The following is a 72,089-nucleotide window of genomic DNA, read 5'->3' as shown; positions in this document are numbered from 1 at the left end:
TGCTTACATAAATTGTCTAAATATAATTGACATCAACTTTTAATATGTTATAGGATAGAGTAACCCAGGATTTTTTCAATGAAACACATTTTTCCATTTTTATTGCAATAATTAGCAAAGGGAATGATTGTTCCATCCATTGCAAAGAGATATATATAGAACAAAATAAAGGAGGAGAAACCAATGATTCAATCTAGAAGAAAAATCATACTAGAAAATGGTAAGGGACATATCTAGCTGCTAGTTACACCTTAATTATGTTATTAAAAGGGGGTAATTTTCAACCTTTCTTCAAAGTTGCATATCGTCCTTCAGCTCGCCTACTAAACTGAAAGCTACATTTGATCATTTTAAGCAAGGATAAAAACTAAGATATTTTTTATTATTAAAAAATATTTTAAAAATCAGAACTATTGCAACTTGTGCACAAATACGTGCAACTTAACCTGCCTTTCATTTAGACCCTGCACTAGTTTCTAAGATGGCATTTTGACTCTACTTTCTCTATTTACATTTGAATTAGGTTGTGTAATAGCCTGTCATCTCTATGGTCTAAGCACTATGAGTGGGGTAGGACTTGGAAGAATCTTACTCTACATTAAAATTTGCACGTGGCCACACTTCCAAATCATGGCTAGATTAGTTGCTGCAGAAAGTTTGCACATAATTAAATGGATGGGAAATAAAGGGGATTCCTCTCAGCAAGATTCCCTAAGGGAGGTGTGTCTTAAACATTAAAACAGGGAAAAGTGATAAAGAAAGTCGGTTGCATCTTGTCCTTAATCAAGGGGTTCTCCATTAAAAACAACAGCTTCTGAGTCTTGTTTCAGAAAGTATATATACGTGTGTGTGTGTGTATTTATACAGAAAGAGAGAAGGAGAGGGAGGTTTTATAAGCTACCGTGTTGGTTTCAACCCATATGATAGAGTAACACTGAGATTCTGCAGTACATAAAATTGTTTTCATTTTTGTCTGTCCAGGCTGCTATAAAAAAGTGCCATAGACTGGGTGGCTTATAAACAACAGAAATCTATTTCTCACAGTTTAGTTCTGGAGGCTGGGAAGTCCAAGACCAAGGGGTTGGCAGATTCAGTGTCTGTTGAGATCCTTCTTCCTGGTTCTGAGATGTCCGTCTTCTCCACGTGTCCTCACACAGTAGACATGGATGAGAGAGCTCTCTGGGGTCTCTTTTATGAGGGCACTAATCCCATCCGTGGAGGTTCTGCCCTCATGACCTAATCGCTTCCCAAAGCCCTCTCCTTCCAATACATCACATTGGGGGCAAGGATTTCAATATATGAATTGTGGTGAGGGGCACAAATATTCACCTCATAACAGTTTTATCCCCAACAAACACCACGACAGCCACTGTGTGTCAGAATGTTGGGATTCCCTGTGTTCTAACTGCAGATCACGTGTTTATCTTCCCTAAGGAAGTAAGCAGTGGTCTTCCCCTCTCCATCACCCTCACATCACCTCTTCTCCACTTGCTATCCATTTTCCTAAATAGCAGATTTGAAGGGAATCCCTGGAGTAGGTTAAAATACGTTGCCAGAGGAAATAATGTTTCTGTTTTAAAAGAAAAAGCAAGAAAAGGAAGATTCTGCGGCTCCATGATACGCCTTCCGCCAAGCTGCTGTTTAGAAGACAAATCTATTGCCACCTCCAAGCTTTTCTGGGAGACTGCTGTGGAAGAAAACGCTCTGTACTGAAGCTTTTTCTCTTCTAGAGATACATCATGTGAAGAGTGGTCACTCTCCCCTAAGACAAAAAGATGAGGGCCCATGCCAGAACACTCATGAAGAGAGACATTCAGAGGCCAGTAAGATAGAAGGCCTGTGCCATTTGTCACAAATGATGGTGAGATTTAAATTGCCTTCCTTCTTACCTGCCTCTCTGCTGTCAGAAGCCAGGGAGCCTGAAATACTTGGGGTTTTCTTTATTTGAATTGTAACATTTGTTCAAACTGTATCCCTAAACCCCTGACTGAGCTACTAAAAATAACGACTCCTAAGACAAATAATGAGTAATACTCTGAACAGAGCTATGGGAGAGGGAGGAGAACGTTTGCAGCTGAGATCTGAAGAAGAATCAGTGAGGGTTAGAGAGCACAAACGACTTCAGAGCCGATGTAAGAAACACTCTGCTGTCCAACTGTCTCCCATTTTGTCTGTTCCCACCGACAAAATGAACAAGCTTCAGAAACATTTGAAGATATTGAAGAGATTCTCTGAGAGTTGCCCTTGGATGGCTTAAAATTAAGAAAGAGTCATGTGAAATGATTCTTAAAATAGAAGAATAATATCCAGGGGAATTGTACGAGACCACATAGATTAAACCACAGTTGATCTTGTAAACAGGAAAAACATGTTAATTGCAAAAGGTTTAGTTCCCATTTGAACAGTTTGATGAGGTCAGTACCTTAACAAACAAAGAAAAAAGTTTGCCCTGGGACTTCGTTTCACACCTTCTGAGAAGCAGGAGCCGTCTAAATATTCCCCAGCCTAGGTTCTCCCGAGCACAAAGCCGTGAAACAAAGCCCTCAGCCTTTCATCACATTGGGACAGTTGGAAAACTATCGTATCTCCCTTATGTTCATTGTGGGTAATTCTAAATTAAACTCTAAACAAAGAACGCTAACCATCACTAATCAGGCATAACCCAAATCAATGAAAATAGACAGGATTATTTTGGCAGTTGGCATGATTTATTAAGAGCCTGAAGCTGGAGGTGCTTTGGTGTCAACTGGTAAAATCTAGGGGAACTAATTCAGATGATATTGTATTAAATGATGTTTGGAGTTAATGTACTTCAGATGATTTTGCAAATTAAACTCATAAAGTTAATTCTCATAAAGCTAATTTAATTTTGATAGTTCAGGAAAAAAACAGCCATTTTCATCAAAGTGAATAACATTTACTTTGAGGGCAGTTGTCTTTGGATTTTAAAACAGAAAAATACCTCCAGCCCTCACTCCATAAATCCATTGAGATCTATCCTTAACAGCTTCCAACAAAAAATCTACTCCAATGATTGTGGCAGCCATCCCAGAACATTCCACAAGGATTTATTATTTATCTTTAAATTGTATTAAGATTTAAATTTGATAAAATTGTAGGAACTTTTCTCTGCCCTCCACTTCAAATGATACTACATGAAAAACCTGTCCAACATTGTTGTTATTACTATTTTTAGACAGGGAGAGACCCAGATTTCCCCAAACACTAAAGATTGATTTTTAAATCAACGATCTACTGGTAAGGGATGGATGGGATGCTCTTTTCTCAAAACATCAAGTGAGGATTTCAAAGAACATCACAGAATAATAAATCACTGACAGAATTTGATAACCTCATCCAAGTCTAATCACCTTTACAGCCTCATTTCAACAGTAGAATTAGGGTCACAAATAGGTTCAGGAAGCATTATGTAAAAAGTTAAGTTTGGGGAAATGACTATTTTCTACCCAGCCCACATTGACCTTCTCAGGAATTCTGGTAAATAGAGAGGGGAGGGGTTAACTCTGACCCCATCTAGTACACTTGTCCAAAGCAATGATATTAAATCCTGTTTAATGGTGAATCAGTGAGAATTTTCCGCCCTAAAATAAACCAGCTCTCCCTAGATTATAGCCCATGAGGTAAAAGTTGTCTTGTTTCACCCGATCTCCAGACCACATTGAGATTTAGAGTCTGCTCCAAACAGAGTTAGATCTGTGGTGGGAGACAAGGACAAAGTTAAAAGGTCAAGAGTTTATCAAAATATATCCAGATATTCTGGCAAGAAAATGCGGATCTCCAGGGCAGATCTCAGGGAGTAGGAACCCTGAGACATGCCATTGGCTTCTTAGAGAACTGGATCTTCAGGGGAAAGAATAGGTTAGTTTTTTACAAATCATAATAAAGTCAGCATCTATGATCCATTGTGCCAAAATGGATCAGGTCAAAAAAAAAAAAAAATCAGGTGGAGAGAAATGGAAATTCCAGTCTCTAATTTCAGCAGCTCTTTAGAAGTGGCTAACAACTTTATTTTACTTAACAAACATCTTTAAGCACCTGAGTTGTGTACTGTGGTAAAATCGGTTCTACAGTTAGGCAGAGAAGCAGAGGGAGAGAGGGCATGAAATAATAATTTAATTCTATCAATATATATCAAGTGCCTTCTTAGGGAGATGCTGGGATAAATACTCTACTTGTGACCTGAGCCCCCTGGGTATGAAATGATTTCCCTACTCATAGAAACACAGGAAGTTAACAGGTCCTGTCCTCGTGTCCTTCCTATCTGCAGTGAGGGAAGAAAAAGGAGTGTCTGCAAAGCTGTAGAAAGATTTTTTGTTGAGAAATCATGCTTGCTGGTGTTTTATACTTCTACAGATATGAGGGAAAAGCTTGTGCCTTTGTAACTCAAATAAGGCAATCGGAAATTATAATTGGATGCTACCATGGAAGCCCAGATCCTACTGCGGGGGCTATAAATACAAGTGACGAGAACACCCTCTCCCTGCTGGAACTACTAGTGGGCTTCCCTGTGAGGTTTGGCTACAGACTGGGAACATAGCAACAGCTTTATCCAAGGCAGCTCCACCCACCCTGAGGTGTCGAAGCACATGTGAGCTTTGAAGAATCTCCCCCGTGGCAGGGGGCTGACAGCATTGCCAGGGCCTGCTGTGGAGTATTTAGCATCGTAGTTAGTGGGAAATAAAGAGAATGTATAGGTCTTTGGTTTTTCTTTTAATGTCCTGCCATTCCTGTCTCATCGAGATCCTAAAGAACCTAAGAACGTCTCACACAGGCAGCTTACAAGATTGAAGCACCTTCTAGGATTAGAGGTTTACAAAAAATGAACGACAGTCCTTGTCCTTAAAGCACTCTCTGCTGGGACAAGAGTCATAAACGTCTAAAAATGAGGCCAGGTACACATGAGTTGAAAGCTAGTAATAATAATAATAATACAAAGGCAAATCTGGTCATTGTTGCAAAAACAAAAAAGGAAAAAAGAAACACACTATTTGGAAAAAGAGAGAAGGGAGAGATTACTTCTAAGACATTCGAGGAACAATTAATGATCACTGTTTTGAAATTAAAAGTTTCTTCAATATCCAGATATTACCAAGAGATGCACAAAAACTAGGGATGAAGTTCTAAGAGGGAAATAAAAGCAAGTAAAATAGATAGGTAATTATAGCATACCGAATAACTGAGTAAGGCAGTCTACCAGTCAATGCTTCAGTTCTATCATCTATAAACCCAACATAAGATGAAAATCAATCTGGGAATAATCGCTTCCTTCCTATTTAATGGAGAATCTTGTGAGGATGACTGAAGTGATCCCAATATGATGTTTTATGCTCTTCAACAGAAAAAGCAATGAAAAGGCATTATATTATTGTAAACAGGTGCTTACCAACATAAAAAATTATGGTCTACTACCTAGTCTGTGTTTCTGAGATAGGAAAAGAGATTATTCTGATGTATCATGTTTCATATGAACAGGTTTGCATTATGTGATATTCTAGGATCTTTAGAAGTTTAAAACACACTTTATAGAAGACATCATATTTAAGGCTATTTTCTTAATTTCAACAAAGTTATGAGACGATATTTCACTATCAGAGGACATTAGGTTGGGTGCTGGAGGCACAACAATAATGAAAATATTTCTTATCCTCAAGAAGCCAACAGAGATGAGGTAAAGTCACAAGCCAGTTAATGCCCTGAGTTTCTGTAATAGACACACGTACAAACGAATATGATGACAGAGGAGAAAAAGCAACTACATGGATCATAGGATTCAGAAAAGAGTTTACCAAGAAGACTGTCTTGGAACTGGATCTTACAGACAGAGTTTGGGATAGGCAGGTTATGGGGCAAGGGCAGACCAAGTGTATAAAAGTACATGTAAAAGTTCAGAGCTATCAAAGAAGACACAGAAAGGTAAAACAGTCCATGTGGCTGGTGCTTAGGTGGAGGTTAGTCGGGTAGTAGTGGCTAAATAAGAGACCAGCGGTCTAAAGGTGGAACATTTGACAGGACAAATGGCCCTGGCTCTTCAATACATCAGGGTCAAGAAAAGAAAGGACTGGCCTGCATCTAAAAAAAAAATCAAGGGACAAAACACCAGATCTTGGAATGGATTTGGCTTTGAAAAAACAATTGTATAAACTCTTGAAGGACAATTGAGCAAATTTGATTATGAACTGGGTATTAGATGCAAAGAATCTACTTTTGGTTATGTTTAAAGATATTCTTTTTTTTTTTAAAGGTTTATACTGAAATATTTGGGGGTGGAACATCATGCTGCCTGTAATTCACTTGAAAATACTTAAGCGTGTAAAAATAAAGTAACATGTCAAAAAAAAAAAAAGATACCAGTGGTCTGATTGCATGAATACTCTTTTTATTTAAATTAGTCCTTTCAGGGCACCCAAGTCATTTATTTATTTTCTGAGAGTATCTGCATATGGAGCTTTTTTATCCAGGATTTCTCAACTGCTCTTGCCTTTATGATAGACTGAAACGGTCCTACATATTTCACTCTCTAAGAATCAAAATGCACGCATTTATCCCCCTTGTACGTAGTTCACCTGCCTGCATAGTGTATCCACATGCCTAATTTCGAGGTGATTAATTTAAGTCAAGGGTTAGAAATCACTGACTGCTAATTACCTGTACCACTTCCCAGGGACTTTGTAACTCGTATTCACAACAGGCTCTTTGTTTAACAGTTTAGCTAATATGAGAAACTAGTCACAACAAAGAGATGGGATACTTCATCTTTAGATTGGAAAGTTTACACTTAATTTTGATAGAACAGAATGTTACTGAGGTCACAGGGCATCTGAGTCTCTCTGCTCCTGAGCTGTCAATGGCACACTTATCTGGTATTCGCTGGCTCGCAAATGCAGTCCCCAAAGGGACTTTATGTCAACATACTTGTAAATTAACAAATTACAGAATTCCAGGACTGAAGATAATTCGGTAAATATTTATTGAGGGCACACTATTTTCCAGGCACTGCTCTGGGAGATGCAGATACAGCAGTGAGCCAAACGAAGTCCTAGCTTTCAAAGGTTCACATTCTAGATAGAAGAGGCTGCCAAGATGTACAGACAGACAGACAGACATAAAACAGGGAGGGGGAATACCGAGTGATGAAGGTATGAACGCTCTTTTGTATTAAAGATAAGGGAAGGCCTGCTCAGTAAGATGATGCTTTAGGGACCATCTGAAGTGTGGGAATATGCCGAGCAGCAAGAACTAAGGTCATGTGCTATGGGTTGTTTAAAGGCTTGAGAGGAAGAGTAAGGAGGCTGACTTGACTGGAGCAACGTCAGAGAGGGGGCGGGTGCTGGAGGGGATATCGGAGCTACAGCAGGACCCAGGTCATAGAGAGCCTTGTGGGTTTCGTTAAGGACTTTGGATTTTGCACTAAGTGAGACGAGGGCCCACTGGAGAGTCCTGAGCAGAGAAAAGGCATGATCTGATTTATGTTTCCAAATGATCGCCCTGGCTAGTATGGTAAGTAAAGACTATGGGGCTGCCGCACTCTTTCAGGGACATTTGGGTGGCTTTGTCTAGGGTGGTTGTGGTTGTGACGTGAAGGAGAGGAAAGACGGCTGGATCGTGGATCTTTATTAAAGTCACCAGAACTTGAAGGCAGGGCTCTCGTCTGCTTTATTCTCTTCTGTATCTGCAGCTTCCAGAACGGTAACGGATACATGGAAGGTAAATGTTAGTAAATATTTTTAAAACACTGAGTGAAGGTAATGACTGGAGGATCATATGCGGGGAGTGAGAGAGGAACGGAGCCGAGGATGGCTCCAGGATTTGGGGCCTGAACAACAGAAAAATGGGGATGACACTTGCTGAGACGGTCAAACATTTTGGAAGAACAAATTGTGGTGGGAATTGAGAGTTTGGTTTAGGCCATGGCAGTAGATGGGTGGATATAAAAGAGTGGAGTTCAGAGCACATGTCAGGCGTGAACATTTGAGAGTCAACAAAATACAGACAATATATAAAACCATAAGACTGGATGATGTTACCTAGGGGGTTGTGTAGGTAAAGAAGAAAACCAGGATCCCTGCGGAACACCACCATATCATGGTTATTGAGGGTGATGGAGAATCATAAAAGTCTGAGAGAATGACTGAAGAGAGAGGAGGGGAACCAGAGAGAGATGGCCCAGTAGGAAGAGATGAGAGTGTGTCAGTGAGGAAAGCTCCTTTGCTGTGCAAACGCAGAGAGAGGGCCAATGAGATGAGAACGCAGAGCTTCCCAGTAGACTAATTACGGGAAGATCACTGTTATCCTTACAACAGAGAATAAGAGAAGTACAAGTGGAAGAACTAAGGATAGACTGCTTTTGTAATTTTTTTTCTAAAATTGGGGGAACAAAAGGAAAGAAAGAAGGTGGTAGCTGGAGGAGGGTGTGGGGTGGAAGGAATGGTCCAGTAGTAAGGAAAAACCTAATGATCGAAGGACGCGCTAGATAAAATTCAAGGTCAGCTAAGGTAATATATCATGAGTAATACAAATTAAACATTGAAGTAATAATCTTTTGAATCTCATAATCTTTTTCTACTTACTTATGTTCTTACTCAACAAAACTGACTTCAAATACATTTGAAGATTTGTTGCCTCCAGCAATACCCCTAATTCGAAAGTGTGTTCTTTATTCCTGTCCTGCCCCTAGAGAATGGACTTGAGGACACAGGGAGGGGAAAGCTGGGACAAAGTGAGAGAGTGGCATGGACATATATACACTACCAAATGTAAAATAGATAGCTAGTGGGAAGCAGCCACATAGCACAGGGAAATCAGCTCGGTGCTTTGTGACCGCCTAGAGGGGTGGGATAGGGAGGATGGGAGGGAGACGTAAGAGGGAGGAGATATGGGGATATATGTATATGTATGGCTGATTCACTTTGTTATACAGCAGCAACTAACACACCATTGTAAAGCAATTATGCTCCAATAGAGATGTGAAAAAAACAGTGTGTTCTTGCCTGTGTGACATAAAACAAACAGCATTATCATGTCCTTCTTCTTCTTCTCTCTCTTTCCTCCCTCTTCCTCTTCATTCATAGGTAGGGCAGGTCAAAAGTGAGTAATCCAGCTGAGTTCATTTGATGAGGATATTGCTCACCAATCTTTTGCTCATTCCTGTTTCAGCACTTGTGCATTTCTGGATAAGCTGCCCCCTTGGCTGGGGAAATGACCTCTTCTCTTGACCTCTGCCTCCAGGTCCTTTCACTCCAAGAGGCAGAGGAGGCTCTCCTTTGTTACTACTCCTTGACAGGAAGAAACCTCATAATTATCAGCCAGATTCGAAAGCTGGGGTGGTGTCTAAACTGTTCAGAGTTTTACAGAAGTTAGTATGAAGGATGAATTATTTAAAGCCAAGTAAATTGCTAGAAAAATTTAAAAATTCATGCTATTATTATTTATGAAACATGGTCAGCAGAGATACCTAAGCATATTAATTGGGATGGCGCTATAAAATAAACTTATCATGCAAAAAAGGCAATAAACCTTAGCATATTTGGGAAATTAAAATCTAATGAGAAAGCATCTTCAATTTAATTCATTTCATTGAACTTTACTTTGCACAAGACACCATGAGGGGTTGTGTGAAATATATAATTGAATAAGAAATAGTTCCCACCATTGAAAAAGAATAAAAAAAAAAAACAAGTATATAATTATTTACAGCAACCTGCAACACACACACACACAGACACAAACGGACCACAGATTAGTTATTCTCTTAAACATATCAAGCGTTTTCATATCTAGTATTTCTGCACAGTCATCACAGCTCCCTAGTCACCCTTTCTCCAACTCTCTGTCTTTGGAACGCTACTCATCCTTCCAAACTCAGCTTCCTGGAGACCTTTGGATCTCTACATTAAGAATTAACATTTTCTCCCCCCTTTTTGCAACTGTTTATCATTTTCCTGCTAATAAGTACATGTCTGTTCACCCCATCAGACTGTGAATACCTTGAAGACAGTCATGATGTTTTATTCTTCTGTGATTCCCCTCAGTGTCTAGCCCAGTGCCTTGCTCATAAGTAGAATGCAATATATTTTGGTGAACTAAATTATTTCATTGATCATCAGCCTGAGAAAGCTTAATCAAGACAGGAAGCCTAAATAATTGCTGGAGTCCTGATAACATTGGCTAGAATTTATTAGACTTAGTCTATACCAGCAACTATGTTAAGAGCTACATATACAGTATGTCTAATCCTTACTTTAATCCTTTTAAGACCCCTTGGAGATGTATTTTATTAAGCTTCTTCTAAAGATGGGAAAAATGAGGGTAGTAAAAGTTACCTGACATGATCAAGATCCCACATATGCAAGGGGAAGATCTGAATATGACCTAGGTCTAAATCCATCTGGACTTGAATCTAGTTTTATCTGGCTCGAAGTCTGTGCTTTACCCACGATTCAAGTTGCCTGTCATTGTGAGAGACAGCAGGAGCTCTTCATCTATTGAGCACCTACACTGTGTCAGGCATTGAGCAGTGGCTCAATCTCTTTTACTTCATTAGATGTTCACAAAACTTCTGGAGGATAAACTCAAAGAAGTTTAAAGAGTGTAAGTAAAGTGTTCAAGATTGCTAGAAGTGGCAGAGCTGAGGTTTCTATCCTAGGCTAACTAGGGCACTTTAATGATAAACCTTTAGACATTAAGGCTGAGGCCTTTCCCACCTCCCTTCCCATAATAGCTCAAGGCTTCCCTTCTCTGGATGTGAAACAGGAGGAATGGGGGCAGGGCACAACCTTTAAAAGAATGACAGAGCGATAGAACCTGACAAAAACTTGTTAGAACCAACTAGGTCCAAGATAGCAGAAGATTCGACTTCCCGTGGACCTTGAGCCTCATCATATGCTCATTGTAATACATTAGCATATGCTAAACGACACACCCACCAGCGCCATGACAGCTCTGAGGCCAACCACAAAAGGTCAAAAAGTGGGCAGTGGCCCAGTTCCTGGAAATCCCCCCACTTCCCAAAATAGTTGGAATAATCCTCTCACTCACTGGCCTGTGAAGTTACCCAGCCCACAAAAACTAACCACCCCATATTTCAGGGCCTCTCGCCTCCTGAAATGGCCCACACTCTGTCTGTGGAATGTGTTTCTCTCTAAATAAATCCACTTCTTGCCTATCACTTTGTCTCTCACTGAGCTCTGTGAGGAGATATCAAGAACCTGAGCTTCATCAAGTCCTGAGACCAGGTGTGTGATCTCAGTTAAAAGACCATGGGTTCAAGTCCCAATCTGCGTTGCACGGTTTCAGATGCAGGGGAAGAAAGGGTTTTGGTCAGTAACAATGTGTTTTGGAGGGTTTTCCCCTCATGATGAATCAATTTTCTGACACCAGCTGGGTGCCTTATAATTTAACTCAATCCTGACGCTATCCACCAGGAGATAGCATCAAATCCCACAGGTTAAGGGCTCAGTCCCACAAGACTGCCCCAAAACCCAACTTCAGATGCCAATCAAAAGCCCAGATTGTCACCTGGGCTTCTGACTGATTGTCTAGTTCCAACAACTCCCTCCTCGGCTTCAATTAATTTGTGAGAGCAACTCACAGAACCCAGCGAAACATTTTACCTACTAGATTACTGGTTTATTATAAAAAGATACAACTCGGGAACAGCCAGATGGAAGAGATGCATAGGGCAAGGCATGGGGGAAAAGGCAGGGCTTCTGTGCTCTCTCTGGGCTCAACACTCTCCCCAAGTGTCCACATGTTCACCAACCCCGAAGGTCTCCCAACCCTGTGCTTTTGGGTATTTATGGAGGCTTCATTACATAGACATAATTGATTAAATCATTGGCCATTGGTGATTGAGCTCAGTCTCCAGCATCTGTCCCTCCCAAGAGGCCAGGGCTGGAACGGAAAGTTCCAACCCTCTAATCCCCTGGTTGGCTCCCCTGGCAACCAGCCTTCAACCTGAGGCATTTTTTTTTTTTCTTGCTGTACGCGGGCCTCTCACTGTTGTGGCCTCTCCCGTTGAGGAGCACAGGCTCCGGACGCGCAGGCTCCGCGGCCATGGCTCACGGGCCCAGCCGCTCCATGGCATGTGGGATCCTCCCGGACTGGGGCACGAACCCGCGTCCCCTGCATTGGCGGGCGGACTCTCAACCACTGCGCCACCAGGGAAGCCCAACCTTAGGCATTTTTAAAAGCCACCTCATTAATATAACAATAGACACTTTTACTGCTCTTATCACTTAAGAAATTCCAAACATTTTGGGATCTCTGTGCCGGAAACTGGGGAGAAGACCAAATGTACATTTCTTATTATAAATCTCAATATCACAGGAAGCCTGTCTCCCGGGGACTTCCAGGCACTCAGTGGGGGAGCTTTTGGTGAATTCAACCTAGAGGATGTTTTCCCTCTTGAGTTACACAACTCTACTTCCTCCCTACCCCAAGTCATAAAGAAACTGAAACTTTCTCCCCTCTGTTCTTTCCCCAAAATTTCCACCTCTCTCTAAACTGCTCTCCTGCTCATAGATATTTTTTCCTTTTTGCTGGTTTTTCAAATTGTACTCTTGTAATATTTTTCCAGTCAAGTTTCCAGATTCTGCCCTACCCATTGTATGTTTTTCTTTACAGGGGACAAGTGGGGAAACTGGCGTGGGGAGGGGGCGTGAGTCAGAGTGAGGAATCATTGCCTTCAGTCGACACAGGGAATGCTGTAATTTCCAATAGTGACCCTAAGAGTAGAATGTGGGGACTGATTTTGACCCCTCAGATCAGGAAAAGTTGCATGGAGGAGTAAAAATTTGACCAGGACAATAAAAAAGAAGTGTGATTTCAAACTGGGTGACAGGCAGAACATGCCTAAAGGGTAGAGTGAGCCTGAAGTGGTGAGATTATACAGGGAGAGGAATAGGGATGAGTCACTATTTGCTAGTTGTGAAGGCTGATGGCAGAAGGAACAGCATGATATGAGTAAAGGCTAAGAGAGAAGTGAGCTATTGATATTGAAGAGGAAAGAGCACTGAGAGCCTAAATGCTCCTGTTTGAGAAGATAATGTTTGCACCCTCTCTGCTTTCCAAACAAGGAATTAAACACGTGTTTCACTCAATAACAATCCCTAGCATCACAAGTGGGTGTTAAAAGAACATGAATACTTTATGTAGCTTATAGTCATTTACTGGGCCAAATTATGAAGTCATACATTGACAGAGAATCACACTCAGGCTAAGGAAGCTCCACATTTTAAAAATAATTCTTAAGCTGAAAAATAATTGAGATATTTAAATATTACGACACAGTCAAATCAGAAGTTTAGAACAAGTTCATTCCAGGAGTCCACAGCTCAAACCTTGAATAAATGAGCTGCCCAGTGACCTTCCAGCCGACTACATTTTCAGAAATCCTATTGCTTGTCATTTATATGAAAGATGCCCTTCTTTAAACCTATTCTTTATCATTCACTTTGTTTCTGCTTCAGAAACAGTTTGCGCTCATTTCTTTTTTAATTTTTAATGATTTTCTGTAGTAGGATTTCTTCTTTGAGTTCGATAGGATTCACTTGAATCAACATTGCAGAAAACCCATAAAGTGAGTGTGTTTCTGTATCTTGCAACCATTCAGACAACACTTGTCTGCATGTTGAAGGCTTAGCAGCATTTTTCACAAGTTTTGCCTCACACAAAGAATATTATCTTTTCTTTCCTCTTGATCTGCTCTGTAGTTCTCTATATTTTAGTTCATTTTTTTTTCCCGTGGTGACTCAGAAATAATATTCGACACTCTCTGTTCCATGGCTTCCTATCATTCCTTCCTTTCTATTGCAGGATTTCTATCACTTTTCTGATAGTTCTGTGGGTGAAGTACCTCCCTCTGAAGAACTACAAGCCCTTCTATCAGAGTACTTGGTTTAATTACCTCCTATGTAATTTTATAGTGAAATGTCTCTTTGATTCACTAGGCTGTGAGTCTCCTGAGAGCAGGAACTGATCTTTTATTTTTATGTCCTCTAGAACAATGGCTGTCACATAAGAGGTGTTCAATAAACACTAATTAATATTCATGAATCTGGAGTGAAAGGACTTCGATTGAGTTGTCTCCCTGACATTTACTCCCCTTGTGATATGGACGAAGCATTTCCCTTTTTCGACTTGTTTCCTCACAGTCTCTTGTAGTTATTTTAATTGAGATGAAACCATGTAAAGTGCTGTACATAACTGTAAAGTATGTATGCATGCATGTCACTGTGTTAACTCTAGGTTTAGTATTGAAATAGTACAGGGAATAGTGCAAACCAGTGGTTCTCAACCCAGGGTGAATTTGCCTTCATGGGGACACTTGGCAACATCTGGAGGGATATTTGGTTCTCACATCTGGGTAAGGGAGGGGTATTGCCTACTGGCATCTAGTGATTAGGGACCAGGGTTGCTGCTAAATATCATATAATGCACTGAAAATCCCCACAATAAAGAATTATCAGGTATAAATTGTCAATAGGGCCAAATTTGAGAAACCCTGGTTCAAACTTGAAAACATATCATAGGTAAAACACTTTTCTTAATATATCTGTCGCTAGACAATTGTCTGAGTTTTAGCTTTTGTATACATAAATAGGGCTCATCAAATTAATGTATTTATAACTATTGGTATAACTCCCTACCTTTTATAATACAAATGTGTTTGCTTACTCTCTGTTTAGTCTTCTAGAAACAGTAATCTACACATGCGAGAAACTTCTGATTTCCTCTTTTTTTAGGCACACAGTGGGCTTATACTTTCCTAACCCCCTTATGTGTAGACAGGCCTTCCTGACTAGTTTCAAACAAAGCCTTGTGAATAGAAGTTACATGTGTCCCTTCAGAGCCGAAGCATTTAATAGCTGATGCAAGACTACCCTGTTCTCTTCTGCTCTGATTTGATGAAGACGGAAGCAGCCTGGATTCCAGAGCCTCACATGGTAGACAGCTGCCTAGAAGCTCACCCAGATCCATAGCAGGTTTTATATGAGCAAAAATAAACCTTTTCTATGTTAAGCCACCACCATTTGAGGCTTGTCTGTTAAAGAAATGTAACTTAGAGTCACTTGACCACTACACTAATGAAAATGAGAACAATGTTGGTTGCTTCGAGCACTTTATACTCAACTGGAACAATTACTGGAATAGAAGTTGACCTCAATAAATATTTTAATGCATAATTGTTGGAAGAAAGGAAAAGAAAATCATTGACCCAGTATCTTGCTTTTCAGAGTACCTTTGTCCAATTATGACAACTGTGCTGGTTCTGGACTCATGGTTTTGTTTTCAAAGGTCAGAGCCTAGAAATTTTGACTAAGGTATTTTGTGATATGTAATCCTTCAACCACTAACACATATTTGAATAATGTGTAGCAAATCTTGAAAGCCCCTTGATATCCTCACTGACTCAAAATGCCATAAATGCAGACACTGGACAACACACTGCTGAGACTTCATGGTCTTTTGCTGCAAGGAAACTCCTAGGTTAATTAGTTATGAGTGCCAGGACGGTTTTCTGTCACTGTTCAGCCGGACTGAATTTGCAAAGCTTGCCCTCTTGCGGCCAAGCAGTTCCAATTGTTATGGATGACAGAGGATTGTTTACTTGCCCCTTTAAGCTGCTAACTGATGAGGGCAGGAGTCTGCAGTACTGCATAGTGAGGAGTAGGGACTCTGGAATCAGATGTCTGGGACCTACCACCTCTTACCTGTGTCGTTTAGGGCCCATACTCTCATCTGTAAAATGTGGACAGTAAAAGTACCAATATTACAGAGCTATCCAGCTCAACAGGTGTTACAGGTTTTAAAATAATATTTGCCAGAGAACAAATGTTCAAGTAAAGTGAACTTACCTTATCTACAGTGACTTTGAACTAGTATTTGCAGTTTCCTCAAAGTGCTATGTACATTAACTAGACAAGCAATTGCTACCTAGTGCAATTGCAAAGGGGCACCATGCTTTACCAACTGAATATTTCAAAAGGTATTCGAAACAGATAAAATAGTTTACAAACATGACATAACCTGTGTTGAAATGTGCCTTTCAAGCCATATCTTTGTTACAAAATTCTCTGTCAAACCATGAAGACATTCCCATGAAGACATGAGAATGCAAGATTTGTATATTCACATCTTCTCAAATGAATTGTTCAGAGAAAAGAGGCATTTGTTAAATTTTTTTTCTCCTATCTTTTCCATTTCCTTTTAAAATTTCCAGGCAATTGAATAAACATTGGAATGACTAATTTGGACATGAAAATCATAGTGCAGATAAAAAAAGCAGATAAATTGGTTCAAAAATGGCCTTTGGTGGATTCCAAGAGGATATTCAATTCAATATAAGAATCAGTCATAAAGTTGATGACTGTGCATTTCCTGGCGATCATGTCAACTAACTTTCTTAAGAAATAGTTAAAAGTGCATCCTGGCCCCAAAGAACTGTAGGGCTCTCAAAGAGTCTGGAATGTAAAATACCATCTCCTACAAACTGAGAAGAGATTATAATTGCATTTGGCTCTATGATCTCATGAATATTAGATTATCCTGCACGATGTAGAAACAGAAGGCAATAAAGAGAATTGTCCAAACTGGCTAGAATTTCATTTATATTTTGCCAAGCTGTTCTACGTTAGCCATTGAAAATGATATGAAATGAACATGGAATTAAAATTATAATTGTTACATAGTAATACATAACCTATGGAAAAATATTGCAAAATTTGATTGCCTGATACACCTAAAATATTTAACACATTTATAATTACTTAAAATTATATTAATAATAAGGGCACTTTGTGCTTTTGTTCTTAATCATATTATATTACTATAGACATTTAAGAAAAATGAGAGGTTGCTAATCTAAACAGAAGTGTACACAAAAAACACACTTACACATGCAAAGCAAAGAACTTGGCAAGCAGGGAACACAGTACTAGGTATTCAATAGCTTCTTAAAGTAAGATTTATTTTTAGCATACTTTGTACATTTATAAAATGTACTGCATATTTATGAATATTATCTATATATCACTTTGTGCAGAAAGCAGGACATATATTTTTAACTCCATTTAAAGCTGAGAAAATGGAGACTTAGAGGTTGTGCTCTTTTGAGATCACATAAGAAATGGTGGAGCCAGAAATTCCTCTAAATCCTATGCTCTTTAATTATTAAAAGATCACAAATTTTGTCAATGGATAAAGCTAGAATGTGAGCCCAGGTCTTGGAATAGGGTCTGGTGGTCATTCAATATTCACTCATCAAATTTTTTTTATTAAAGTATAGTTGATTTACAATGTTCTGTTTCTTGTGTACAGCAAATATATTCAGTTATATAAATATATTCCTTTTCATATCCTTTTCCATTATGGTTTGTCACAGGATATTGAATACAGTTCCCTGTGCTGTACAGTGGGACCTTGTTGTTTATCTATTTTTTATATAGTAGTTTGATTCTGTTAATTCCAAACTCTTAATTTATCCCTCCTCTACCCCCTTTTCCCTTTAGAAAGCATAACTTTGTTCTCTATGTTTGTGAGTCTGTTTCTGCTTTGTAAATAAGTTCATTTGTACCATATTTTAGATTCCACATATAACTGATATCATATGGTACTTGTCTTTCTCTTTCTGACGTAATTCACTTAGTATGATAATCTCAGGGTCCATCCATGTTGCTGCAAATGGCATTATTTCATTCTTTTTTATGGCTGAGTAGTATTCCATTGTATATATATATATATATATATATATATATATATATATATATATATATATCACATCTTGTTTATCCATTCATCTGTCAATGGACATTTAGGTTGCTTCCATGTCTTGGCTATTGTAAATTGTGCTGCTATGAACATTGGGGTGTATGTATCTTTTCAAATTAGAGTTTTCTCCAGATTTATGCCCAGGAGAGGGATTGATGAATCATATGGCAACTCTATGTTTAGTTTTTTAAGGAACTGTTTTCCATAGTGGCTGGACCAATTTACATTCCCACCAACAGTGCAGGAGGGTTCCCTTTCCTCCACACCCTCTCCAGTGTTTATTATTTGTAGACTTTTTGATGATGGCCATTCTGACTGGTGTGAAGTGATACCTCATTGTAGTTTTGATCTGCATTTCTCTCATGATTATCAATATTGAACATATTTTCACGTGCCTATTGGCCATCTGTATGTCTTCTTTGGAGAAATGTCCATTTAGGTATTCTGCCCATTTCTTGATTGTATTGTTTTTGTTGTTGTTATTTTATTTATTTATTTTTTTTGCGGTATGCGGGCCTCTCACTGTTGTGGCCTCTCCTGTTGCGGAGCACAGGCTCCGGAAGCGCAGGCTCAGCGGCCATGGCTCACGGGCCTAGCTGCTCCGCGGCATGTGGGATCTTCCCGGACCAGGGCATGAACCCGTGTCCCCTGCATCAGCAGGCGGACTCTGAACCACTGCGCCACCAGGGAAGCCCCTGTTGTTGTTATTATTGAGTTGTATGAACTGTTTGTATATGTTGGAAATTAAGCCCTTGTGGGTCACATCATTTGCAAATATTTTCTCTCATTCCGTAGGTCGTCTTTTCGTTTTGCTTGTGGTTTCCTTTACTGTGCAAAATCTTGCAAGTTGGATTAGGTCCTATTTATTTATTTTTGCCTTTATTTCTATTGCCTTGGGAGATGGACCCAAAGAAAACATTTCTATGATTTATGTCAGAGAATGTTTGCTTACATTTTCTTCTAGGAGTTTTATCTTATGTCTTATATTTAACTCTTTAAGCCTGTTTTGAGTTTATTTTTGTGTATGATGTGAGGGAGTGTTCTGACTTCATTGATTTACATGTGGCTGTTCAGCTTTCCCAACAACACTTGCAGAAGAGACTTTTTCTCTATTGTATATTCCTGCCTCCTTTATTGAAGATAAATTGACCATAGGTGTGTGGGTTTATTTCTGGGCACTCTATTCTGTCCCATTGACCCATATCACTCATCAATTTTTTAATGAGTACCTGCTACATAGATACTGAGTGTTGATGCTCTTATAGTGAAGAAGACCAAGACCTGGCTTAGCCTTCATAATGCAGAGTGAGACACAGAGTTCTTAATGTACATGTAATGCAGACTAGCATAGTACAGGGTGCTATAGCAAGGAAAAAATGGGCACCCATCCTAAGAAGCAGAAAGAGCAGATGATAAGCTGAGAACTGAAGACTTTTAGGTGCTAGAAAAGGAATAGAGGGGAAAGGGGAAATTCAGAGCAAATGCCCCGAGATAAAAGAAAGCATGGCATCGTAGGAAACAGAATGAATTTCAGTAATGAGCGATAGTGATAGTATGAGTGGGAGTAGGGTTGCTGACAAGCAAGAAGTGCCATCTTACAAAGTTTATGCTTCAAATTGAGTTTTATGTGGAGCCATTGATGGTTTTTAAACAGGGTTGAGACATGACTGACTTGATTTGAATTTTAGAAATATCATTCTGTTCTGATTAAACATGGCAAATTAAAACACATGTGTTTCTCTCTATTTCCTCCTAAAATCCCAGTAACATGACAACAGATGAATTTTAAAAGCTTAAAAACCCAAAAGATCAAATAGATGGAGAAAGGAGACAACAGGAAATGAGAAATGACTACAAAGATTTCAGAGGTGGAAAGCATACAAAGAGTGGTAACTGACATAACACAGATGAGAATGCAGAAATTAGGCACTTGCAAGGGAAGGGCCTATAAGGAACAACATAATTCATAGTGCAAACCTGGAAAAACTCAGGAACTGGAGATAAAGATTCCCTTGAGGACAATGGTAGAACTCTAAGGTAGACTCTGAACAGTTAAATTTAGCTTAATGTCACTTAAGTTCAATTCTTTAGTACAGGATGCTATTTCTCTAATAGCTCCTTTAATGGGATGATCTCTGCAATCCTGTACAGCAGGTTATTACCCATCCCCATGCCTATAGAATGCATAAGGCTTATAATCAGGAGAAATTATACTGGAAAGGATACTATGCATGATGTAATAAATGAGGGGTGTCATCCTGAAAAGAGGGAGAGTGGGTGCATATCTCCAGGCTGAACATGGAGACTTCCATTCTCTCTAACTAGCAACCAGGCTTATATTTCCCAGAAAGGAAACTGGAAAATTAACCTCTGGAAAGCTTGAGCAGACAAAGAGAGAGGCTCTACAGATACTGACATGGAAAGAGGCAATAAAATAGCTGGGCCTCCCATCAAATAATCCTACAGTGAACCCCACCAGTCAATAATCCCTACCCATGTTCACAGAATTCCATTTAATGACAGTGTCTCACTCTTACATCAATGAAGTATTATTAGACATTTAAATATTGCCTCCAATATGTAAGACAGAGACATAATAAAGAGGAAAAAGAACTCCAAGAGAAATTTAGAAAGCAGAACAAAAATTTTGAAAAGAGAGGGAGAGAAAGAGAAAGAAAAAAAGCCAATCAAAAAGAGGGGATATATGCATACGTGTTGCTGATTCACTTTGCTATACAGTAGAAACTAACACAATACTGTAAAGCGACTATACTCCAATAAAAATTGTTTTAAAAAGCCAATCAATTTTTCAGGTAGTTATGAGAATTTTTTTCTGTTTGTTTAAAAAGAAAATAGTACTTTTATAAAATGGAACAAAAAGCAAAGAAGAGTTCTTGGAAATAAAATATATGATTGCAAAAATAAGAGAAATCAAGAGAAAGTCATTCAGAAAAAAGAGCCTTCCCCAAAAATGAAATATAGTGTAAGTGTGATAAATTAGATTATATTTTCAGAAAATATTTCTTCCTTTTCCCCCATAGAGTAGAGCATATTTTCCCACTCCACTGATGTTGGGCTAGGACTACAAGACCAAAAGAGTGTGTATAGAAGTGAGTGTGTTGTTTCCAAACCACAGTCTTAAGAGGCATATGAGTTTCTATTTGCTTTATTGAACATCTGTCATTTGAGAAGTCACTGGTCTAAGGAAGATATGAAGTACATGGAGCAGATGACCCTGATCTGCCAAGTCCAGCTGACTCCGGTCAAGCCTTATGGAGCCCCAGCCAACTATGGACTAATGAACAAGAAAATGAATGCTTGTTTTTGCATAACACTGAGCTCTAGAGAAGTTTGTTATGCAACATTATTGTAGTAATAACTAACGTAAAATAAAAATCAAAAGAAACAAAAAACATTCCATCCCAGATTTTAGATGACCAGATAATAGAAGTTTCACAATGAGAGAAAAAGAAGTTAAAGAGGGAGAATTTAGAAAAGAAATAATACAAGAAAATTTCCCAGAACTGAGTGACAAAAATTTGCATATTGAAAGGGTCCAATGATTACAAAAGGATCTACCCCAAGGCAAATCTTATGAAATTTCAGAATATCGAGAATAAAGAGGAGAATAAAACCTTCCATACAAAATAAATAGGTTACATATGAAAACATGTTGATCAGAATGGCATTGGACTTGATAAAGCAATGCCGAAATTAAGAATTCAATAAGCAAATGCCTTTGAAATTAAAATTGAGAGAGTGAAAATTCTAATATAGAATCATATAACTATTCAAACATTAAATCAAATGTAAGGGTAGAGTAGTAACATTTTTAGGCATGTAAGGACTTAAATATTTATTTTCAAAGCAACTTTTCTCAGAAAGTTATTAAAGAATATGTTCCAGTTAAGATGAGGTAGACTTGGGATCCAAGATGTCAGAGCTCCAACATATAGGAGAAATGAAGAAAAAAATCCAGAATAACAGCAAAGGAAAGTTCCAGAACAGCTGTGCAGCCAGTCTAAAAACTCTCAGTCCAAATTAGAGTAAAGCTCCAGGATGAATATCTTCATGGAAAATCATGGAGCTAATAGTTTACCTGATACTATTGTATGAGAGATTTTACAGGTCTTTTTGAGAGTTTGGAGGAGATATCAAAATAAGGACATAGAACATAAAGAAAAAAAATTAAATGAGACATTATAAGTCACAGGAAGAAACCAAGATCCTTTTGAAAGGACTGGGGTTTCCTTGAGTATATTTGCACATATAATATATTTTACTTCATATTTGAATTATGCATAACACATGACTTAGTTTGAATTTCTTCAAAGCTAACCTAAAGATAATGTTTCAAGTGTGAGTAGTTTATTCGGAAAGTAAAGGAGACACTGGCAAGGGAAAGGGGAGGTGAGAGGAAAGGAAAGAAAGTAAAGGAGACACTGGCAAGGGAAAGGGGCGGTGAGAGGAAAGGAAAGAAAGTAAAGGAGACACTGGCAAGGGAAAGGGGAGGTGAGAGGAAAGGAAAGAAAGTAAAGGAGACACTGGCAAGGGAAAAGGGAGGTGAGAGGAAAGGAAAGAAGCTCACAAAACAAGGGAAACCAAAAAGTAACTGCAAACTGTCTTCTGCTCCCCATAAGGCTTCATACCATCAAAATAACTTTAAAACCTACTTTTTTCACTCAACATTATACTTTTGAAGATTCCGCCATGTATTCATGTTTCATTTATTTTATCTCTTGTGAGTTATCCCACTATGTAAATACATGAATCATAGCTTATTTATGTATTCTTTTTGTTGCTTCTATTTTTTCCATATTACAATGATGCATTGTACATGACTTCTTGTGAACATTTATAAAAGGTCGAGTTTTGTTTTGTTTTCCGTTTTTGTTTTTAGCATAGATATTGGATTATTAGGTGTGATGGTTAATTTTATGAGTCAACTTGCCTAGGCTACAGTACCCAGATATTCGTCAAACATGTCTGGATGCTGCTTTGAAGGTATTTTTTAGATGAGATAAGCATTTAAATCAGTAGCCTTTGAGTAAATCAGGTTACCCTCCATAATGTAGTTGGGCCTCATTTAAACAGTTAAAAGCCTTAAGAAAAAGACTGACCTCCCCTGAGGAAGAGGGAATTCCATCAGCAGACTGCCTTCAGACTTAAGCTGCAGCGTCACCTCTTCCCTAGGTCTCCATCCTGCCAGCCTTCCTTACACATTTTGGACTTGCCAACCTCTATAAACGCGAAGTAAGGCAATTTCTTAAAATTAAAGAATCCTTCTCTCTCTCTCTTTATATTTATAGTGTATATGAGACATATTTGCTCCACATCTTTGCCGACAATTGGTATTGTAAGCACTTTTTAATTTTAGTCAATCTAGAAAGTGTGAAAAGATTTCACATTGATTTATGGTTTAAATTATCATTTCCCTGCTGACTAATGAGGCTGGTCGTATTTGCATGTTTGTTGGCTATTTGAATCCTCTTTTGTGAAATATCTTTTCAAGTCTTTTTCTCTCTTTCCTCTGTTTTGTCATATGTGTTTTCATAATAAGTTTTATAAATTATATGTTTCAAAATTGAGCTTTTTAAAATTTTATAGCACATATATTTCCCTATTCTGTTAACTTACCTTGTACTCTCCTATTGGCTTTTTTTAAAAATAAATTTATTTATTTATTTTTATTTTTGGCTGCGTTGGGTCTTTTTTGCTGCACACGGGCTTTTCTCTTGTTGCAGTGAGCAGGGGCTGCTCTTTGTTGCAGTGCGTGGGCTTCTCATTGGGTGGCTTCTCTTGTTGCAGAGCAGGGCTCTAGGCATGCAGGCTTCAGTAGTTGTGGCACGCGGGCTCAGTAGTTGTGGGTTGCGGGCTCTAGAGCGCAGGCTTAGCAGTTGTGGCCCACGGGCTTAGTTGCTCTGCGACATGTGGGATCTTCCCAGACCAGGGCTCAAACCCTTGTCCCCTGCATTGGCAGGCGGATTCTTAACCACTGTGCCACCAGGGAAGCCCTCCTATTGGCTTTTTAAAGGACAATTTTCTAAGTTTTATGTAGTTTTAGCATATTTTCCTTTGTCATGACAGTTTTTGTGACTGCTTTAAAAATCCTAACTTATTCTAAAATCATAAAGATATTTTCCTATGTCATGTTCTATAACAGTGCTGTCTGAAATAGAACTTCCATATGATCCAGAAATCCCACTTCTGGGTATATTTCCAAAGGAAATGAAAACAGGATATCACAGAGATACCTGCATTCCCATATTTAGCGCAGTGTTATTCAAATAGCCACAATGTGAAAACAACCTAAGTGTCCATCAGGGGATGAATGGATAAAGAAGATGTGGCATATATATACAACAGAATATTATTCAGCCATGAGAAAGAAGGAAATCCTATCATTTGTGACAACATGGATGGACCTTGAGGGCATTATGCTAAGTGAAATGAGTCAGAGACCAAGAAAGACTGCGTGGTGTTACCTATATGTGGAATCTAAAAAGGCCAAACTCATAAAAACAGAATATAATGATGCTTGCCAGGGGCTGAGGGTGGAGGAAATGGGGAGATGTCAAGATGGACAAGTTCTGGGGATCTAATTGTAAGGTCGGATCTTAACAAACGGCACCGCGAAACAGAGGAAAGCTTCAAGTGAGCTTTATTAGGGAGCGCTCCCGGGTGAGGTTCACTGGTCCGAGAGAAAGGGGCCAGAGAAGTCGCGCCCGGGCGAGGGTTGGGCAAGATTTTATACGGGAAGAAGGGAAAGGGGTGTGGTGAATCTGGGAGGGCGCAGGGTATTCCTTATTTGGTGGTCTTTTCGGGTATCCTGGGGGACCGTTAGTCCCGCCCCTCGAAAGGCGGGCAGGCTGGGCCGGGTTCAAAGTCCCCAGGTCAGTTCCTGGAATTGGGTGGTCCGGATTGTCTCCAGGGCAGTTTCTGGAACTGGGTGGTCCGGAGAACTTCGGTCTGATGCAACCTGTGAATCTGATTGTGTTCCCCTGCCTCGGGCCAGTTGGCTTTACACTAATGTACAGCATGGTGACTATAATTAACAATACTGTATTATATATTTGAAAGTTGCTGAGAGTAAATCAGATGTTCTCACCACAAAAAAGAAATGGTAATTAAGGGATGTGATGGAGGTGTTAGTTAAGGCAATGGTGGTAATCATTATGCAGTATATATAAGGGTATCAAATCAGCTCAGTATACACCTTAAACTTACACAATGTTATATGTCAATTTTATCTCAATAAAGCTGGAAGAAAATAAAGAAATTTCTGCAATGATAGAATGTGCGTTAACCAATACAGTAGCCACTAGGCCACATGTGGCTATTAAGCACTTAAAATATAGCTGGTGAGACTTAGGAAATACTTGTAATGTTTTATTTAATTTTATTTAATTTAAATTGAAATTTACATGTGGCCAGTGGCTGCCATACTGGACAGAAATCATTCAGTTATGTTCTCAGACTATAATAGGATTAAACTAGAAATCAGTAACAGAAAAATAGTTGGGAAATCCCAAAATATTTGGAAATTAATATACTTCTAAATAGTACATGGGTCAATGAAGAAATATCAAGATACATTTTTAAATATTTTGAACTAAATAAAAGAAAACACAATTTATCAAACTGTAGGATGCAGTGAAAGCAGTGCTTAGAGGTAAATGTACAGGATTAAATTCATATGTTTGACTAGAAGGAAGATCTAAAACCTAATCTACCTTAGCAAACTAGATACAGTAAATTAAGCCGAAAGCTAGAAGAAAAATAATAAAAACTAGAGCAGAAATCAATGAAATTAAAAATAGGAAGTCAATAGAGAAAAATGAATAAAACCAAAAGCTAGTTCCTTGGGGAAAAAAATCAGCAAAATCCATACATCTATCCTCACTAACCAAGGAAAAAATAAACAAATGACTGATACAATAAGTGAAAGAGGAATCATTGCTACAGAACCCATAAAAAGAATAATAGAGGAATACTATGAACAATTCTATGGCCACGGATTTGATAATTTAGGTGAAATGTTCCTTAACAGACCCAAACTAGCAAAACTCACATAAGGTGAATTAGATAACCTGACTATCCACGTATCTATTAGGGAAATGAATCGATAGTTAATAAACTTCCAAAAGGTAAAGCACTAGATCCATAGTTTCACTGGTAAATTCTACTAAATATTTAAGGAAGAAATAATACCAAGCCTCCACAATCTCTTACAGAAAATAGAAGCAGAGGGGTAGTTTCTATCCCATTCTATAAGTCCAGAATTATCCTAATATCCATTCCTGATAAACTGATATAAATAATTGAACAGATAAATAAATGGGAGAAAAGACAAATCTACCATGCAGAAGAATTCCAAATAATTTATGTCGTGATTCTGCCCTCAGGGAGGTGGAGCACATCTCCCCACTCCTTAAGTGCTGGTTATTCACAGCAATTTCATTCCAAAGAGAACAATATGGAAAGGGAGGTGAGTGGCTGGGGGCAAGCCTTTGCAGAGAAGAAATCTGAAAAACATTACCTCAGCCAAGTGATCAAGATTAACATCAACAGTGGTAAGTCGTGATACAATGTACCCTTGACCTATGAGATTGGCACTGGACCTTTGTGGTCTTCCTAGCCCCAAAACACATAACTCAAAATTTAGTCATGAAGAACACATCAGACAGTGCCAATTAAGGCACATTCTACAAAATATAGCTGACACTTAACATCGGTAGGGGTGGGCCGCCAACCCTCCTCACAGTGGAAAGTCCAAGTATAACTTATGGTCGGCCTTCTGCATCCACCGTTCCAATTAACTGCAAATCGTGTAGTGCTGCAGTATTTACCACTGAAAACAAATCTGCGTGTAAGTGGACCTGCACAGTTCAAACCCCTGTTGTTCGAAGGTCAACCGTACCTAGCCAGTTCTCCTCAAAATCGTTAAGGCCATCAGAAACACAGAAAGTCTAAGAAGTTGTCACAGCCAAAAGGAGCCTAAGGAGACATGTTCACTAAACGTAATGTGGTATCCTGAATGAGATCCTGGAACAGAAAAAGGGCATTAAGTCAAAACGAAGGGTATCTGAATAAAATATAGACTTTAGTTAATTGTATCAATATCAGTTCATTAATTGTGACAAATGTACCATAATAATGTAAGATATTAGCATCAGGGGAAAGCAGGTGAGGTACATAGGAACTCTCTGTACTATCTTTGAACTTTTCTATAAATCTAATACTATCCTGAAATGAAAAGTTTATTAAAAAAAACTTAATGGGGGGACTTCCCTGGTGGCGCAGTGGTTAAGAATCCTCCTGCCAATGCAGGGGATAAGCGTTCCATCCCTGGTCTGGGAAGATCCCACATGCTGCGGAGCAACTAAGCGTGTGCGCCACAACTACTGAGCCCATGTGCTGCAACTACTGAAGCCCACGCGCCTAGAGCCCATGCTCCACAAGAGAAGCCACTGCAATGAGAAGCCTGCGCACTGCAACGAAGACCCAATGCAGCAAACACACACACACACACAAAACTTAATGCGGATATGTTGAAAACTTCCTCTCAAAAGCTGGGTTGCCTACTCTCCAATTTTATTCAAAAGTTTTTTGGCAGTCCTAGCCAGTGAAATAAAACACGAAAAACAAGATGTATAAGGATTGAAAAGTAAGAAAAAAAAAATATGTTTCTACACATAGAAAATGCAATTCTATAAAATTTTAGAATGATCAGGGTCATTGAATCTAAACTCATTCTACACAAATCAACTTTTTTTATTTTTATAAACCAACTACACACAATTCAAGACCTCTTCATATGATGGAAAGGTGTTAAGACTTGCATAAATGATAGTTATACCATGTCAATATTTTTGAAGCCTCGATGTTTTCTATTTTCCTCAAATTGATCTACAGACTCAATGCAACTCCAACACAAGTACCAGCAGGTGTGTTTGTGAACATTGAGATGCTGATTCTAAGATGTATATGGAAATGCAAAGAAACAAGAATGGCTATAACAAACTTGAAAAAGAATTACAGAATGAGAGGTTTGATTTGCCAGAAAAGAAGGCTTATAATAAAGCTACAGTAATTAAGGCAGTTAAGAATTGGTGAAAGCACAGACACATAGACTGATGGAAGAGAAGAGAGCGTAGAAACAAACCCAATCTTATATAAGCGCTCAACCTAAGACTAAGGTGGCACTGCAGAGGAATGAGCAAGGGTGGTCTTTTCAATAAACAGTCCTGGGACCATTGGTTATCCACATGGTAAACAAATGCAACTTGGCACCTACTTCCAATATTTCCTTTAGGGTAGGCCTGCTGATTGGTGTAGCTTTTATTCTTCATTCAATGATTACTCATTAAATGGCATTTTCCTATTTTACTCATAAAATTTATAGCTATCTGGAATTATTTTATTTATTTAATTACCTATCTTGTTTCCAGTATAGTATAAGGCCCTTGAGAGGAAGAATCTTCTCTATTCTGCTCATATCGTTGTACTTGGAGTATCTAGAACATTTCCTGGCACCATCAGAAGCTTTTTAATAAATAAATGAATGTGTAAGTCTGCCAGGGAAATTCAGAGTGAAAAGAGCAGGTAATCCCTTGATCCGGCACTTGAATGAAGAGGAGTTTAGTTGGGAGAGCCTGGGGCAGGGTCAAGGGTTGGAATATATTCCAGATGGAGAGTATAGCATGCACAGAATGTGAATAAATGTGAGAGGGTATCACAGGGTGACTTTCTAAATGGGCCATCCCTATAGGCAGTAAATGGACATGTTTGTTTAGAACAGTTTTATTTATTCAGTCACAAGTCTCAGATTACTTGTATTATTTTCCCTTCATTTTATGTATGAAAAACAACTTGTTTCCCCACGAAAATAGCTCAGGATCCTAAGACTTATTCATTCTACCCACCCAACCCTCAACTTTTTCCAATCTAGGGCTGCACAAGCAGACGCTGCTCTGCTTACTTACATTACTTGGCATTATTTAAATCAGTAGTTCTTTAAGTCAGGTGTGTGTGCCATGCTCACCTAGGTTTTTTGTTTTTTTGTTTTTGTTTTTTGTCGTTGTTGTCTAATACAGCTTTCCGGGCTCTCCTTTTGATAAAAGATTAAAAGAGAATGTCTGGGTAGGTTAAATAGCTAGCTCCCCAGGTGTCTTAGCTCTGGCTGATATAACAAAGTACCATCAACTGAGCGGCTTAAACAACAATTTATTTCTCACAGTTCTGAAATTGGAGAAGTCCAAGATCAAGCAGCCAGCTTCAGTGTCTGGTGAGACCCACTTCCTGGTTCATAGGCCACTGTCTTCTTGCTGTGTCCTCTTTTCCAAGGGCACTAATCTCATTCATGAGAGCTCTACCTTCATGACCTCTAAAAGGCCCACTTCTTAATCCTGTCATATTAGGGGCTGGGATTTAAACATTCAAATTTGGGGGACAGAAACATTCAGTCCATAACATCAAGTGAGTCAGATACAAAGCAAATGTGGGAACTACTGAATTCTAATCTAAACCCTTACTGATCAAAGTGTGGTCCACTCACAGCATTCACATCACCTGGGAATTTATCTGAAATTCTAAATCTCAGCCTCCAGGCCCCATACACTTAATCTGCACTTTTACAAGATCCTAGATGATTCATATGAACTTTTAAGTTTGAGAAGTAAGTACTGATCCAAACCACTGTGCACCTAAACCTGCAGCATTAGCGTCACCTAGGAACTTGTTTGAAATGCAAATTATCTGGCTCCACCCCAGATCTACTGAATCAGAACCTCTCTGGACATGGGCCTACTGTGCAATCTGTTGTAACAAACCCTTAACACTCAAGTTTGAGAACCACCAGATCCAAGCCGTTATCCTTCCTTTAGCTGGGACCATTTCTACTTTTAAATCATTTACCACATGTGATTTTTAGCACCACAATTCTATTTTTAATGCCAGTGGAAACCTAGGAGGGTTAAAGAAAAAAAATAAAAGCCATAAAAATTTATGGTGATACGTATATATGGGACAATATGCTGCACTTCTGGCAATAATTGGAAGATTTCCTCTTTCCCCAAGCTGGAGATGTACTGGATGGGCTCTAGCTGAGTGAGCATAAAAGCCATAAGCTATTTGGCCTTAAAATGTCCTAAGAGACATATCCAGGATTTTTCAGTAGCTATTCTATTGAAGGTTTTCCTCCCACCTTGACTTCTAAATTTTAAAACTTCTTCACTTCTGAAAAAACATTTTTCAATGATTGTCAGAGTGAGGACAGGGTGAGCATCCACCTGAGTTTATTTAAGGAAGCTACCAGAGGCTATCAACTCCAGGTGTTTCTAAACCTTATGCAGGGCAGCCCTCCATTTTATAAACACGGCAGGAAACGTAAGCCTTCCTATCTTTCTTCTTTTAAATAAAAGTCCTCAATACTGTATTTCAGTCCATTCCTAGGATCTGTCTCAGAGTCTCTACCACCGGAACACTTAAAAAGGCTTTTGTGGTTTGCTGAGGAAGTAAAACAAGATCGTTTTGGAGACCTTGTGTCTTCTTCCTCAGACTCACTCGTTCGTTTATACAAAAGCGTTTTCAGTCCTTTGTCGAGTTCAGAGTCATCCGTCCACTCTTTTTACTTCTAAAGTGGGCCGCTGGAGATCAAAGACAATGATCTCCAGGTGTTAAACTCCCTCATGGCCGAGCCAGGAAAGGAGGCTGATTCCCAGGCCCGCGCCTTCCAGACTGGGGTCGGCCCCCTGGACAACCACCTACCACCCATCCGCGCTCTGCCCCGGGGGCGTTCACCGCCGGCCTCGGAGGCCTGACCTTGAACCGCCTGGGCTCTCCGCGGCTCTGGGAACGCTAGCCGTCGGCCCCGGGTTCTCGGCTCCCCCGCGGCCAGCAGGGGGCGGCCGAGCTCAGCGCCGTCCCGAGAAGGGGACGCCCGGGGAGAGGAAGTGCCCCGAGTTCTGGGCCGGCCCGCCGGGAGCGCAGGCAGCAGCGTGCAGAGGCCTCCTCACCCCGGTCTCCCTAGCCACGCCAGCCCCCGGCCCTTCCCCCGCCCCGCGCTGGCTGCGAGCGGCGGCGGGTTCCGGGTCCTGTGACCGGTCAGGCGCTGCGGCAGCGCGGCGGGGAGAGCAGCCGGCCTCGGGGAAGTTTCGACGGCCGGCGGGGGCTCCCAGGGCGTCGCGGGGAGGGCGCGGCCGGGCGGGGGCCCCGGCGCGTAGCCCTAGCTTGCCGAGAGCGGCCGGCCGGCTGAGCGAGACCTGGGCGCTCATGGCGGGCGGCGGAGCTGGGGACCCGGGCCGGGGGGCGGCCGCCGCCACGGTGCCCGAGACCCGCGAGCACCTCTTCAAGGTGCTGGTCATCGGCGAACTTGGCGTGGGCAAGACCAGCATCATCAAGCGCTACGTCCACCAGCTCTTCTCCCAGCACTACCGGGCCACCATCGGGGTGGACTTCGCTCTCAAGGTCCTCAACTGGGACAGCAGGACGCTGGTGCGCCTGCAGCTGTGGGACATCGCGGGTAAGTGTGTGGCCCGAGCCGCGGACGCGCGGGGACCCCACGGCGGGCAAGAGGCGCCCGCCGGGTTTCCAGCCGTCGGGAGCTAGGGGCCGCTAGGCTGCTTTCGGTCTCCTTTCTTCTTTCTCTGTCCTTGGCCCGAACTCGCCTGCCCGTGTCAGTTTAGAAGAAAGGGACTAAACTACTTAGAAAGATAGAAAGGGATGTGGTCGCGTGGACTCCAGGGGAATCAGGACAGTGGAACAGGCAGTAGTAGTCGAAGAATTTAAAAGCAGAACAAGGTAAATAATTGCATAAATGAGTAACCCTGGTTAGATGCCTCAGCTCAGTGTGTGGAGAGCTGTCTTATTTTTAAGAGGTGGAGGAGAGGCCCTGTGCTCTGGCGCTCTCACCTGACCAGAGGTGAGAAAGCCATGGGGGCTTTTCCCGAAGTTTTAACTCTGAATCTTTTTTTTTTTGTTTATTTTTTTAATTTTTTTAACATCTTTATTGGAGTATAATTGCTTTACAATGGTGTGTTAGTTTCTGCTGTATAACAAAGTGAATCAGCTATACATATACATATGTCCCCATATCTCTTCCCTCTTGCGTCTCCCTCCCACCCTCCCTATCCCACCCCTCCAGGTGGTCACAAAGCACCGAGCTGATCTCCCTGTGCTATGTGGCTGCTTCTCACTAGCTATCTATTTTACGTTTGGTAGTGTATATATGTCCATGCCACTCTCTCACTTTGTCCCAGCTTACCCTTCCCCCTCCCCGTGTCCTCAAGTCCATTATCTAGTAGGTCTGTGTCTTTATTCCCGTCTTATCCCCAGGTTTAACTCTGAATCTTGACAAGGAAGAGCGAAGGGAGGGGGCTGGCTCCTCTCATTTGCTTTAACGTTTCACAGGTGAGAACCGAGGTTCAGAGTGGTTGAACGACTTACCCAAAGTGATGCTCCTGGTTAGTGACACAACCAAGACTAGAAACCAGGTTCCTTTTCGGAAGGTTTTTCATCACCCACCTTGGGTCTGAGACACTTCCTTGTGAGCGAAACCCCATTCTTCATATAATGTGCTCTCATCCCTGGGGCAGGCCACCCAGGCGAAGATTTGGGAAAGTTTCTCTTGAAAGCTATGTTCCTCTTCCCTCCCTAAACCAGCACCTAGCCCCACGCCTACCTCCCCAACCGCAATATATTATTTCCCTGGCATTTGCTGTCAGTTGTCATTTGGGAGCGTAATATCCCTGCTTGAGGGGTACATAGCCTCCTTGCTCTAATGTATGAAAACTTGAACTCTGACTGGTGTGGTGGGTGGGATGTGCACATTGAAAAAGACGTTAACTTTGGGAAAATTTAAATATGGAAGTGGTACCAAGAGTTACCCTGTTCAGTCATCATCCATGTTAAGGTCAGTCTGCATTAGAGCATTCGGATGGGAGCATATGTTCAGGGTTGGAGAGACGGTCCTTCATCCTCTGCTTGCATAACAGAAGCCTGTAGGTGTGGGCACCCAACTGGTAGCAGAGTCAGGGACACAGGTCTGTCTGCTGGGTAGTGCTCTTGTCATCAACAGCTTATTACATACGAGAAGGTATTGAAGAATTATAACTTACATACTCATTTATTTAAGAACAGGCTTCTCTACTTCGGATATGAGAATAAATAGATGTATGTCCCCTCAGAGAAAGGGGGTAATCAGCCTTGGGCTCAGCTCTTTGTTGTTATTTTTGTTGGTTACAGAAAACCAAAAGTTCGTTTGAAAAGTCATCTTTTGAAGCCAGAGGCTTCTTTCGAAACACTTCCTGCTTTTTCATAGAGCACTTATGAATAATAGTATTGCTTCTCGGCAAAGTCATGGATTCTAAAGGTTGCCTTACCATGTGATAGTCATTCTGCAGGAATCTTCAGTGTAGCCGTGAATTTCCATGAAGATGATTTTAAATCCCTGCCTCGGAGGATTGTTGACTTTGCCTTATTCTTCATGTAAAATAATGTGGTATTTAGCGATTAAATTATGCTTGGGTCCTACTGCAGGTAAATAAAAGATTTTTACGGCACAGTTGTGTTTTTAAGCTTCAAGGAAAAAAGCTTATATTTGGAGACTTGGGAAAGCAAAAGCATGAGTAGGAGTTTTCTTCCTGGGTATCGTCTCTTTTTTCATCCTTCTTGAAGAGATCTATTTTGCCAGAAAGGGGACATAGTCAGTCTTTACCAGACTCTGGTATATAGAGGCCTAGATGGAATACCCTTGCACGTTTGCCTAAATCCAAAGCTTGAGCTTTTCGAGGAAGGAAAGCAGACCTTTAAGATCTCCAAAAGGGATTCCATCCAGCAAGTACACACCAGCAATTATCAAGATTAGAGGTAAACTTATGAGATAATTGGAAATTATTAGGCTCATCTTTTAAATAAGGTTTTCAGTGTTAATATGTAAGGAAACTAAGAGCAAAAATATTGTGGCTTTAACTTAAGGTTTAGGGAGCTATATCATTAACTAGGTTTGGTTTGAATATTTGAGCTACTAGTGAATCCTAGCTCATACCATTTGAATTAAGTAGTAATGGTGTAATGAAGGCAAATTGAAGGTCACTCCAAAAAGTTCCCCATGGCTAAACATATTTGCCTTATGTAGTAACAAAGTTGAATCATATTTAATTCTCAAAGGAGGGAAATAGTCCTTGATGGCAAAATAGTAGGTGGAGCTGGCCACTTGATATGACTAACTTAAGGTGTGGTGTTATTACTATGTAGCTTTTTTGCTGTTGCTTTAGAGATGGGAAAGGTACTAAAGAAATTATGTCAAGTCTCTATACTTGAAAGTTTTGGCAAGTGTGAGAGGCAGGAGTTATCCAAATGTTTTCTGTAAATGTGGCCAGGCAGTTTAAGCTAAACTCTTCAAATTGAGAACCGTAGTGACTCTTGGGTACAGGCCTTACAAATCCTTATTACATCAAATGAATGTAGCTTTAAAATATAGATGCAATTTAATATAAGTTTTGTGTTAGGCAATTGCTGTCTTTTTTTTTTTTATTTTCCCGGACCGGGGCACGAACCCATGTCCCCTGCATCGGCAGGCAGACTCTCAACCACTGCGCCACCAGGGAAGCCCGGCAATTGCTGTCTTTTACTTCGTATCTGCTTTAAGACTGCTGCTCAATACATACTGCTCAATACATAAACTAAAATAGTGAAGTCTTTGATAAGATTTTAAAGAGAGGTTACCTAATGCATACTGAATTAGGATGCAGCATCTGATCTTCCTTTTAACATGTATTATAGATGAATTAGTATTTGGCCCACTACTTATTATAAGCCTATTAGCAAATGTAGAATTTTCCAGGTAGGTTGAATGGCTGGTCTAGGCTAAATCTCTCTTTTTTCTTAAGTTTGTCCATTTAGATCTAATCTAATATAATTCACTCTTCATGTATTCACTGTTTTTGTAGAGGAGACAGAATTTTATCTCTGTCCTCCTAGAGCTTTCAGCTGGGCCTGAGAATTAATGTAAGACAGATTAATAGCAGAAATTTATTTAATATAAGCTTTACATGACACAGGAGCCTTTATAAGGAAAGGAACACCCCAAAAAGTTCAACCTGGTATAAATGCTTTTATACTAGGTTGAACAAAGAGAGGCAATTGTAGAAAAATAACCAAACTCTATGGGAGGCTAAAGGAAGATAAGAGTTATTTTAACAAGATCTGTTTCTATAGAATTCTCTCAGCTTGACTCCCCATCTCTGGTGATGAGAATGTTTTCTTCCTTCTGGTATAGGGAGGACATCTTTCACGTGGGAGTTTTATCTCCCCATTTAAGGAAGAAGAAGGGGAGATTAGAGCACCCTTCGTGCACTTGCTGTTTTTCAAGTGCCTTTAGTTCAAATAATTCTTATGCCAAAGTGGCATTTTGGGGGGTGGGCTATTCTGCCACCCTTCACTTTTAAGGATCAAAATTTCTTTATAAATATCTGAGTAATACACCTTTGGGCCAATGAACAAATCAGGAACAACGTATTCTGAATTCATGTAAATATTGTTTACCAAAGCGTAAAATGCATGCTTGGGAGACGTTATAAATTATATAAACCATAGTTAGATTCACTTCTGTTTTTTGATTCACATCTGAAAATAGAATGTTGATCGTGTCTTTCTTGTTCTCTCTTGCATATCGCCAATTACTATATCTAGTGATCTCTTGTCTTCTTTGATAACCCTCCAACTCTTCATGAGCAAGAGTCTGGAATATTATCTCTGATGCTTTCTTGACCTTCAGAGTATGTGTCAGTCAGGGAGTATTAATATTCAAGTTTTTTTTCCTAAATACGAAGAAGTGGTGCTTTGAGGAATTAGTCTCTGTTATTTGTAGTCTCTGTCTTAGTACTACAGTAACTGTCTTAGGGCTTATTGGGGGCCGATTGCTTAATAACTCATTTAAAGGAATTAAAGAAAATCTTTATTACATCTGACCCGTACAATCTTGCCATCTTCAGCCTTATTCTGGCTCGATTTCTGTGCTGAATTACAAGCAAAGCCTACTGTCCCATTTTACATCTTCAAATCTTCCTCAGTTCGTGAGTCCTGACACCCTTTGGGTGCCCCAGTATGGACTGTGCTTTCACAATTACCCAGGCAGCAGGAGTTTCAACATAACAACATATTTGTGTTATCGCACATGAAAATTCCCCTGATAATGATATGCCTGTTGCCTTTCCTCCTTTTGAGTATGTCACCATTCTTAGTTGCCTCAATTAGTCCAAGTAAGCTAAAAGGTGCCGAGGTTAGAGGTAGAGACAGCCAAGTGCTGATAAGAAGTACTTGGCTCCCAGCCATTTGCCTAATCATTCTATTGTTTGAGCTGGATTATAGGCTTTCAGAGACCCCATGGTGTAAATGCAGGGAGGTTTGGTAAGTTGACCAAGAAAACACAGGTAATCCACGGCACGGCACCGTACAGAGACAGGACTCATGTCTCTGTCAAATAGCACAGTGGATTTTTGGTTCACTGGATTCAAAACAGTAGCATTAACTGTTCTCTAAATTTGCAAATGTTCTGGTCATCCCTGTTTTAGAGCATATGACTCATATTTGAATAATTACCATCTCTTTATGTCATCAATCCAGAATTTCCAGTTCTTATACTTAATTATGAAGCATACTGCTTCCAAAGCAGACACTTTTTGATTGGCTGCATCACTTTTTTTTGTACATTTTGAAAGACTGTTTCCAAACTGTGGACTTCTCTGAAGTTAACAAAGCTCTTTTATTGGTGTATGGTTGCAGAGCACACCCTGGAAAAGCAAGGTAACAATTACAGGTATTTGTCAGGTCTACTCTGATCTCATGGATTGAGCCTGAATGCCATGCGTTATTCCAGGGCTGCAATGTTATTTTCAGATATATTTTAGGAGAAATTTGATCCATCATGTATATGTTATCCTGACCTTCCAACTTTCTTAAGCTTTTGATATATAAATTTTAATGATTTTTATTCCCTTTAAAATTGTACTCAAGATTTTGTTTTTATCAAAATCAAAATAAAAAAGTGTGATGAGACCAACACATCAGGAGACAATTGCCATTGAAAGAAATAGTTTGTTACTCATAGTTTCCAAGAGGAGGGACCATGCCACACTATGCAGGACCGTGTAGGGAAGCACCAGCATCATTCAGGAGGCAGAAGGAGCTCGGAGAAAGCAAAACAAGGGCTGGAGCCTTTACTGTGGTTTTTGCAGGAAGGAAAGGACAAGGCAGTGTAGGCAGGCTGAGCAAGCTTAGGATTGGATAGTTTGAGAGACTGAGTTTGTTCTGGGCTATAGGGATGGTCCCTAGTTGTCTAGTACCTGGCCGTGGGGTGATTGAGGGCAGGAGGATAATGTCCTGGACTGCAGGAGCCTGGAAAAAGAAAGCGGGTAGAGGATAAGGCCTCAGGATTGGTTGGTTTGCATATCGAAGACATGCTCTCAGCAAGTTGTTTGCTCTCTCTAAGAACTAGCTAACCCTAAGAGGGGCAGTCCCTCCCCTGCCCCTCCCCTGGTCCGCAAGGCCCCAAGATGTCAAAGCATCCTAAAATATAGAAAATAAAAAACCTGATTAATACATATTTCTAAGCACTTATTAAAATAGATTGAGAGATGAGAGAAAGTATTCTTCCAAAGAAGAAAACTTTGAAGGCCTTTGACTTGGAGGCCAAGAATAGCGTATCCTCAAAATAGTGAGGATTTCACATTTAATCAACACTTAAGTAATAGAGAGTGGGCTAAGTTGACAAGTTTAAGTTGTATTATGGTTGTAGAGATCTTCTCTTGGACGGTAAAAAAAAAAGTGCTGACATATGTGGGGAGATTTCTGAAGGGTGAGACAGAAGATCAAGAAAAAGTTGCTTTAGAATTCTACTCAATTATATTTTCAAAAGAGCTTTTTGCACTTTTTGCAATCGATGCTAGAAACATGTGATTTCTTCACTCTTATTCTGAGAGAGACAAACCACATAAAAATAAATGGATGGCAGGGCTTTAGTTTAAGCCCCTCTGTTGGTCTTTCTAATTGACAGACGATCTTACATTCTCTTCTTCCCCATTCTTTTCACTCACTACCCAGATATTTTCCTTAACCATCTCCCGTAGTGATTTTTGGTTGCTTCGAAGTTAAGCTAAATATATTGGGGTTTTTAGTGTGATTATATGGGACCTCCTCCGTCGGACTCATCTGAGGTGCTTAAAATGCAGATTCCTTAGCATCAGCTGTAAGCAGAATTGCCTTCGTCTGTCAAACATCCCCAAATATCATGGTTTAACAAGAGAGAAGTCTCTCACCTACTTAGTCTGTAGTTGAGCAGTCCATGGCTGGTGAACAGAATCATTCATTCTTCCTGGACCAAAGCTGACATTTCACCACTCAGCTATTCCCTGGCCATATTCGTTGTCTTTGTGGTCCAGTCAAACGCACATGCCTTGCTGCAAGGGCAGCTAGAAAACCAGGGCTTTTTCTGTTTGTTTTTAAATTGGACACATTGCTTTCCCAAATAAAATTCTGTGAAGGGATATTGGAGAGGCAACTAGCAATCCTCCATGCTTACCAAATCAGAATTCCTAGAGGTAGGGCCTGGAAATGTATAATTTGCCAAGCACCATGGGTAGTCTGATTTATACTGAAGTTGAGAACAGTAGTTCTGTCTTGGCTCTGCTGCATGCTGCCAACAGACTTACCCTCCCACTGCGCTCCATGGAGCAAGCCTGCTGTTCCCCGGGCTCCTTCACACTCACCTTCCCTGACCCTTAAGTTCCTGTTTGTTTCATATCACCTGCTCCTTATCTGTGTGGCTCTCAAGAGGTGATGTAAGGAGACAAGAGAAATTACAGGACAGAGGTGGTACATGTCTTGCTCTCATTTAATGCTTAAGAAAGGAAAAAGCCAATACCTCAAACTTCTAAAACTATTATGACTTTGGACACAAACCAAAAAGATATTTTGATTTTTTTTCCTTCCTTTAAATTGATTAAAGTCAGGTGTTATTTTCATAGTCACCACAGAAGATGTAAATAGTTGAATAAAAACAGACCTTACACTGTGACCTAAATACCACAGAAGGCTGCTCATTTCAAATTAGCCAAAAGAAAAATCCAGACTCTGAACTGGCGTGTATTTGGGAATAGGTAATTTTGAAGACTACTTAGTGATACTGCTACCATCTCAAAAGGAGTTTGTGTTCCTTTTAGTTTAGGTATTTAAAAATTTTTTCTTTATTCAGTTTTGTTACTCTTTTGCTTGACAGAATGTGGTATGAGCAAAAATGGTGCTTTGTACATGATTTAAATGGCAGCTTTGCCTCTTCCCCTGTAAAGCTTATTTTTCCAAGTGGAAATATATTTCCAAACGTAAGGATAGAATCCCAGAGTTAGGAAATTTTCGTATTTGACCCTCTCACATAATAACAGTTAACATTTATTAAAAGCTGTTTTATAGTCAGTGTCATTCGGTTTACTTTTATTCTCATTGATACTTATGATAATCTGGAGAAATTAGAATGATTCTCAGTTTACAGTTGAGTAAGCTGAGACTCAGGAAGATTAAGGGCTTTTCCTGAGGTCTGTACACCTGTAACTTGCAGAGTTAGGGCATGGATCCAGATATTTTTCGTTCCAAAGGTTTCATTGTCATGTTATATTATCTCCCTCTCATCTACACATGATAAAAAGGAAAACCAGACAAATGAATGGAATTGTGTAAAATCATGTGACTCCCTTTACCTTCTTCGTGGTACAATATTAAAATATGAAATTCAGTACATAGCAAATCCAAACTCATATGGTGCTAATTTGATGCATAAGCTTTTAGACTTGTTTTATCTGTGGAGAATACAGCCACTTGTATGGAAAATTGCATAAGCTAGTGGGGGGGAAATGGGCAACTAGCAATATGGTCTCTTTTTAGTTACATTGTTTTATTGGTCAGTATTATGGTAGTTCTTTAATGTAAGAAAGTGTTTTTTTTTCTAACAATACCTATAGTTTTAGCATGTGAAATATTTAAGTGTAATGCTGGGGCGCGTTTATAAGGGCTTTATAAAGTAGTAGTATAATGAGTCATTAACTAGAGGCCCTAAAAAATAACAAAAACCTATGTGACTACAAATTGTAACCTCTTACATATAAAACCCGAGACCCATTGTGACATCACATTATTACCTGTATCAAGCTGTAAACATTTTTAGTGCATAGATAATTATCCTTCTAGAACCAATGACTGGACTTAAATTAAATTTTGACTGGGTCTTGATCTATTACCCACCACCCACACAAGCTTGTTAGAAGCGCTTCATCTCTGAAATGCACACTGAATTTTAAGGAGTTGTTTTTAAAGGACTTTATATGCACTGACTAGAAACTATGCATTTTCTCCCAATCACCTTGAGCAAGAATATGTAGCTCAATAATTCTTACTGGGTGGGAAAACATAAGCATTTGTACTTGAAAAGCTAAGCACTAATTGTCCTGTTGCTCAGATTTATTTTTCATTGTGTAATTTATATTTTGAGTTTCAAATAACATTAAGAGACATTTAGATTATTTATCAAATGGGGACATGAACATAAAATATTGAGACAAACGTTTAAAAAAATAAAACCAGGGATTAAAATCATAAGAGAAAGCATCTCTGGCATGTGTTTCTGATAGTTCAAAACGCAGTACTTTCCTTTTCAAATCAGAGAGGAAATATTTCCCTTTTGAAAATTTGCATGCGCTATAAAGAGATAAGGTACACTGTTTTGTGGGTTTTTTTCCCTTGATCGGAATATGTATTCCTGGAAATGTATTAAATTATCTCAACTCCTTTTCAAAGCCATTAGTGTTGGATACTCCAAATACTAGATAAGCATTTTAATCCTTTTGCCAGCATATATACCTTACAGGTCATCCATTTCAGTATGTACAAAGTCGTGCATTTTTAAATGTCTTCGAGCCTAGATGACTAGCACTGTGCTCTTTTTTTCCCTTTCTCATTGCCAAGATATCTAGCTATAATCAGGGTTCCTTCTTCTAGAGAAGGAAGTAACACATCCTTTTAAAGGATAACGCATTTCAGAGCCATTTGGAATATTCAGGCAATGTGTCCACAGCAGTATGGATGAAAAACCCTGTCCCTAGAATCAGCATAACTAATGCAGTCAGCACTGGGGCACTTCCTTATCTGCTGTGGTAAAGCACTAGGGGACATAGAGCAAGGCTGTAACTTTTGTAGCAGGGCTGTGCTGTCCTTAAGGAAGGTCACTCCCAGGCTCATCGTACCTTGAATCTATTTGGAAACACAGGGCCATGTGGAGCAATATATACTCCAGAAAATACTTGGGTAACAGATCAGACAGTACACTTGATAACAAGTCAACCTAAGAAATTTGAGTAATGTCATCTCCCTGGGATTTTATTTTCTCATCTATAAAATAAGAGAGGTTGGACTAGATGATCTGGAGTGTCATCGTCCAGTTACAATATTGTCCGTTACAGTGTTTTGTCGGGAAAGCGTAACCCGTTCCTGTAAGAGAAGATTACAGCTCTGGTCACAGAAGGTGGTGTTGCTTAGCATTCTCCCCACCTTGTCTGAACTACTTCTGCAGACCTAGTGAGAGGGAGGTCTCCCAGGTTCTGCTGAGTTTCCATATTGCTATACGCTTTAACTCTATACACACACGCCATGAAACAAAACACGTGCAGCTGTCTCTACATTTAATAACTCTAGACTTTCCCTTCTACCCAGTCCACTCCCGTCACAGGGCACAATCCAGGAGCATTCAGCATGGCAGAAATCTCCTGCTTTTATATATGTATTTCCGGAAAGTAGAATCCTAGAATAATAAAGATTTCTCAGGCTAAACTTAAAATGGTTGATTGGCTGCCTGCCCCCTCAGAGTATTTTTAATTTTATTTTCTAAAATTAAAAAAAAAAACCTAAGAGTCTATGGAATTCTAATGCAATTCTAGTTTGGATGTGAAAGTCTTTCCCATTAGTTTGATCCTCAGCCCTCCTTTGAACCTAGGAAGGGCTGACTTCTGATGTGCTGTGAAAGGGGAAGTAGGCGAATTCGCGTTTCTCCTGGGGATGACTCAGAGCTACTGGGAAACTGCCTCGAGCAGTTAACATGGCTTTGACTAGGCTGGCCACCCCCATGGGCCTGCAACCTGAAAGTCACAGCATGGAAATAAAGTTTATGAAGGTACTCTATTTCCATGATGAGTTAGCATTTGAATGACATTTCTTGATAATGTATCTTTCAAGAAAGACTCACTTACCTCAATGAATAACATCCCCTTGTTTGATACCATAATATGCTCTTTGTATCCCTGATTATACCCAACACATCATGGTATCATTTTGTCTGTTTCCTCAAATAGACTGTGAGATCCTGAAGGTCATATTCACTGTTTCATTATTTTCATCAGTGTCTAGCACAGGGCCTGGTACATAGGAGGAATCTAATACATATTTTTTAGTTGAGATCAGATCTAGATAGAAGAGAGAAAAATATATTTGGGAGTTGTACCAGCCAAGATAGACTAGGTTATGTTGGGGGGTCAACAACATTAAAATGATGATTTCTCGTGCTTTTTACTTGTCCACGGTGGGGAACAGAGGTGGGAGGGATGGTGAGGAACGTGAGGAGGATTTTTCATTGGAGCCACTTGAAGACCCAGGCTAACAGAGGCACTACCATCTCAAAATTGGGGTTCAGCCTTGCTGCTGCAGGACAAGTGATTCTGCTGGAAAGGAACACTTCTGTTCACATTTCATCGGCCAGGATTAGTCCACGGACACAACTGATTTAGTGGGGGCAGAACAGTGTGCTCCTCCATGTGTTTAGAAGTGGAGGAGGATGGAATATTCATGAACATCAGTTTTGTTTTCCACTGGAATCCTTTGTTTTAGACAATAATAAAGGAATAGCTAAAATTACCCAAAGATACAGGATGCAACTCATACTCTAGTAGCGAAGTTTACTTTACTTCCCAGTTTAACAACTGAAAGAGCTTAGCAAATCTGTGCATTTAAACCTTTAAAACAGCATAGTTAAATCTAGGTTTCACCTTGTTAGGTTTCTGGAGAAAAACCTTTAATTTTATGTTAAGATTATTATTTTAAATGAATTCATCTTATCTTCTCCACTCCCTACTTAATTTTTTACTTGTTTTTACCAGTTCGAGAATATCTCTGAAGCATTAATGGATTACTGTTGAATTTTTAAAAAGAGATTATGAACTCAGAATAGGAAATATATTTTATTATTCTTTTGGAGAATAAGCTGAGTGCATGGACTTGGCCTTGTGATGCTAGGTCATAATCCCCATTGCTTTCTAGATTTGGTGATTGCAGAATGTTTAGAAAATCATTTTAGCATTAAATTTATAATACAGAAACCTAAAACATCAGAAGTGAGAGCTGGGTGGGACTTTGATGACCCCTAAAGATCTCTAAAGACAATTGGCTGATTTAGGCAGAGAAAGTTATTTCCTGGGTAACTTGACTGTTGGGTGCTTGCTATTCGATTCTCTAGTACAGTTGTGCTTTCCTCAAGTTCATTTTCCTCTGCAAGCTGTTTTCACCACTACAAGGCACAACACATAACTAGCTAATAGTTTAAGGCTTTGCCATGTGTAATCAGCACGATTTACAAAAGGATACTCAGGCTTTCATCGTGCAATACATTTATTGAGCACTTAATGATAATTCTTAGCTAATAGTTATTCAGTGTTTACTATGACGTGGCTTTTTACACTCTGAACTTGAAGTATAACCTACATGCAGAGACCTTAAGTGTATACCTTCATGAATTTTTATATACCACTTCCAGTTCAAGGTATAGACTGTTCCTAACCCCCTAGAACAGAAATCATTAAATTTTTTCTGTAAACTTCCTGATAGCAATTGTTCTAGGTTTTGTGAGCCATTTACTCTCTGTTGCAACTATGCAACTCTGCCATTATAGAGTGAAAGCAGGCATATAATACATGAACGGATGAGGATGGCTATTCTCTAGAATTTTATTTAGCTGGATTTGGCCATGAGCTATAGTTTGCCTAAATATATCCAGGCAGGCATTTTACATTTAACCCTTCCTGTAACCATATGAGGTAGGTATTATTTTTTATAACTTTATTGTTGTATAGTTAACATACAATGCACTGTACAATTTTATAAGTTTTGACATATGTATACCCGTTTGAAACATCACTGTAATCAAGATTGCAAATATTTTCATCACCTGAAAGCTATTTGCTCTAATAGGTCTTTTGTAATCCATCCTCCTGCCTTGCCCAAGGCAATCATTGATCTGCTTTCTCTTACTGCATCACTATAGTTTCTGATTTTTTAGAATTTGATATAAAGGGACTCATAGTATTACCTATTCTCTCCTTGGTCTGGCTTTTTTGACTCAGCGTAATTATTTTGAGATTCATCCATGCTGTTACCTGTATCCATAGTTCCTTTCCTTTCTATTGTTGAGTTGTATTCCATTGTATGGATATACCATAGTCTATTCATTAGTACGTAAATAGACATTTGGGTTGCTTCCAGTTTGGGGCTATTAAAAATAAAGCTGCTGTGAGCATTCATGAACATGCCTTTTTATAGACGTGTGTTTTCATTTTGTTTGCGAATACCTAGGAATGGAATGGGTTTGTTGTATGGTAGGTATATGTTTACATTTTTAAGAAAGTATCAAATTGTTTCCCAACGTGGTTGTACTATTTTAAAGTATTATTCTTACCAGCAGTATATGAGAGCTCCAGTTGTTCCACATCTTCACCAACACTTGGTATAGTCAGACTTTTTAATTATAGCCATTGTTGTGGGAATAAAGGATCAGCTCATTGTGGTTTAAATTTGCGTTTCCCCAATGGTTAATAATTTTGAGCATAATTTCTTATGCTTATTTATCATCATATAAATTCTTCAGTAAACTGTTCCAATCTTTTGCTTACTTTATTAAATTTTTTTAATCTTACTTTGGAGTTTTGAGAGCGCTTTATATTCTGAGTACAAATTTTTTAAATCAGATATAGGATCTGTATTTTTTTTTCTCCCAGTTTGTGCCTTTACTTTTCATTTGCTTAACAGTGTAATTGGCACTGTTTTGATTTGTCACATATGGTGATGTTAGAAAGCACACCCTCTGCTGCTGAGGGAGCTTCGAATCCTGGCTCTGAAACCTAAGGAAATGGATATTCTAAGCCACAAGGTCCTCCTCAAAAATGCCTTACCACATACATTTCTGGTTTTCTTATGTTTTAATAAGAAAGTTAATATGAATACAGACTTGAATATGCTTTAACATGGTTGGTAAAAAGAAATATTTGAAGGGATTTATAGGTGATTCTATGAACAAAACAAAAACAAAAGCCACTAGAGCTTAATAGCTCTTTATAACTTCTGGATTTCTGTACGTTTACTAGTTTGGCACCCCACCCTCTATTCTAAATTAAAGGGGAAAACCATAAAATAGTGGGTTTGCATGTCTGCCTTCTTAGAGGAGAGCAGTCTTGCATTTTGAATCGAAAGCGGGTTTGGCTGGAGATGTGAAGGAAAGAGGAGTTAAGAACATGAGTTCCTTTATCTCATGTTCAGTCCTGATCTTTTTGACTAGCATTTTACCCACCACACTTATCTCCTTCCTGCAAGTCTTATTTTCTTCTATTCTCGTCTCTTCCCTCCACTCCCAACTTTCTTTTTTCCTTTAGTACCTCTCTTCTCTTAGACCAAGAAGAGTGGAGGGGGAAATGATGGACTCTGTAGCTTTACGAACTGTCATCTCGGTGTTTATGGAGAATGTGGGGTACATGCACAGAACATAAAACTGGGGAACTGTGTACTCGGACCACATGATCAGCCGCTTCTGCTTTGTGGTTCGTGGTTCTGTGTGTATGTCCTCAATCCTACCAGTTTATGGTGCTATGGAATGACAGATATGTGTTTATAAAATTATTCTTAGGGTCAAAAGGATTATAACTAAATATCGCCTCTGTCCGAAGTTTTTAATCTCTTATTATACTTATTTCTAGGACAGGAACGGTTTGGCAACATGACCCGAGTATATTACAAAGAAGCTGTTGGTGCTTTCGTTGTCTTTGATATATCGAGAGGTTCCACGTTTGAAGCCGTTTTAAAATGGAAAAATGATCTGGATAGTAAAGTCCATCTTCCAAACGGCAACCCTATTCCTGCTGTCCTCTTAGCTAACAAATGTGACCAGAAAAAAGACAGTGGCCAGAATACTCCCCAGATGGACCAGTTTTGCAAAGAACATGGCTTCACTGGATGGTTTGAAACCTCTGCAAAGGTGAGGTCTGCTGTGCGTTTGTTATCTGCTCTGCTGTGCGTTTGTTATCTGCTCCGCTGTTAATTCGTAAATCTGACCTGTAACTTTCAAGTATTTAGATGGATTTACCTGAGTGGTTTTTGGAAACCTAGTAAAAGGTGCAGCGTAGCATGGATATGTTATAGCTTCTTTCACTCAGCAGCAGGAATGCTTTCAGAATTGGCTAGTGGAGAGGTGAATAGAAGGGCAGATTTTACATTAAAATAAAAATGACTATTATTAGAGCAAAGAACAAATGACATTTTCTATGAGTTTGAGTCTTTAAATGAAGTACTTTTCATGTACCTGGAATTTGTGGGGTATGAGGTATATTGTCAAGCACAACTATTTTTGAGTTTTATAGAAGGCTTAGTAAAACTTAGGGACATAGTTGTCCCTAGTGAAGATGTAAGTCATGTGCAGGACTAACAGACATTGAAAAGGTCAGAGAGAAGTTGTATTCAGATGATGTTTGAAGAGTTTTAGATCAAATGTGTAGGAAAATTTGAACAAGAGGAAATTATCAACATTTGTGACATACTTCTTCATGAATAGTAGAGTGAGAATTTTTTCTTTCAGCCATTATGGGAAGCTGGATAAAATGTTTTTTGAAGAAAAACAAAAACACGTTGACTGTTGAAAATCTTAACAGTCTAAATATACACGAAAGCAAAGGTGACAATACCAAGCACAAAATATTGTGCTGGAGCGGGCTTATGTGCACTGGAAGTTTCACTTTAGAGGTCCAATAACAATCAGACATGAGAGGGTGATGAATTATTAGCAAAATTCTGTGATGGCAAACTCAAAACCATGAATTTGGTATAATCTTAACACAGTTCCAGCTTTTAGTATGCCTTCTGTGAATTTCTTGTATATATCAAAAAAAGTGCATTGTTTCTCCAAATGACCTACTTACTTATTACCAGGTTACTTTTAGCTTTACCAGAAACCCATCCTAAAAGTGGAAGATTATTTGCTGCCACTGGTGATCAGAATAATGAAAGCAAAGCTATGGGAGACTATACAAAAAGTGCTCTGAAAATATTGTGATGGTGGGGTCATTGGAAAAAATAGTGTCTGCTGAGGACAGAAGTGTTTACTCCTAAGCTAAAGGCTATTTGTTTAAACAAATATATTCTAGTATCTTAAAATTTAGTTTCATAAATAAAAAGTAGTAGTGGAAGAGAGATGAAGACCAGAGTTGCTGCATGAGCACTTAGCCAAACAGGAAGGAAGAGATTGCAGAAGGCAAGGCTTTTTATAGAGGCACTTGTTTTGGAAGCCATGCCCTCTGTCTGCTCTCTGCACCTGTGGGGATTTGCCTTACTTCCCAGCTTTGTTAGAAAAAAATTAGTGGTATGTGTAAGTGTTTATTAGAGCGTGAGATTTGGTGGAGAAGATGAATATATTACAGATAAAATTTCCTCTTCTGGTTTTATTTGAATTAATCATTCAGGTAATAAATCTAAATTTCTCCCCAGAGTCTAGATGGAAGATTCATAAACAATAGTATCATGTGGCCTGTCACCTGAGACTGTATAAGTCATCAGCTTCATGATATCTAGGGACAGGGTTACATGTGGAGGTGAAAAGAAAAACATTCTCGAATATATTAGAAACAGCTACTGCAAAATTTCCTTAGTGGTAAACCAGGAGTATTTCAAGAGAGTAACAGTAATATAAAATTTTTGTTAAAAATTTTAGTCAAGGCTTAAAGTACTGCCCAAGTGTCACTAATACCTATGCTTCTGAGCTGGCCAGCAGCTAACTTCAAATCTGATTTCTGCTAGAATACCAGTGATCTGAATTCTGATACAAACACAGCCAAAAAGCAAGTTTGAATTCATGAGCTTCATCTTTTCACCTTTATGGAAAATAATAGATTTCCAATATGAGAATGTGTGACTAATTACAATGTGGGACTTTCTGTTCCTAATCAATAACAATTAAATGCAGTAAGAGAAGATTATAATTATTTGGTATAATGGGGATGGTGGGGACTGAGGGACATTTGGGCATTTAAAGATCAATACTTCAATTAAAGTTAGTGCTTATCTTGGGAGTGGAGGTAAAAAAAAGTTTGTGTTGGTGCTAGAAAAGATACCTGAATAAATAGCAGAGGTCTTGCAGAGTTCTCACTGTCTGAGAAAGGTATAACAAATAAGGGAGAAGGCTAGAATGAACCTCGTGGTATCGGATTGGAATTGGAAAAGTCCATATATATGTATATATATATACACACACACATATATAAATTCTGTATTAATGTGTATATGTGTGTGCATATACACACACATGTACACATACGTATATGTGTAAGCAGCTAAACATAGAAGCAGATACCAATATGTGTATGGATACATACATATTTACTAGGTGTGTCTGCTGAAGAGGATTAGAAGCAATGACAGCACAGAACCAGTGAGCTTTGCAAGTCCTTAGAATTTGGTTTTTAAATACTGTTATCCAATAAAAAGAACTGAGTCTCCCTGGAGAAATGACTGATTTCAGGACTATTAGGACAAGGACAGTAAAGATGTGCCTGAGATATTTTGTCGTGCCGGAAGCTAAGGAAACACTCACCAAGTGATGGAGATGCGTCAAAAAGACCCAGGAGCCTGCTTATAGGAGCTCCAAAACCTAAGACAATTGGAGCAACAAAATAAATAATTATTGTAATGGACTTAATACACAGAATAAAATAATAATCCATGATATGAAAAAAACAAATGAATAAATGGGAGAGAAGAGAAAGCTCTTCCTAACAGTAGAATTCCAAATCATAAATGGGGAAGGAATGATGGAAATAGACAGTCACCATTAAACACAACAGTAATAATTGTTCTAGGGAAAAATTAATTGATACCAAAATGAGTAGGGAAAGGTATGGTGAAAAACAGGATATTTACATATTTGTACTGAGGACAAAGTGAAAAATAGTAGCTCTTCAGTGGAGAAGCCTGGCAGACATGACTTCAAGCAAGTATGCCTCCTCATACACTGAAGAGGGCACATCATGTATGTCTTATTCCTGCCAACAATGTGTGACTTGAATTTAATGATAAGGAAACATCAGACAGATCCAAACTGAGGGATAGTCTCTGGCCAGGACTCTCCAAGAGTGTCAAGGTCATGAAAGGCAAGGAGACTGAGGACCTGTTCCAGATTCAAGGAGACCAAGGGGACAGATCGCGAAATACAGCTGCTCACCTGCATCAGAAACAGGACAGTGAGACAGCTGATGAAATTCGAACAAGGTTGATAGAGTAATGCTGGCACAGTACTGTCATCTAATTTCTTGATTTTGATATACTTAGGTTACCTAAGATGTTAATGTCTGAGCAATATGGGTGAAGAATATATAGGAATTTTTACTACTTTTACAACGTTTCTGTAAATCTGAAATTATTTTAAAAGGAAAAGTTAAATACTTCTAAAAAGAAGCACAGTTTTTGCTATATGTTACATATCATATATTGAATGACAGCTTATGAATCAGTCACACAGATGTTGTGATAGCTGGTGATTCCTTAGAGCATCCTTAACGGGCATCACACCCACAACATTGTTTTTATCTCTGTGCTTTCGCTTATGTGGCTGGCAACTTGCAGCAGGATGAAGACTCATTTACATTGGAGATAGTTCATTGGACCTCAGTGGCAAAAGTTTAAAACATTAAAAAACAGAACATAAGGGCTTCCCTGGTGGCGCAGTGGTTGAGAGTCCGCCTGCCGATGCAGGGGACACGGGTTCGTGCCCCGGTACGGGAGGATCCCGCGTGCCGCGGAGCGGCTGGGCCCGTGAGCCATGGCCGCTGAGCCTGCGCGTCCGGAGCCTGTGCTCCGCAACGGGAGAGGCCGCAGCAGTGAGAGGCCCGCGTACCACACACACACACAAAAAAACAGAACATCAGAAAGAGTGATCCTTTGTAAAAAGAAGAGTGTCTCAGTCACATTACTCAGTAACATTGAACTCTTAGCAAACACTTCAGTATTGGAGCAGGAGATGGAGCTGGCGTACTTATAATGCCCCCTCTGACCAACTTTCCTAGTTCCTGGTAATACTCTAATGCTTTCCTCTAAGAATATTGATCGTGAGAATTGATCCTGGTTGTTTCTGCACTACAGGATAACATAAACATAGATGAAGCATCCCGGTTCCTAGTGGAGAACATTCTTGCCAACCACCAAAGCTTCCCTAATGAAGAAAACGACGGCAGAATTAAACTGGATGAGGAGACCGTGAAAAAAGAGAACAAATCCCAGTGTTGCTGACTCAGCGTCTGCTTCTCTCCTGCGGATGCAGCCTGATTCGGTTGGAAGCAAATTCCTGAGACGGGATCATGGATGGTGGATATGCTGCTCTGTGAATCTTCAGGGCTGTGCCTTAAAATAACAAGGATGGCACCCCTGGGAGCCTGTGATGAAAGGGGACGCTGGTGAAGGAGTCCCGCCAGTGGCTCTGCCCCTTCACTTGTGAACACTTAGGCTTCTGTTGTTGTTGCCATCATATTCAGGATAATGTTTATGTTCTTTTTAACATCTTTTAAAATGACAGTTCTTCAGGATTTGTTAAGACTTGGAAGTTGTGGCTTTCAGTGTGAACACTGGGCTGGTAATAAACTTTGCCTGCCGCCTCACTGTAGTTTCATGAGTCTGTATTTTTGTCTCTTGTATCCTATCCTCAAGTTCGAGGGAGGCTTTTAGAGCCTTTTAGCCACAGAAAGCTGGAAGTTTCTGTTTAGCAATTTATTTTTCTAGTCAAAACTTCGGTACTTCATGTAAAATTGTTATCCTTAAATATTGTGATTTAACTAGTCCTGGCTAGTGTGACATGGTTATTCCCCTTAAATACATTAAAATCCCCTTCCTAATGACTCAGGAAGCACTCACACCACAGTGGTACTCTGATCTGGTTGGTACCAGTTGGAAACAATATAAATGAACATCTCTTCTTTTCTCTCCCTAGTCCCTTCTCTCCTTTCTTCTTCCTGTGTGTTTGTTTATAACTAAGAGCCTGATAGATATTACTGTTGCAGTTGTAACCAGCCTTTTCAAATCTGTAATAAAAACGGTTAAGGAGAGAATTTATTTCAAAACATATACAATTAAATCGAGGTTTCTATAGTAGGCATTGTGAAAGAAATTAGGTCATGTGTGGTTTTATACAAAGTTTTGAACATTTAAAGTATAGTACGTGAGAAACAAAGCAGGCTCACAATATTTGTATTGTCATTTAACCCAATTAAGAAAAAGAATAAATATTTTGACTGTAACTTTTGTTTTGAATTCATGTAGTTCTAGAAAGGTAATATGGGCATACTTTTCTGCCTTAGAAAAATATGTGTCTGTTCACTTTTGGCTTTTATTTTTGAGGGGGTTAATGATATCATGTGAAAGGTCCAACTTATCCATTTCAAAGGAAATTTAAAAGTATCTGTGACATACCAAAGACAATGCAAAATGAGATCTTGTACATTAAGTATGAACTTGGATAGGAAATATCTGTACATTTATTGAGCAGGGGAAAAAAAGACTAGAAATCCTATTAAAAAAAAAAAGACTAGCAAATTACATTTGCTCTCGCAGGTGAACTCTGAGAATAAGTAGTAACTATCATGGGCTGTAAAATGTAGCTTGCCCTTCTCATGTTAAACCTGAGCCTTGGCTAGGAATCAGATGTGTTTGTGTGTTACATATTTAAGTAAATCAACTCTTTAACCTCTTTGGACGCGTATTCTCTGTAGAATCAGATTTTCCTGAGGCCAAGGAATAGAAAGCAGACCCTGATTTAAGTAATACTAATTTAATTAATACAACCCTCTTAAGTTTTTAAAAATCATGCATTAAATCTTGCTTTCTAGGAAACATAAGTGTCATAGTTTAAATTTTTTTCTAGCCTAGGTACAAAGTAGGTACAACTTTTTAACCTTTTTTAAATTCCAGAGTCCAATAGTGTAAGTATTATGAAATATCTGTGCCAAAACCAAAATGTTAGAAATGTAAAGCTTATTCTAGGTAGTCATTGAAAGATAGAATGTTCTTTTTTCATATACTGAGTTTTATTTTTTACAGGAAATTCATCATGTTTACATTGATTTAGCAGTGGATTCAGAATCAGTAGTATTGCACTTTCTTTGCCCATCTTTACCATATTTGTTTTCTTCTCTTAGAATAATTTTAAGGATTGACAGCACCTTAAATAATTTTTTTCTATAAACACTCAGGGTCTGTATGTCAGTGTGAGGTAGTGTATTCTATTTATTATTTCCTACACTTTAGAAGTAAAACTGAGTAACTGTTTTGCTTTACTCCTAAATTCTCACTATAATTTATTTTTGCAACTTGAACATGAAACTTGAAGTGAGGGTGTTGGGGAAGGACAAGTTCTCCTCTACCCTTTCTAGGTTCTTCTGGCTGGTCTAAGAATTAAGTTGACATGAAACAGATTAACAGGAGAAAATCAAATTTAATTGCATACATACAGGGCCCCAAAAGAAAAATGAGACCCAAGGACAGGTTGGGCAATTGAGGCTTATCTACCATCTGAGAGAAAGAGAAGGGGGTAGGGGTTTGTGACTTCAAAGGGGAGGAAAGCAATTCACTCGAAGATGGAAAATGTTTGGTAAACAAGTATTTGCTCTGCCATGCAGGGACAGTGGGACACAAAGAGGAATCTGGTCTTCAGGCTCTGCTGAGTGCCCCACCACACCTGGCCCATGTTCTTTGTAGCTATCTCGGGTGCAGAAATAAGCAGCAGGCCCTTTGTCTCAATTCTTTTAGTCAGTTAAGGGGGAGGTAAAAAAGACTTCCTGAGTCTCGGGTTTCTTAAAAATAATCAGCCTAACGTCATCCTCATGCCAAAGAGATATATTTTGGGGGTCGCAAATTTTGCTCCCCTACAAGGGTAAGCTACATAAATGATTAAAGGAAAGAAGAGAATACTTTGATATTCCTTATTCACTTAATTGCTGAATAAAAACTCCTCAGCCTCACTTCACACTTAAATAGTTTTCTGGGAATGGAGCTCAGAAATCTGCTTTAAAAAAAATCTGGTGATGTCCATTTTGAAAACCCTGTGGAGTGGGTAGCAATTGTTAAAGTGTTATTTAGTTTGAAATCTATGCTTTTACGTAAATCGTGAACATGCTTAAAATACAGCATTTTCATTTCCATTTATAAATCAGTGTTGTTCAAAAGTCTGAACTCCTTAAACAGTGGACCCACAGAATAAACTCACTTTCGTCCACTGCAGAAAATGGAGACCTAAGGGTTCTGACAGGCTGGACTAACATACAGGTAGTGAAGCCATTTGGAAAAAGGAAGTCATAATCTCTGTGTCATATCTTTTTTACACTGTTCTCCAAAATGATACAATCTGTAAATAAGTGTGAAAACAAGAAATAAAACTACAAAAACTTTATAGTATGTATGAAAAAATTTTGATGTTGGGCTAAGAAAATCTTTAAATCCTCAAATGCTTAAAGCCAAAGAGGAAAACATAGATACATTTGGTTATATCAGTATATCTTGTATAGCAAGATGATATAAGTAAAATTATTACAAATTACAGCAACGAAAATATTTGTAATTCATTCAGTTGGGGGAGGATTAATAAGTCAAATAATAAAAATAAGCACTCTATAAGACAATGAGTAAAAATGCGCAAATAGTGTAAAACCAGCACTTACAGAAGACGCAATTCATGTGTCAAATCTTAGTATCCAGGAAAATTCACCAAAAATGTATGAGTTTGATTATATCTCTGATTTGGATGAACATATAGGAAAATAGATATTCATAATCTGCTGTTAACTAGATCTGTCTTGATAAATACCTCTGAGTTTTCCCTCACGGGTTGCTGTTCACTTTACACTTTTAATCCACATCTTGCCTAGAAGTGGAACTGCTGTTGATGGGGAAATAGAATTAAGAACACAACCTCCTCCCAACCCAGAAAACCTCCCCACAAAGTTAGACCAGAATGAGAGCACTTATTATTGAATAAGCATGAAACCAGAACGTGATCGTCACAGGCAATATGCTAAGAGATTGTAAAAACAAGAAGAGTCTTACCCTTTCATATAGCCCAGCAGATCCGACCCGTTCCATGCGTGTTCTCAAGGTACACAATAACTAGTCCTCAGATAAGAGGGCTTATCAGCCCCATTTTTCACACATAGCGAATCTTCAATTCACTTAATAACTGGGGTGACCGTTTGCATTAGCTAACTGAGTTTATCCAAAGGAAAAATAAACCTCTTAAGTCTTTATGGCAGGAGGAAGTTTTACAAGTTGGCATGAGGCTTCCACCAAAGTTAGGCTTCCCCCTCCCACAGAAGCTGGGAGACAGGACCCTGTCTTCCTTGACATCACATTTCAAAGAGATTGCTCCTAGGCCCTTGAGCAAGCTGATGAGAGACGTTTAGCTTTAAAAATGATTTACATACATTCCAAAGAGACACAGAAAGAACTTACAAGTTTTCAAGTGTAAATACTCTCAGAAAAAAGGTAGAGCACAGGCAGGGAGAGTCTCTTCCCTTATTTTCCACAGGGAGAATCAAGCCTCTTAATACTTTTAATTTGCATTTGCCCTTAATTTGCATTTGCCCTTGCTATCAACTCTGGGTAAACATTTGCTTATGTGTACAAAGGAGAATATGGAGGAGCTTGTTCACTGCAGCATTGATTGGATAGACATGCAAAAAAGTTAATCTGAATGTTTATCTGTAGTGGAAAAATGAAATGGACGATTGAATATCCATACTAGGAGATACTGTGCAGCAGTATAGCAACAGTTACATAAAAATATGTATTAAAAATTTAAAGACTTTGTACAGCTAAATACCAAGTTCCTGATTATAATTGCCTCAGGGAAAAGCTAGACCTGTGGATATTGGTCAAGGCTGACTTGAGCTGTTTAGATAATGTTTACAGTTTTACGGTACAGTTCAGTTTACATTGGTCAGTATGTTCCCTACACTACCACTGAAATGAAGAGGAACATTTCCATTTAAAACGTAATACTTAAAAAAATAAAAGCTGCTTTGAATGATCTTTAATGTTTACTACATTTAATAACATCACTTATAATTTGGCTCTTCTTGGATCTTACATATATTAGTTTACTTGCTAAGTCAGTTAACTTTCCTAAGATTAATAGCTGGACTTATTCAGCTCAGAGTTTAAAATGTACATCTCCATTCGCATGGGGTAAATTTTTGCTGCTCGCTCTTGCCAGTCTTCAAGAATAAACAGTTGTGCAATTTAAAGAACAGGATTTATCCACATGTGAAATCATATGAACTACCCATTTCTTTTCCAAAACTGGATTTTGTTTTGAAATTTGAGTATAGAAAACCACTATTCTTTTTATTTCTGATTCTCCAAGTTTTGTGTGTATGGTGGGATGAGGAGGTAGGAATGTAGATGATATAGGTTAGAGTTACATATAAAATACTGCTAGAGGGCTTCCCTGGTGGTGCAGTGGTTGAGAGTCCGCCTGCCGATGCCGGGGACACGGGTTCGTGCCCCGGTCCGGGAGGATCCCACATGCCGTGTAGCGGCTAGGCCCATGAGCCATGGCCGCTGAGCCTGCGCGTCCGGAGCCTGTGCTCCGCAACGGGAGAGGCCACAACAGTGAGAGGCCCGTGTACCGCAAAAAAAAAAAAAATACTGCTAGAACTACATACATATTAGTAAATCAATCTATTGCCTCTGAAAAGTCATCTGAATACCATCTGGCATTGTCCTACTAGTCCATTAGCATTTCCCAAATCAAACTAATTATTTTTCAATCTTCTTCCCACTGCCAAACCTGCTCTAGAGGTTGAAGTGTTTATATATTACAAATTTTATGTTCACTCTAAGTTAACATGTGATGCTGTCTTTTAGTAGTATGATTATTTTGTTGATCTTTGTGAACCATGCTAAATTTATACCTGCCATTTCCCTCCCTTTAAGAAAACTTTGCTTTTGAGTATTTAGTATAGCTTTAGTCATACTGTTAAATTGTGATTTGAGAGCCTACAGAACTTTAAAGAAATACAGTAATTGCTTTAAATGAAGTCATAATAACATGGGTTGAACCTGGCTTCAATTTCAATTCAATGAAATGCTTTGCTGTCTGTCTGTGGTTTAGAGATGAAATTCTGAGGATTTCTTTTATTCATTACAAACTGAGATACTCTCCAAATTTTTTTCTCTTATGGGAATTTAGTACTGTAAAGTACTGTAGTACTTTCGAGCCAGTTTGCCTCAGAATGATTATAATAGCTGGGAGTAGAATCTAATTTTTGTAGTATAACACCTTTAAAAATTGAATATATACTCTAGGTATTTTTTGTTGTACTACTTGAGCATATTTCTATTCAATTCTGTTTAACAAGGTGATTAATGATAAATTCATTGCCTGTTGCAGTTAATGTGTAATATGTATAATAGTTGTCTCTTCAAAGAAAGGAATTATGATTAAAATAGGAACTGATGACAGGATAGATAAATAAGCCCTTCCTTAAATACATATAAAGCTAAGCATATTATATTCTAAAATAATGGTCACTGTTAACCAAAAATCAACTTATATTCAAAAATTTAAAGACCCATCTCAGTATAAAATGAAGACTGATTGGTAAATCAATGTTAAGTTTAAAATATTATGTTCCATTGATTTTACTTTATATATTATAATATTTCAATGTTTTGTCACCATACACTTTAATTTACCTATAAATGGAACATGAAATGAACACTTCACTCCGTAGCAGACTTTTACATGACTCAATGAAGGACCCCAAAGAAGAATTTACTTCCTGTAAATTTTAAGATAGTTCTAGGATGAACCAACCTAAGCTGAATCAAGAGTATATGAAACCCACTCCTGTACCCAGCTCTTTAACTCATTGTTATTTAAGACTATCCTGAATTGTGGGTGCCAGACAGAATCTGATGTGATAACTAAGACTTTACTCAAATCAATGGTCATGCGCAGGCATGTGCTACCATTGGAATGTCAGCACCAAAATCCTTACTTACAGTTCAAAGGAGACAACTAAAAGTTTTCTGCTCTCTTTAATTCCCCATGTAATATATTAAATCAACAGGTGAAGAAGGGGAGCGATATTTATTTTCTTCTTAAGGATCTGGACAAGCTTCCAAATGACTACTTCAAGTAGTGATATTTTTGGAACTGCATATTATGAAAGAGTTTGTCTTTTAACCTTTACTAAATGACATATTTGTAAGTACATTTTTGAAGCCTTCTTGTTCCTTTAAAACCAAGGTTAATGGTGAACTTGAAAGAGAAAATGAAATAGGTCTGTCACATGGAATTACCTATGAGCTTCTGCACCCACTCAGTCTGCTTATATAGAGAAGAAATTTAGCCAAATCCTGCTAGGTCCTTAAATGTAATTTTTCTTTCTGTTCCCAGGCCCCATGTTTTAAATAAAATATCCAATATGCCATAGTTTGTTAACTCTGTTCTAACATTAGTTTTATAAGTCACTTTAAAAAGTTGTAGTTCATTATTTCTAAAGCAGCATTAGTTTACAGGAAATTAATGTTAACTCTTTAAAGAATAAGTTTGAAATAAAAATGAGGCATTATACGTTGAATTCAAAATCATTGTCCTATTTAATAGCCATGATTGCTTGCTTCTGAAAAAGCATTTTGATGTATAACAAGATAATTTGGCATTTTTAAGAAAAATCACATTGTTAACTATGTCAGAACTTTATAACCAGATCAGAATTTATACAAAGATATCAGAAAAAAAAAAAGATAGGGAGGAAACAGCGGTGAAAATTTTACCAAGGAACAGCTATATAACCAACCATATTTCCAAGATTTATTTTTTAAACCAGAGATGCATCAGAATTAGGAACTTAGGGCAGATGCACCCTGTTATTAATTGAATTAGGTCCCCCACAAAAGAAATGTTGAAGTCCTAACCCCCAGCACCTCAGAATGTGACCTTATTTGGAAATAGTATGGTTACAGATGTAATTAGTTCAGATGAGGTGCTGGCATAGGGTGGCCTCCCAATACAATATAACTGGTATCCTCATAAGAAGATGGCCACATAAAGACATAGATAAGGAGAATGCCATGTGAAGACAGAGGATTGGAGTTCCTTGACAGCTACAAGTAAAGGAACACCACAGATTGCCAGCAAACCACCAGAAACTAGAAAGAATCAGGGAAGGATTCTTCTACAGGTTTTGGAGGGAGCATGGCACTGCTGAAACTTTGATTTTGGACTTCCAGCCTCCAGAACTATAGACAATAAATTTCTGTTGTTTAAAGCCACCCAACTTGGGATACTTTGTTACAGTAGCCCTAGGAAATGAATACACACTCCAATACCACATCTACTTACATTATTGGTCAGAGAAAGCTCAGAATATTTTTTGAACCCAAGAACGTTGCTGTTAGTAGCAGAAGGACTTCTCAGTTGCAGACTTCTGATCATTGTAGGGTTGTTTAATCTACTACTTAGTATTCATAACAATAAGTTATTCTTTAAGAGCTTCATTTAAGTTTTATTTGTTTGATTCCATTTAGAACAAGCTTCCTTCAAGAAAAAGTTCATTTTGAGAAATCTTCAAATCTTCTTAAGATAAAATTAAAAAAAAAAGATGTTAATTTTGCTCCATGTAGAATTGAGATGACAAAAACTCCAAAATCATGTACAATGACATCTGTGATAGATAATCTTGAAGCCAGATATAATAAAGAATCTAAATAATAATAAGAAAAATAAGTCTTAGAGAAAAACCAAGTGTTCAAAACATATTTTTTCCATTAATCAAATTTCAAAACAAAAGACTTGGCTAGAATGTTGTAATGAGGCAATTTTCTAGTTTTGAGTGTGTAGAAACTAAGAATTTAAATAACAATGTCATTGAAAAGAGTGCTGTGGTCTTCCAACCATTTTCAATAATTGAAGAGGAGAATTTTTTAGATTTTCACAAATTATGAATTGTAATGTAATGTAATGTAATGTAATGTAATTATGAATTATGTAATGTCTTCCTTTTAGAAGACATTAGTGTAAAAGCTTTTTTTATTTCCTGAATTACATTCTGGTGTGCAAAAAACAAATTTTTTTTTAATGTTAGTGGTATTAAGTGTTCTCCTGAATCTTATTCTGAAAATATCTTATTTCATGATATAGCGTCAATGAAATATCATCACCACCATAAGTCAAGTCTTCAAGTCCAGAAATTGTGGGGGAAATAAATACATATTTTAGTTTTTGTTTGAAAGGAAAAAAAGCAACATCACCATCATCGGTAACCTATACTGAAAGAGCAGACCAAAAAAGAAAAAAGAAAGTTCAGTTTGTTTAATTGAAGTGAACATCAATTTTGTATGACGGATTACATATAGTAGAGTAGACAGGAACTATCTAGCTGCTGGTGATACTGACAAACTATTTCTCTGCATTATAATGTTAAACTTCTAAAATTTGATTACTAAAACATTTTTAATAATAAAATTGTGACCATTAAATTTTTGATGCAATTTTATATTTAATTCTACATACCAACATTTCCTTCTGTGAGATAAAGACTTGGGTTATTCAATATTCTGCTGAAGTAAGTATACTGTATACCTTGAAATTTTTTAAAAAAATGATATTAGCATGAGAATAGCCAGATAGATCACAGGGTTAGAAAGTCCAAAACTGGGTCTAAAAGCATTTGGAAATGTAGTATATGAAGGGATGTTATTTCATATCAGCAAAGAAAATTTGATTATTGATAAAATGTGTTGAGATAACTGAGTGGTCATTTAGGGGAAAATGTTGGCTCCCTAGCTCTAATTTTTTATCCAAATTAATTTCAGATAGATTAATAATTTAAATGAAAAAAATTACTAAGATAAAACATGAGATTTTTTTAAAGTCTTGAAATTGGGGAAGTCTTTTTAAGTATGACTCAAAATCTGATACTTTCAACCACACAAAAATAAATAAATACATTGCCAAAACTCATCATAAATAAACTCAAAAGATGATCCTGGAAAAGTATTTTATGTTATAGTTAAACTGCTATTATCCTTGATTTTTAAAGAACTCCTCCTACAAGTCAAAAAGACCAGAAAAGGAGCAATGAATAAGCAGAAACAACTAATTGAAGAGGAAATACAAATGACCATTAAACAGATGAAACGATGCTGACACACACTCACAAAGATGCAAATCCAAAACTACACTAAGATACCATTTTTCATCTATTAGATTGGCCAAAGAAATATTTACTAAAATTACTAGGGTGTGACAAAACAGCATCTCATATTGCTGAAGAGAATGAAAGGTGGCAAAATGTATATAAAGGACAAATGGACAATACCTATCAAAATTACAAATGCCATTTTACGTTGAATTTCCCATAGCCATTTATCCTACAGATATTCTTGGAAATTTGTAAATTTAGTTCATGTTGCAAGGATATTCATTGCAGCAATGTTAATAAAAGCAAAAAACTGGAAATCGTGGATTAGAAAAAGAATGCTGTGGTGGTATTACTTTCACAATCAGATAAAAACATTGATATACAAAAAGTATGAATCCTTTATATGGGAACATAACAATTTCATAAGTTATTCAAAAGTACTTTGAAAATTAAGTGCTAAAGCAACTCCAGTCTATTCTGAATGGTAGAAATAAAACCTTTCTTAGGCACTGTACATCCTTGATTTAGCAGTGAGGGATCAGTTATTGTCGTGGTGGTTGTTATGTGCCAGCTCTGAACTCTGGCTCTTAAGGCTCTGTGGAAGCAGAAGAGAAAAGCTAAGGTAGAGTTTTAAACTTCGTGGTTTAGTATTGAAGGCAAACCTCTTGGCAAAGACTGGGCTATTTTGTGGCTCCAGGACTTTAAGGAAATCTCTGTCCAGTCATTAGCTAACTACTAATCTAATGGAATAGATATTTCAGCGGTCACACATGACAAAAGATACATACTTTCCAAAATTAGTTCAGAAAAATCATTAAACAACAACGACAATAATCAGCAACATCAACAAACCTAGCTGGGGGACTGGAAGGGAGAGAAATTGATTTCCAGAGTTTCCCCATTATAAGATTCACAGTGCTCAGTTTTCAACGAAAAAATTACAATGCATGCAAAGAAACAAAAAAAGTATCTCGGAGAAAACTCAGACATTGGACTATCTAAACAAAACCTCTAAATTAGCTATTTTAAACATGTTTAAAGAGCTGAAGGAAACCATGAATAAAGAACTAAAGGAAAGGATGAGACTGGTGGCTCATGAAATAGAGAATATAAATAAAGAAGTTACAAAAAGGAACCAAATAGAAATTCTGGAATTGAAAAGTACAATAAGTGATATGAAAAATTCATTAGAAGGTCTCAACAGCAGGTCAGATTTGAGCAAGCAGAAGAAAGAATCAGTGAACTTCACAACTGAAATTACCAAGTCCCAGAAAAAGAAAGAAAAAAGAATGAAGAAAAGTGAACAGAACCTCAGAGACCTGTGGAACATCATAAAATGTACTGACAATCATAAGAGCGGTCCCAGAAGGAGACTAGACAGAAAAGGGCAAAAAAGAATATTTGAAGAAATAATGGTCCAAACTTCCCAAATTTGTTGACAAACATTTATCTGTAGAGCTCAATGAACTCTAAGTAGAATAAACTCAAACTCCATACCTAGACACATCATAATCAAACTGTCCAAAGCCAAAAACAAAGAGAATCTTGAAAGCAGCAAGAGAGAAATGATACATCATGTGTAAGAGATGCTCAATAAGATAAACAGTCGTTTCTTATTAGAAACTATGGAGACCAGAAGGCAATGGGATGACATGTTCAAACTTTCAACTAAGAAATCTATATCTGACCAAACTATCCTTTGAAAATGAAGGTGAATTAACACATTCCCAGATCAACAAAAACTATGAGAGTTTGTCACTAGCAGACCTCTCCTAGAACAACTGCTAAAGTTATGTTTGTTGGAGTCATTCAGGCTGAAATAAAAAGACATTACACAGTAATTCAAATCCACATGAAGAAATAAAGAACACCGATAGAGATAACTAACTACCTAGGTAAATATAAAAGACAGTATAAATGTGTTTTTGTTTGTAATTTATTTTTTCTACCTGACTTAAAAGACAATTGCATAAATCAATAATTATAAATCTGTGATAACAGGCACACAATGTATAAAGATGTGATTTCTGATAACAGCATGAAGGTGGAGGATGGAGATACACAGGAACAATGTTTTTATATATTATTGAAATTAAGTTGACATTGTTCTAAACTAAAGGAGAAATACAAAATCTTACTACAAGAGACTGATTTAGTAATCAAACAAATGCCAAAAAAGAAAAGTGTAGGACCAGAGGGCTTTACTGATAAATTCTACCAAGTACATAAAGAAGAATTAATGCCTACCTTTCACTAACTCTTTCAAAAAACAGAAAGAGGGGACTTCCCTGGCGGTCCAGTGTTTAGACCTGTCGGTCCAGGGTTAAGACTCTGCGCTCCCAATGCAGGGGGCTCGGGTTCGATTCCTGGTCAGGGAACTAAGATCCTTCATGATGCACAGTACAGCCAAAAAAAATAAAATAAAAAAAGGCATACACGTCTCAGCCAATAAATAAATAAATAAAACATCATGATATTAAAAAAAAAAAAAACAGAGAAAGACGGAACACTTGCTAACTCATTCTATGAGGCCAGTATTACCCCAATGCCAAAGGCAGGAAAAAGCATCACAGGAAATGAAAACTACAGACCAATATCCCTTGTGAGTATAGATGCAAAAATCTTCAAAAAATTCTAGCAAACTAATTCCAGCAGCATTAAAAATAATTATATACCATTACAAGTGGAATTTTTCTCAGGAATGCAAGATTGGTCCAACCTGCAAAAATAATCAAAGTAACATCATATTAATAGAATAAAGGAAAGAAAACACATGACCATTTCAATATATGCAGAAAAAGCATATGACAAAATCCAATACTACTTCTTGATGAAAACACACAACAAACTAGGAATAGAAGGGAACTTTCTCAACATGATAAAAGCCAACTATTGAAAACCCACAGCAAACATCATGATTAATGATGAAAAACTAAAAGCTTTCAGGAACAAGATAAGTATGTCTGCTTTTGCCACTTCATTCAACATTGTACTGGAGGTTCTAGCCAGGGAAATTAGTCAAAAAAAAAAAAAAAGAATTAAAAGACATCTAGATTGGAAAGTAAGAGATAAAATTATCTCTATTTGGAGAAAACATGATATTATATACAGAAAACCCTAAAGAATTCACTAAAACAATAGTAGCTTTAGTTTTAAATAAACTAGCTCTGCAAAGTGTCAGTGTTCAAGATCAGTGTACAATATACAAAAATTAGTTATATTTCTATACCACAGCAATGAGCAATCTGAAAATGAAATTAACAAAGCAGTTCCCTTCACAATACATCAAAAAGAATAAAATACTTAGGAATAAATTTAATCAAGGAAATATAAGATTTGTACACTAAAAACCACAAAATATTATTTTAAAAAATGAAAGATCTAAATAAGTAGAAAGATATCCTGTGTTCATGGACTGAAAGACTTAATATTGTTAAAATGACAGTAACCCCCCAAAATTATCTACGGATTAAATGCAAGCCCTGTGAAATGTCCAATTGCCTTTTTTGCAGAAAAGGATAAGCTGATCCTAAAATTCATATGGAAGTGCAAGAGATGTCTGATCCTAAAATTCATATGGAAATGCAAAAGACATCAAATAGCCAAAACAATCTTGAAGGAGAAAAAAGTGGGAGGGCTTACACCTTCTGATTTCAAAACTCACTCCACAGCTACAGCAATCAAGACAGTCATAGGGTCAGTACAGAGTCATAGAGTAGGTGCTGTGTCATATAATAAGTTCCTCTACACTACACACATAACAGTTTGGTGGACTTTTTAAAATTGAATTTCCCAATAAGAGGTAAATGTTAATGAAAGGGAAGACACTAAATCTTTAATTTAGATTTATCATTTATAACTTTGTTTATTGAGTTTGCTCATACATGAGCATACCTGCTCTGACACTTGAACTGCTCATCTTTGTGAAAAAGAAAAGGAAATTATGTTTGTGCAATTTGCAGAGCTCAGTATTAAGCTGCAAGTATGACATTGTAGCTTCTCTCTGTTGCTATGGGCAAGTTACTTGAATGACTTCAACAGATTCTTAAACTGAACAGAAATTGCTTCCCACTCAGTTATAATTTTACCATGCAGAGGCTAGAAATCGGGAATAAATAATGAAGGAGGTCATCCAGGTTCACATTTAATGCTCTGTGTGGGATGTAGCTGTTGGAGAGGGGAAACATAGCCTAGTGGTAGAGAGATCTTTCTTTACGATCTGAAAGAAATTCTGGCAGCTCTGACTTTACTTTCATGAAAGTAAATGGGAAAGGAAAACTTGTATGAAGGAACAAATATGGTTGCTAAAATTGTGCTTTTAAGGTTGTACCTTACAGAAAGAAGTAAACAATCTCCAATTTTAAAAAAAGCATAGAATGTGGACTATAGGTTGATTAGGAATGTGGCATTATTTGCCATATAACATTATTGAGATAAAGATTGAAGAAATGGAAGGCATAAGAAATGTTCTTCCTCAAAACACCGTTTATGTAATCCATAGCTTGATTTATTGACAAGAGGTTTGGTGGATTAAAGATGGCCACCATTTGTTTGTAATGCTTTCCTTTGAGAAGTAGAGTTTATTTTCCCTCATCCTGAATCTAGTCTCATCCTGTGACTGCTTAAGTAATAGATAATGGCAGAAGTGACACTGTGCCAGTTCTAGGCTTAGCCTTTCAGAGCACTGACTGGCAGCTTTTGCTTCTGTCCTCTGGGAACACTCACTCTTCAAACTCTGCCTTCTAGAGCCCAGCTGCCATCGGTGAAAAGCCCAAGCCACCTGAGGGTCCATGTGAGGTGCTGCGGTCAACATGCCCAGCTGAGCTCCCAGCCTTCAGCCAGCATCAACCAACAGCCATGTGAGTGCGTCATCTTAGATGTTCCAGCCCAATAGAGCCACCCAGTAGCTGTGGCCCCAGTGGTGACAGCTCTGGCCTAGAACTACCCGGGCGATCCCAATTAACATGCAGAACGGTGAGGAGTAATCAAATGGTTGTTTTAAGCTGTGAAATTTTGGCTGGTTTGTTATGTAGCCAAACATCAAAACAATCATCTTGCATAATGATGTGTGTTAAAAGTTAGGTGTCACAGATGGCAGAATGAACAGAAAATTAGTAAATTTGACCTGTATCAACGATTATGTCTACAGTCTCTCCTCAGAACTTCTCCAGGGGAGTTTTAGCAACTCAAAAGACTGCTTTCAGACCTGATCCCTTTTCTAGAACTAAATTTACATCCCACTGGGTTCTAGACAAAAAATGTGTGAAAAATCTGTAAGTACCTTTAATTTATTGAAAGTGCTATCTTTTCTTTAAACTTCAAGCATGGAGACAAAGCTTTTACTTAGAATGTCCTTAGTAAGAGTGTTCATTTGTTTGTTTTGAATAAGATGAAAACATAAGAATGTTCAAAAGTTTTTACATTGAACTTTTATGATGTCACTGATAATATTTTTAAAATTAGATTAAAACAAAACAAAACAAAAGAAAACCACCCCAAAAGACAATAAACCCGGCAGCCCTAAAAGAAAAATTTAGGTTCAGTACACTATGAATAGAAATTCCTATATGTTGAATTAATTTTTGAATTTGGTTTCTGAGTCTTTTGTAAATAATAGGTCAGAATGAATTAGTGGAATAAAATCGCATTGGCGATCTCCTTTTAGATTAATGGATTTTACCTCAGATCCCAGTGTTGAGTTAAATGTAAACATGTGTTTCTGCGGATTGACAGCACACATTTTTCAATACATATAGTCCACTGAGAAACACAGTGCTCTCAGAGTTCAACCTGTCTTCTGGGAATGGTTTTGAGGAAACATCTAATTTTGAGCAAGTTACCAGCGCATCTCCCCTCAATATCTGAATCAGTAAAAAAAAAAAAAAAAAAAAAAGAATGATAACCATCCCTGCCCAATTTATCTGGAAGGACTGTTCTTCAAAATCAAGTGATCATATATGATGAACATACTTAAGGAGAAGGCTTTTTTTTAAACTAAAATCATTTTGTTGTTGTTCTTGATAATTTTGCTTCCAGTAATTTCATATTTTTTCTTTCAATTCTGGAAACTATTTTAATACACTTTTCTGAGGTCCAACGCTGTTCGTGTTTTAGATTGTGGTGTCTTTGCCTGCTTTGCTTATATGGGTCTCTGAAGTTAACTGATATTTAACTGGAACATAAACTGTGGCAGAAATATTGGGGAGAGAAGAGAAAAACAATCATATTTAGAGAAAATAAAAACTAAGGTGACAAATTCAAGCATTCAAACTTCTAACAAAATCTCCTTTCTTTCTATCTCATTTCAACCCACCGAGGACCTGTACACACCTTTACTCAGCAGTCTCCGTTTCCTTGTATGTTTCTCCGGGAACTTTACATATAGGGGATTCCGTAGTAAATACTGTTGTATCTTGCTTCATTCACTAAACCTAAAGTTTTTATTATTTATTTATTATTATTATATAATAATTATATATTTATTTATCTATTTATCTATTTATTTATATATTTGTCGTTCATTCCTTTTTACTCCTGAATGGCATTACCGAATACATCACATTTCGTTTATTCTCCTGTTGATGGACATTTAGCTTATTTCCAATTTTTGCTGTCATGAGTAGAGCTGCTATGAACTTTCTTGTAAAAATCTTTGTGTGACTATGTGTTTTCATTTCTCTTAGGTAAACGTCTAAGACTGGAATTTCTGGATATCCCGGTAAGTGTGTGTTTAACTTCATAAGGAACTGCCAAACAGTTTTCCAGAGTCATTTCCCATCATCAGTGACTAAGAGTTGGAGTTGCTTGGCATCGTCTCAACATTTAATATTTGTACTGGTTAGTTTTTGCTTCATAACAAATCTCTACATAACTCATAAAATAACACCAATCTGAGCCAACTCACTGGAACTTGACGGCTTAGGACAGCCTCACTTGTGTGTTTGGTGATTACCTCATCATCAGCTGGGATGACAGGCATGACTTGGCTTTGTGTTTCAGAGGCTGGCCAGGACTCATCCACATGGCTTGCTGGTTAAAGTCAGCAGATTAAAGCAAGCTCCATTCCACTTCCACTTTCTAATCCTCTGCTTGGTTCATGTTTGTTAATGTCCTAGTAGCCAAAGAAAGTCATGTGGCCAAGAACACATTTAAGGCATGGGGAAATGGATTCCACCTTTAATAGAAAGAACTGAAAAATCACATTGGAAAGGAGTACTTCTGCAGGGATAGGAAGTATTTGAGGCCTTTTAACAATCTACCTTTTAGCAGTCTTTGATCACAAAGAATTTATAGTCTTTTCACATGAAAAAATATAATCCTGTCATTCCAGAACCCCCAAAGTTTCATTTCAATGATGGCATCAGTCTCAGAATTGAGAATATAGTTATCTAAATCAGATCCAAACGCAGATGAGGTTCCAAGAACTATAGTCATCAAGCGTTCGTCTGGGAAACAGAGCTAGCATGAGTGTTAGTGGAATAAGGGATTCATTGTAGGAATTAGATCTTACACAAAAGTGAAAATATGGAGTAAATGGAAGGGTTGGGATCAGAAAAAGAGTCATTCATGAGTCTACCTAAAGTACTGGTGCAGGTAGACAAGTTAGAGCTTGCAGGGAAGTCTGAGAAACTAAACATCCAGTGCAGTAGGACCAAGAAAAGGAAGTTCATGGCGAGCTCTATGGGAACTTGTTGTCTTTGTGTAGCTACCAATTTTGTGGGTCCAGAGCCAAGCATGGTAGACCTGGGGTTGCTGTTGATCACCCTGGAAGATGAGTTGGACAACCTTGTAAAATGAGGTCATGCCATAACTCAGTGAATACATCTGCACCAATCTGGCACTAAATCTGACACCAGCAAACTTCTGAGAGTAATGTCTACTGCTTTATTTATATAAATTATACAAAAGTTTCTCTTTGGGCCAAATCTAAAACAGAAAAGGAAATTCTAGGAAATATAGTCTTCAGCTTAACCAGGTTGACATAGAAAAATACAGTATACTGTTATTAGTTTTATTTTTTTTATTTTAGCATTGTACTAGGTATGTGTATACTCATTATATCTCATTGGGTTTCAATTTACACAACCCTAATGACTGTGCTTATTGGCCATTAATATTCCTTATTTTGTGGTCGTCTATGTTTTGTGCGAATTTTTATTAAGTTTTTTGTCTTTTTATTATTGAATTTTAGCAAATCTTTATATAGTCTAAATACAAATCCTTTGTTGTATAAATACATTGCAGTGCTTTTATCCCATCGAGGTTTGCCTTCTAATTTTCTTAGTAATGACTATTTTTGAAAAGAAGTTTTTACTTTTAAGGAAGTTCAGTTTATTAAACTTTTTATTACGTTTAATGATTTCTGTGTTCTAAGAAATCATTGAACACCTGAAGTTTGCAAAGATATTATCCAGTATTTTCTTTGAGCAGACTTTTAGATTGAATTTTTATGTTTAGATCTATATCCCATCTTGAGTTAATTTCTGTATATGGAGTGAGGTATTGGTCAAGCTTCTTTTTTTTTTTCATGTAGACAGCCAGTTCTTCTGGTACTATATATTGAAAACCATATATAATTTCTTTGTCCACATTAAATTTCATTGGTGCCTTTATAAAAATAAAATTACCACACTTCATTGTGTATCTATTTCTGGACTTCCTGTTTTTACTAATCCATTCTTCTATTCCATATCAATAATTATTATGACTTTATAGTAATTCTTAAAATAATACAAATTTTGCAAATTTTTTCTATTTAAATATTTTAAAAAATTATTCTGGGTCGTTGGCAATTCTTTATAAATAGTACCAGACTGTCAATTTATGCCAAAAAATAACCTGCTTGAATTTTGGTTGGAAATGTGTTGAATCTATAGAATTGGGGGGAAATTGACATTTTTACAATATTGAGTCTTCTAATATGTGAACATGATGTACTTCTTTTTTTGTTTTGATTCACATTTAAAAAGAATTTTTATTGGAGTATAATTGCTTTACAATGTTGTGTCATATATAACGAAGTGAATCAGCTCTGTGTATACATATATCCCCTCCCTCTTGGACCTCTCTCCCACATCCCCCATCCCACTCATCTAGGTCATCCCAGAGCACCTCATTTAGTTAGTCTTCCTTAATTTTAGCAATAAGATTTTCCGGTAGAAGCCTTATACAGCTTTTCTTATATTTATTACCAAGAATTTTTCTTGCTGGCATGGTAAGTGACATTGTTTTTAAATTCTCACCCCCATCCCAGACTATTGTCAATACGACAGCCAAATTATTATTATTAAAAATAAAATTAGATGTCACTCTTCATATCATAACCAACAAATGCCTTCTTCTATTAAGCATAACAGACACCACAATCATTTTAATAGCCTAAAAGTTCAGCTTGTCTCACCTCCTACCATTATTCCCCTGTTCCTTCTCCAGCAACCACACTGTTTCTCCACATGCCGCCCTCGTCAGAGGCTTCATTGTTGCTTCCTTTGTCTGCGGCAGCCGACCCCAAATATATGCATGGCTTCTTCCTTCACTGTCTTCAGGCCTCTCCTCACATGTCACCATGTCTTCTGACTCCTGACCACTTTATGTGGAATAAACCTGACTCAGCCCCTCAGCACCACCCCATCCAACTTACCTGGGCAGCCTTACATTTTCATTTGTCCAAGCTGGATGCCCCAGCTTATGCCTGCTGACCTGACTTCCCATCTAGTTTTCAACTCCTTTTATTCTAAAAAGTGTCCCAATTTGAAAAATAAATTGCTTATCACCCTATCCTTACCTTGATTCACTTTTCTTCATAGCACTTATCAATGATGTGCCATACTGTACATTTGCATGTTTGTTTTCTAGCTCCCCCAAAGGGGCTGTAAATTCCATGTGACAGAGTCTTTATTTTTATTGTTGACTGTTTTATCACCAACACGTAGAATATCACCCAACTTAATTTGTTGTGTTAAGTAAATGATTAATAAGTATACTAGCTGAATGACTTTGGGAGCTGTTTGAACTTCCGTTTTTTCCTCTTTCTGTAAAATGAAGTCCTAGATTAAATGAGGCCGTTAAGGCCATTCCAGCTCTAAAATACAGTAATTGCTTGTGAAACCTCATTCCTTTTTGATACAAGTTTCATTTAAGTCAACAGTGTAGAGGAAGAACACTAGAGCAATAATTTTCATAAGCTAGAGTGATCCTCCAAAGCAATAAAAGACATCGTCCTAAAGTAGAATTTCATTTAAGCAGCATGGATTGATTTCAGAATATTTACCTGGGTGACAACTTGTGGGAAGACTCAAGCATAAATCCTTATTAATCATTTTCTGACCTAATTGAGTTTTTCCATACATTCCTGTAATATTTAAAAATATTTTTATGGGATAGGTAAAGTTATTTATGGAATTCATCTTATGATAAAGACCCCCCCCCCGCAATTTCTATCTCCAGCCCAGACCTGTCACCTGAATTCCAGACTCATTTATCCAAATGCCTGTGAACTCTCTACTTGCATTTCTAATAGGCATCTCAAACTGAACACATTCAAACCTGAACTCCTAATTTTCTCCCTGAACTTTCTGCTCTCAAAGTCCTTCTCACTTCAGTGGATGGCAGTTCTGTTTTTACAGTTGCTCAGGCTAAAATCCTTGCTGTCACCCTTGATTCCTCTTTTATCTTACACTCTATCAGAAGATCCTTTTAGCTATTCCTTCAAATGCACCAAGGATCAGACCGGTTCTCACCCTCCTATACTTTTGCCCTAGTGTAGCCAATACTGCATTTCTCTGAATTACTGCAGTAGCATTTTAACTAGTTTTCCCTAGCTTCTGCCCTACTCATCCCTCAATACCCACCCATGTGTATTTTCAATAAAGCACCCTGAAAGATCATTTTAAAGCCTAAACCAGATTATGTCACTTCTCTGCCCCCAATCCTCTAATTGCTTCCACCTGACTCAGAATAAATGCCATGTTCCTAATAGGAGCCAGTAGGATCTGCCACCCTGCTGCCTCTCTGACTTCATCTTCTCTACTTTTCTTCTTGTTCTATTGGTTCTAGTCACAGAGGCAGAGAACACACCACATAACCTCCTACCTCAAAAAATTACTTGCTATTGACCTTGCTTAGAATACGCATGCCCTCAGAGGTCTGCATGGCCTGATGTCTTACACGCTTTAGGTCTCTCCTCAAATGTCACATTACCAGAGTGGTCATTCCTGTGCCCTCAATATAATATAGCAACTTCCTCCCTAGTTCACACATTTCCTATTTCTTTTACCCTACTTCCTTTTTTCTGCTTAATAGTTAGCCCCACTTGACATACTGGAACAACATGATATATTTTGTGTCTGTTTGTTTTCTCTCCCTGTCTCCTAGAATGTAAGTTCATGAGGTATACAGCATTGTTTCAGTAAAGCTAACTTACTTTAAATGAGTTATCTTTAAATTAATGCACATTAACCACTTCCCTGGTGGTCTGGTGGTTAAGACTCTGTACTTTCACCGCAGGGAAAGTGGGTTTGATCCCTGGTTAGGGAACTAAGATTCCATATGCCATGCAGCATATGGGATCTTATTATGGGGTCATACTTAAATTAAAAAAAAAAAATTTTAAACTTATTTATGAAGCTGAGAATATGCACAAATGCAAACAGTGTAAAATGCTCAGTCACACTTGTAAGCATCATCCTCCAATTGAGCAACACACGCTTGAAGTCTAGGGGGACGGCAAGGCTGGATGTCAATCCTTCTTAGCTCTCAGAGGAGAGGAAAGGG

The 72,089-nt window shown here is 38.2% G+C and overlaps 1 protein-coding gene across 1 annotated transcript; it reads left to right on the top strand.

Annotated features, from left to right (window-relative positions):
- The first annotated feature begins 30,767 nt into the window (after nt 1-30,767).
- On the top strand, nt 30,768-51,312 carry RAB32 (RAB32, member RAS oncogene family). The gene is made up of 3 exons (XM_082855479.1): nt 30,768-31,309; nt 45,840-46,117; nt 50,266-51,312. Exons 1-3 carry the CDS (start codon nt 31,060-31,062, stop codon nt 50,410-50,412), a joined length of 675 nt encoding a protein of 224 aa, XP_082711605.1. The 5' UTR covers nt 30,768-31,059; the 3' UTR covers nt 50,413-51,312.
- The last annotated feature ends 20,777 nt before the right edge of the window (nt 51,313-72,089 follow it).

The sequence above is a fragment of the Leucopleurus acutus genome, assembly GCF_964270905.1.
Source record: "Leucopleurus acutus genome assembly, chromosome: 15".
NCBI classification, from domain to species: Eukaryota; Metazoa; Chordata; class Mammalia; order Artiodactyla; family Delphinidae; genus Leucopleurus; species Leucopleurus acutus.
This window is presented reverse-complemented; position numbering and strand designations above follow the sequence as displayed.

Bases quoted from the DNA above. Each gene is read 5' to 3' on its own strand.
- RAB32 (XM_082855479.1), top strand. From the start codon at position 31,060: ATGGCGGGCGGCGGAGCTGGGGACCCGGGCCGGGGGGCGGCCGCCGCC. The intron at 31,310-45,839 runs GTAAGTGTGTGG...ACTTATTTCTAG, and splicing joins GCAGCTGTGGGACATCGCGG to GACAGGAACGGTTTGGCAAC. The intron at 46,118-50,265 runs GTGAGGTCTGCT...TCTGCACTACAG, and splicing joins GGTTTGAAACCTCTGCAAAG to GATAACATAAACATAGATGA.